This window comes from Pinus tabuliformis, chromosome 3_1 (assembly GCF_031772625.1).
Source record: "Pinus tabuliformis cultivar Carrire ecotype Pingquan chromosome 3_1, CPIR1, whole genome shotgun sequence".
In the NCBI taxonomy this organism is placed as follows: Eukaryota; Viridiplantae; Streptophyta; class Pinopsida; order Pinales; family Pinaceae; genus Pinus; species Pinus tabuliformis.
Window position 1 is genome coordinate 818,556,809 of NC_142301.1, and position 72,089 is coordinate 818,628,897.

At 36.2% G+C, this 72,089-nt stretch overlaps 1 protein-coding gene and 1 pseudogene across 2 annotated transcripts; both read right to left on the minus strand.

The window, feature by feature from the left end:
• Positions 1-18,216: 18,216 nt before the first annotated feature.
• On the minus strand, positions 18,217-20,566 carry LOC149190009 (glyceraldehyde-3-phosphate dehydrogenase, cytosolic-like; annotated as a pseudogene). The gene is made up of 8 exons (XR_016256448.1): positions 20,476-20,566; positions 19,971-20,086; positions 19,728-19,827; positions 19,030-19,176; positions 18,837-18,897; positions 18,650-18,743; positions 18,428-18,574; positions 18,217-18,304 (listed from the first exon to the last, which is right to left on the minus strand). The product of XR_016256448.1 is annotated as a glyceraldehyde-3-phosphate dehydrogenase, cytosolic-like (transcript).
• An 8-nt stretch (positions 20,567-20,574) lies between these two features.
• Positions 20,575-29,166, minus strand: LOC149190010 (uncharacterized). The gene is made up of 20 exons (XM_089410408.1): positions 29,075-29,166; positions 28,914-28,985; positions 28,537-28,602; positions 28,275-28,340; positions 27,912-28,125; positions 27,164-27,279; positions 25,325-25,424; positions 24,628-24,774; positions 24,435-24,495; positions 24,241-24,341; positions 24,027-24,169; positions 23,849-23,903; positions 22,318-22,397; positions 22,098-22,163; positions 21,858-21,929; positions 21,697-21,768; positions 21,502-21,573; positions 21,320-21,385; positions 21,058-21,123; positions 20,575-20,908 (listed from the first exon to the last, which is right to left on the minus strand). The coding sequence occupies exons 1-20, from the start codon at positions 29,164-29,166 to the stop codon at positions 20,575-20,577; spliced, it is 2,061 nt and encodes a 686-aa protein (XP_089266534.1).
• Between the last annotated feature and the right edge of the window lie 42,923 nt (positions 29,167-72,089).

A 72,089-nucleotide genomic window follows, 5' to 3' on the forward strand; every position in this document is an offset into this window, starting at 1 on the left:
TACTAGGCCAATTATGGATTGAATAACTATGTTGTTTTTAAGCCAATATAAGCCCAAAGATAACCCTAAAACCCATTATTAAACTCCATATATTGAATTATTGAATTTCTATTATTATATTTTTACGTAGGCTAGAAACTTTCATCATCTCATTTTATGATAATTATACCCTTTGTCTTCTACACACACAAAGGAGACCTAGCCTCCGATCATCAAATCTTGTCTTGTACATAATATCCAATGTAAAAGGAGGTATTCTCCTTGAAGATAATTGTAGTTATTGATTTATTATCATTTTAAGTGCAATAACATTTGGCATGAGAGCACACAAACCTAAGGTTTTGCTACTTCAACCAGGTCATCTTGGAATTCTTACAATAATTTTTTTTGGGGAATTTTAGATAATGAAACTTGGAAAATATTAAGGAGAAACCTTGATAACCTCTAGTTCAAATATCATATCTTCTATCACTACATTTTAGGATATATTCGCTAAGGAACTTAGGGTTCTTGAATGCTCTTGAAATCATATTCAAACACAAAAATTTCGAATTTTTGCTATAACTATTTTTCCTGAAGGTTTTAAATGGTGAAACATAGAGAATTTTGAGGGTAAAAATATAGGAAAATATGGTTCAAATTCATATCTTGGTGTACCCTAATTTCATATATTTTCTTTAACGAAGTTAAGCTTCCTACATGCTCCCAAAATCAGTGTCAAACAGGTTAGTTTGGAATTTTCACTATAGCCTTTTGTTGAGAAGTTTCAAATAGTGAAAATTCAACTGTATTGAGGTGAGATATTTGGGAACATCTAGTTCAAATTTTAGATTTTATTTTGCTATAGTTATGTGTATATTCTCAATGAAAGGGTTTGTCAAGGATTTTGAAATTAATTTCAAATAGGTCATCTTGGTATTTTTGTTGTACCTTTTTTTCTGAAACTTTTCATACTATGAAATATCCAGGGATATTAGGATACATATAGAAGTACCTTAAGTAAAAAAAGTTATAATTATATTTTAATAATTGGACACGTGACACACTATACAATTTTGCTCAAAAGAAGATTCCAAAACTCAACAAGTTTTGGAAAGTTACCATAACTTTCACTTGCCACGTCAAATTTTAGTCAAGCATGTAGAATTGCAAAGAATATATTAGATTAATACAAAATATTCATATTTATGAGGGCTCAAATCTCAAAGGTTTATCAAGAAAAACTCAGTGATTCAAATATTCTCCAAATTATGGTTTTAAAGGTACATAACTTACGAGGAACATTAATTTTGGTTAGAAGATCCATTTTTTTAGGGTAAATAGAAATTGTGATAAAGAGAAGTACACTTATTATTTTATCATGCAGATCCAAATATAGAATGAAAAGCTAATGCACTAATTAAACCTCTTGAAGGGTCATCCAAGACTTATGAATAAGATGAAGACTTAGAATTTAGGTTCTCCCAATTAGTGAAAAAGGTAATGAAATGCATGGTTGTGTGTTGAAAAAGTTGGATTTATTAGATTTTAAAGAAAATATGGATGACGTGGAAAAGATCATGAATGAAAATATACAAAAATTCATAAGGGAAGATCCAAGGAAATCATGAACATAAGGAGATGTATGGTGTTGAGTCTTAATTACATATGGAGAATATATGGAGATGTAGAGATCCAAGGAAATGGAGAACATGAGGAGAAGCATGGTGTTATTTCTCAATTGCAAATGGGGAGTATGTTATCACAATAGGAGAGCACAAATATTGAATCATGAACCATGAACATGAATTTTCAATCCAATTTCCACATCATCATGGCTTGAAGTAAGCAATAAGTAACTAATACATTCCAAAGATTGATATTAGGAAGTTTGATGGTTACTATTCTAAACATAGATATTCTAGATGGAGAAATACTTTGATCTACATCAACTAGCATCATTGAAAAAGGTAAATATTACATCCATGTTTTTAGAACAAGGCCAATATCTATGGTATCAATGACTTTTTGAAAGGAAATATGATCTTTTTATATCTTAGTCCATTTTTACATGGTAAATGATAGAACATTATGAGTTATTAAGAGAAATATATTCTTTAGTCTCTTGGTAAATCTTCAACAAAATGGTCCAGTTATAGATTGCACTCAATAATTCCAAAAGTTGAGTTTAAGGGTAAAAACTTTTAGAGGATAATTAGTTAGACCTCTTTATGGGAACGTTAAAGGAAAACATCCAACATGAGGTGCATCTCTTTCAACCTAAATCATTAGAGTATGCTTTTAGTCTAGAAAGGAAAGTTTAAGGTAAATGTATGGCCACTACAAAATTCATCACCAATAGCCATAGATAGAATCATGCTCCCTCTCCTAAACTAACAAAGTTGATTCCTTGACAAATAGATGAAAGAGGAGAAAAGGGATGATTTTTTTAACTATGATAACAAGTATAGTAAGGAGCATAAATGCAACGAGAAAAAAATGTTCTACATAGAACCTGAAGAGGAAGAACATTAAGAACTGGAACCATCACAAGATCTAGAGCCAAGACGCTACTCTAATAATATCATGTCATGCATTGACCAACATCCATAATTCACAAACCCTAAAGATAGAAATATATATCAAAAATAAAAAGGTAACAATGTTGATTGATTCTGGAAGTAACCATAAATTCATTGATTACAAATTAGCTAAACTTCTCAAAACGTTCATATATCCTGCACCATAGTTTTAAGTAATTATTGCAGATGGAGGTACCATAAATTGTTCATGGAAGTGTCATAGTATTAAGCTCTATATAGGGGATTATTTATTGGATAGTCCCATGATTGCAATACAAATGAGTGGTGTTGATGTTATATTAGGGGTTCAATGGTCACAATCAATAGGAACAATGACCTTTAATTTTCAATATCTCTCCATAAGGTGTACCTTAAAATGAAAACAAATTGAGCTTAGAAGTATCCAAGATAGGGAAAACCTCTAAAGTGATAAGCTCCAATGGCATAAAAAAAACTACTCAAAAAGGGGCAACATGGTGTAACTACATAATTATGTTTAGTAAATGTTCAATTTTCAATATCATCTATGTAAGGGTACCTCTATAACATTATCAACAATCATTCCAAGGTATTTAGATTAATGCTTAAGGATCTTTCACCTAATCAAGATCATGACCATGTTATTCATTTGTAGCTGGAAATTGTACCAAAAATAAATGAAGAAGGGAAAACCATACTAGAAGTAGAAACAATCATTGAAACAAGGATTAAGTAACCCAGTAACCTAGCAATTATGGAGTACATCATCAAACAAAAAAACCTACCAATAGAAGAGATGACATGGGAATATGACGTATTAATGTAGAATCACTAGCAATTAGTCAAGTGTTGAGGGGAATACTTGTTTGAAGTGGAGGGGAATGTTAAGCCTTATATAAGGCCCATGTTAACCCTAAAACCCCTTATTAAGCCCTAAATATTGAGTGATTACATTTCTATTATTATATTGTTATGTAGGATAGAACCTTTCATGGTCCCATTTTATTATAACGATGCCCTTTCTATCCTATTTATATAATAAGGAGACCTAATCTTATAACCATCAAATTTTGTCTTGTACATGTATTCGTCATAGAAGGAAGTATCCCCCTTGTGGAGGACTATAATTATTGGTTTCTTATCATTTTTAACATCCAAGGTTCATAACAAATGTATCCCTTCTTGGATTACTGATTAGTTGAAAGGCACCCTTGCTTTGGATAAAAAAGATAGAAGGATTCATGTGGGAGAAACCTATGGACAATTTCCTCTTTGACTTCTCAGAAGAAAAGCCTATTAAATGGCTATGAGATGAAGGATTTTGAATGCCTTCATGGTTGGTGAATTCCCTATAAATTTATAAATATCCTATATATGTTTCTTCATTATTAGAGTCACTTTCAGTCCCTAGGTGCAGGATGGAATACTCTATTGGAAGCCTACAATATCCTTAAGAAAAAATCAAGAATTGATATTGGAAATTTGGGGATTAGAGGTTTTAGCCTCAACGACTAGTCAAATGATCATGTGATTCTTAAACGATCATATATATTCTGCTAAACAATTTGTTACAACAAATCTAATAAAACTATGCTTAAAATTTTTGAAAAAACTATACTATGTAGATTATTTTTCCTTAGACTTATGGATTTATTAAGTTCCTGCACCCCAAAAGGTACAAACCAACATGTGGTCCCCTTTTTCCTTCTAGAGCTATACCAACATAATCCTTCTTTTCAATAATAGAAGGAATGGTTGTAGAGTTGCAAGGTTTTTGATGCATGGGAGCTAGGCTCCATGTGTCACCATCACTTAGCCATGAAGTCCACTACAAGAACATTCCATTCCCTGATCAAGTGTTCTAATCAATCATTTCGTTATTTTATTTGTTGCTATAATCTGGTAGAGCTATGTTTGTTGAGCATGTTTAAGCCAATGGGTTCATGTATTTAATCAATTTCCTTGTCAAGAGTGTGTGCATTGTGTTGAATAGTTCCTTATAAAATAAGTGTTAGATTTTTCCTTACCTAGTCTAGTCCTAGAGCACTAGAGGGCGGTAGAATACCTCAAGGGACTGTAATGCTAGAGAAGGGGGATTATTCACCTTGTTTTGGATAGATTGTAGGAAAAGAGTGATTGGTTATCGTACTTTTCGATATATTTCCTATGAAGTGTGGTTTTGGGATGTGGATAGAAGTTGAGAAAATCCATTAAAACCTTGTCCTTGATAAAGTCATAGTATTAGCTCAGGTGTGGAAACTAGGTTGAGAGTTTAGGACATGAGAGATTCACTAGGGGAGCAATACCATACCACGTGCATTCATATTTGGGGATATATATTGAGGAAAAAATGACATACTATATTGAGCATATAATAAGGGGAAAAGGGATTTTATATTGGCAAGTATAAACAACTGAGCTCAAAGTTAATGAAAAAATATAAAGGGGTATAAAAATTGTTAATGAAAAATTGATACCTATAATATCTAGTGAAAGTAAGGGTTTTTTAAATTGGGAAGGTGTATTGGGTTGATATTGGTAGGGGGTTAAATAATGTGATTTTTAGAGGTATTTTCCAATATGTAGTCAAATTAAGGGTATTTTTTAGTATGTCACGAGCACACATGATATGACATAGGTTCATTGAGTGAAGCCCCTGTGGATTAAGAGCATAGTTTCCTATGGATGGGAGGAGTATTCCTTGTCCTTAGTCATTCTCCTAAAGTTTCTTTGAAGGAGAAGAGTTTGCTCCTATATGTGCACTTATTATTTTGTTATGGCCAATAATACCTACCTCACTTACAAGAAGAATTAAGTCTCTACAAATATTTTCTTGAATGCAAGACATAATAAAATATTTGCACCTCGAGAAATTTGATACTTCTGATCATTTAATAGATACAAAGTTAAGATGGATTTATGGTAATTCATTTTAATATTATTTATATTACATATACATTTAACATCTTTTTATATAAAAATATTTGTATTTTTAATTTTACTGAAACCTCATAATATATAAGAATAATAATATAATTTTAAGGTTTCATCCAAGCTAGACACCAAATTGGTGTATGAGATCTCTTTATGGGTAGGAAAAGGGAATTGACTACTAATAATGAGACGCACATGCTCTACACCCCTAAAATATTTACAACTCAAGAAATTTGATACTTCTCATCATTTGCTAGATACAAAGTTGAGATGGATTTATGCTCGTTCATTATAATATTATTTATATTACATATAAATTTATGCAGTGAATTGGACTGGTGACTTCACATCAAGGAGTGCCTTAACAAACCCCGTGGACTATAAATTGAACATCTTTGTATTTTTAAGCTAGACACAAAATTGGTGTATGAGACCTATTTATTGGTGGGACAAGGGATTTGACTACTAAATTCTAATGAAGCATATATGCTATACCCCCTCTCAATTTGAACTCGTGACTTTTTTTAGGGAAACACATGCTTTTATCCATTAGGTCCAATCAACCATTTTTTGACATGTTATATATATATGCTAGTTGTTTATTTGGAATAGGCTTCTAGAATTTTAATTTAATTATCAATAATAATTAGGTGGATGATAGGAGTTTGTAGGTGGATAGGCGTGTCTATTTTGAAATAAGGCTTCTAGAATTTCAATCTAATTATCAATAATTATTAGGCAGATGGTAGGGATTTAACCTCCATGGAACATTCTAGAATATTCATAGTTGTATACAAATCAATGGTTGAGATTTATCTCCAAAGTAGTTATGTCTTTTTATTTTTATTTTTTTTTAATTAAATTGATTAATTAAAAAATATGTCATATGAAGTGGTTTCACTGTTTTTTTGGGCATGTAGTCTTGATAAGTCATTGTGACAAAGCCTATTCACAGATGTCCATGGTAAACTTAGGGCAAATATCCATGATTAAGAATCTTGTTCCATGCATTAAATGCTTATACATTCAACTTATATATTAAGTATTTTTATAATAAATAATAATTTAAAATAGTGTTATAATTTAGTTAGTTTTCATGATTTTTTAAATTTTAGCAACTTGATATATATCATTAAACAAATGCTTTGATGTTTATTATGAATTGATATCTATCTTCCTTTACCAACCATTTAATTTATATAATTAAGCTATTTCGCATTTTAAATATAATATATAGAACATAAATTATATATAAATATATACTAAATAATTACTATAAATATAATGTTTTATATAGTTATTAACGAAATTCAAATTCGAAATTTTGAAATATCATAATTATAATATAAATTATTATTATTATTATTTAAATTTAAATATACACATTATGATTTTTTTAATTATTTATAATTTTAATAATAGAAAATTTGTTTTTATTATTTCTAATATTTCTATTTTTTAATCAAATTTATTATTACATCTCCCTTATAATAATAAACGTTATTTTCCTTTTACTAAAAGCTCCACTATAACATTTCACCCTATTTATTGTAAAGCATCTCTGAACTTAATCGATTATATAATAATAAAAAGTATTATGCTATTTTAATTAGATTAAATTAAAGTAGAGATTAAATGAATAGCGATAATTGTTATTAAAAATCTTATTAAAAAGGAAAAATTTGAATTTTATAAACCATTTAAAATACTTATATAAAACTTTAAAGATGACTTATATTTATAAAATATAAACAAAATAAAATGACGGAAATTTTACATATTGAATCTTTAGCAAACAGAAATTATATAATCATTTAAATTATTTAATAATAATATTCTATATAATGCATATGTATATGAATTATATCTATCTAGGAAATCCATCAAAAGAATGTTGTTAATACACGATGAGGCTTATTAGTTACCCAACTTTTTAAAAATTATTTGTTTAATTTATTTTTTATTTCAATATTTTATTTTCGACAACAGAAAGAAAACTCATAACATATTAAAAAATATTGCATTTATATTCGCTACATTTTATATTTAAATAATTATATGCTTTTATTATATATATATATCCAACGTAATTATATATACAATATATATCTACCATTTATATAAAAATAACTTGAAATTAGTATTTATATTTATATTTATTTGTTTTTTAATTAGAATGGAAAATTCATGATGGGAGTCACGACCATATAACAAAGAAGATAATATTGAAATCTTGTATCCAAAGGGGAAGGTAAGAAGATTTGTGTTAAATTGTAGTAAGAAAAGCCTTTATTTGACTTGTGTCTTAGTTAAATGAGGAAATTCAAATTTCCACTTCCATAGGATGAGTTGGCAGATAATTAACATGACATGGCCAAATCACTCAACTAAGTCAGTCAATTCGAGTTTATGGGCTAGAAGTAGAGTTGTGTGCAAGTTGGTGGCTAAGATCTAGCTATCTAGAGGTGTTATCTTTAGTGAAAATTAGTTATATGAGCTCTAGTGTAGAATAGAGTCAATATGAGTTCAGTTGAGTAATTGCAATTGTTGTTAACTCATTGATCTCCTAGTTAACTAGTCAATTTACTAAAAATAGCCCTAGTCATGCATGCAATTTGAATTCCTAGTGAAGTGGAGGAAAAAGACAGTTGTAATCATTATTGTATACTAGTGAATGTACAGAGTTTTCATGTAGCATGTGAACCATTTATCTTGGGATTTCTACAAGGAAATATGATCTTCCCTATTCTTTAGGAGCATGAATTTGATAAAGAAAGAGGAAGAAGCAGGAGGCTTAGTTTAGCTAAGTATTGGCCAAAGAAAACTCAGAAGGAGATTAATATTGCAGCGCAGGTTGATCTTCAAGCATTAAAGTTGTCATTGTAATCGATCATTGTTCTCATATGATATAATACAAACATAGGAGGGGGTTTTCCCAGTTGGGTTCCCTAGTAAAAAATCTATGTTCATTGTGATTGAATGATTGCATTTGTTTCCATTGTATATTTTCCTTTTTGTAGATTGAGTAGAAGAAATTGTGTTTATTGTTTTTAGTATGAATTCATTAGCAACTGCAAATTTCAAGTCATTTCTACATGGTATCATAGCTATTGAAAACTACATATAAACTAGGTTCTTGATCATATCTCAAAGAAATTTTGAATAGCATATTTGTGGTGCAAGTATTTCTTTAGTGCAGGAACAATGTCTTTGAATGGATTGAGGCTTGAGGATGCATTGGAAGGAACTTTGAATTTCTGTGCTTGGAAAGACAGGATGAAAGTTGTGTTGGATGAAAATGGAGTATTAGAATACACAAAAACATATATTCTAAAACCAACAACATCAGATGCACAACAACTGGCTCAGTGGAAGAAAGATATTGCAAAAGGCAGGAGGATTATCCTTGAGGATGTCAAAGACCATGTGGTTTTGAAATTACATGGAAAGGAGACTACTTTTGCAATGTGGAAAACTCTCATAAACCTATCCTATAGCAGTAGTGATGTCAGGAATCTAGCATTGAGAGATAAACTCAGGAACATTCAAATGAATAAAAATGAAACTGTTGTTCAATACCGATCGAGATTCACTCAGGGAGAGATGAACATGGAGGATTTGGAGAGACTGTGCCACCATCTGAACTTGTGAGCTTAGCAATCCTTGGTCTTCCAAAGTCTTGGCACAAATATTAGGATTTAGATAATGGAAGAGAAAAGCTCCCATATTGGGAGAGACTTTGGTCTGACTTGGTGAAGGATGAGATTAGAAGAAACACTAGAGATGGTGTCATATCCATAACTGATGAGGAATAAAACTTTTCTTTAGCACAAAAAAGAAATAAGGACAAAGGAATGAAGGCTGAAGGCAAGGTAAAATCCATCCTAAACCTTGGCAAGAAGAAAGATCTCAGTGAAATTAAATGCTTTCAGTGCCATGAGTATGGACACTATGCAACCAAGTTTCCACACAAGAAATATTGTAAGAAGAGTGTTGTAGGAGCAGGAGGAGATGCTCTCACATCAAAATTTGAGTTGGATTTCACCCTCAATGATTGCATGGAAATTATTGTACGAGGTCATGTATGGTACTTAGACTCTGGTGCTTCATTTCACATGACAGTAAATAGGGAATTCGTCGGCAGCTTAGAGGAGAAGGACTTAAAATTAAAAATACAGCTTGGAGATCATGGAATGCATAGTACCAAATGGATTGGCATTGTCACCTTTAAGAGGGACTCAAGCTCCCATCTTCACCTAAAGAATGTAATGTATGTTCTTGGTATGAAGAAAAATATAATTTCTATAGTTGTGCTTGAAGACAAAGGATATGATGTGGTGTTCAATAGAGGGAAGGCATATCTGAAGCATGTTGCTACTGGAAAAGTAAAACAAATTAGTGTTCAAGTTAAAATCCTCTGCAAGCTAGAGGTGGATGCATGTGTTGCATTGAGTAGCAAGGCAGAACATGTTTAGGGCCAAGATGTTGGAGAGCTCTGGCATAGGCGCATCAGACACCTACACCATGGAGCCTTGAAAATAATGCAATAGATCACCACTGGACTTCCAAAATGCACCCTTTGATCAATATGATGTTTGCAAGGGATGCACTCTTGGAAACTATATTAAATCCTCCTTCCAAGGATAAGATAACAGAGTTGGAGCCATCTTGGAGCGAGTCCACTTAGATGTGTGTGAACCATTTTCCATAGTATCAACTGCAAAGCATAGGTATTATGTGATCTTCATAGATGATTTTTCCTGCAAATGTTGGATCTATTTCATGAAGAAGAAAGATGAGGTTTATTCAAAGTTTGTTGAATTTAAAGCCTTAGTTGAAAATGAGACTAGAAAGAAAATTAAATCCCTGAGAAGTGATAATGGAGGAGAGTATGTGTCTAATGCCTTCAAAGAATTATGTGCCAAGGATGGTATTAGAAGGGAGTTGATTGCACCCCACAACCCACAACAAAATGGGGTTGCAGAGAGGAAAAATAGAAGTATTGTAGGAGTTGTTAGAGAAATGTTGCATGACTAGGGATTGTCACTATCCTTGTGGGCAGAAGCTTGCAACATTGTTGTTTATTTGCAGAACAGGAGCCCTAAAAAAATTATTGGAATGATTACACTTGAAGAGGATTTCACTGGGAGGAAGCCAGATGTCTCCCACTTTTACATTTTTGGATCCATAATCTATTTTCATGTCTCCAAAGATAGTAGGAAAATTGGAGCCTACTGCAAAGAAGGGGATCTTTGTAGGATACATAGAGACACCTCATAATTACCAAGTGTATATGACCTCACTCAAGATGATTGTGATGAGGAGGGATGTGAGATTTGACAAGGAGAAATCCATGATGAGTTCTCTAGAGCGAGAGTTGAGCATACCACTAGAGAAGGAGCTTCTATCGCCAAAGGAGGAGCCTAAGTCAGATCTTTCTTAAAGGAAAGAGGACATTCTAGGAGAATGATGTGGAGAAGCCACATGTGGAGGAGCAGAGATCAGACTGAGTGTAGGAACCCACTCACACAGAGCCTTCTAAAGAAGGGAGGAAGAGGACATGGTTGGTTGACAGGTTGGTGTAGGAAGCTTAGGAGCAAGTTGGAGATCCTAGATCCTGCGAAGAAAAAGGAAATCGCAAGATAGATGTATCAGATATATGAAACACGTGTGAAAGTTGATTGATTCTGAGCCATCTTCTTTTGAAGAGGTTGTTTCCCAGTAGGTGTGACTAGATGCCATGATGGAGGAGTATGACTCCATCATAAAGAATGATTCTTGGGAGGTTGTGCCTAGACCTGAGGAAAATATGTGATTGGCTCCAAGTGGGTTTATAAGGTGAAACATGCAGCTAATGGAAGTGTTGAGAAGTACAAGGCCTAATTTGTGGCCAAAGGCTTCTCACATGTGGGTGGGATTGATTATGACGAGACATTTTTCCCTGTGGCAAGATACTCGTATATAAGGACCATACTTGCATTGACAACACAGTTTTGGTGGAGGATCCACTGAATGGTTGTTAAGCCTACCTTCCTCAATGGAGTGGTTGAGGAAGAGATCTAGATTAGGCAGCTTGAGGGGTTCGAGATTTTAGCAGGAAGACACATGTGTGTAGGTCCAAGAGAGCCCTATATGGTCTCAAGCAGACACCTCATGCTTGGTACACTCACATAAATTCTTATCTCAGTGGATTGGGCTTCACTAATTGTGAAGAAAATTCCAATATCTACTACATTATGGTAGATGGAAATCTACTCATCTTAGTCCTTTATGTGGATTATTTGAGATTGATAGAAGATGACAGGTTAATCCAATCTTGTAAGGATACCTTTCAAGAGAGTTTGAGATGAAGGATATGGGTTTGATGCACTATTTCCTTGGATTGGAGGTGTGGCAAGGGGATGGAGAGATATTTTTTGGACAAGGGAAGTACACCTCTGAAATCCCTCAGCTATTCCATATGCAGGATCACAAACCCATGAACACTCCTCTTGGTACTAACTAGAGGAAAGAGTATGCTTCTATAGATGAGGTTGTAGATGTCACTATCTACAGACAATTGGTGGGGTCCTTGATGTACTTGGTGAACACAAGGCCTAATATTTGTTTTACAGCGAACCAACTTAGTCAGATTATGGTGGAGCCTACTAAGCTTCATTATAAAGAAACAAAACATGTTTTCAGATACCTCAGAGGCACAATATACTTTGGTTTATGGTACAAGAAGACTAATGGAGTGAATCTCCAAGGCCTCACAAATGTAGATTGGGCAGGGAGTCCCTTAGATAGGAAGAGCACATCATGAGTGGTCTTCAGTGTTGGGTCAATAATAGTTTATTGGTACATCAGGAAACATAAATCTGTAGCACTTAGCTCAATAGAGGCCAAGTATATTGTTGCTAGCTAAGCAACATGTGGGGAAATTAGGATGAGGAAGATCCTTGTTGGTCTCTTCAATTAGGTCTTGGAGCCTACATTGATCCACTATGACAATTAAATTTGTATAAAAAATCTCTGAAAATCCATTGTTTCATGATAGGTACACGCATATAGACATCATGTACCATCACTTGAGAGATTATGTGTAGAGGATGATTGTTGTGTTACAATACATTCCTACAGAGGAGTAGGATGCAGACATTTTGACAAAGGCTTTGTTAAGAGGCAAGTTCAAGTTCCATAGGAGCAGGATTGGGGTTTTTCAAGAACCTTTTCTTGCTAAGAGGGAGTGTTAAAATGTATCAAGAAAAGACTTCATTTGACTTATGTCTTAGTCAAATGAGGAAATTTGAATTTCTGCTTGGGAAGGATGAGTTGGCAAGTAGATAGCAAGAGTGACATGGTCAAATCACTTAGTTAAGTTAGTTAATTCGAGTTTATGGGTTAGACGTAGATTTGTATGCAAGTTGGTGGCTAAGACCCAGATATCTAGAGGTGTTATCTTTAGTGAAAGTTAGTTATTTGAGATATATTCTAGCATATAGCCAGTATGAGTTTAGTTGAGTAGTTATAATTGTTGTTAATTCATTGATCTCTCAGTAACTAGTTAATTTACTAAAAATAACCCTAGTCATGCATGCAATTCACCTAGTGAAGTGGAGGAAAAAGGCATAATTGTAATCATTATTGTATACTAGTGAGTGTACAGAGTTTGCATGTAGAAGGTGAGCCATTTCTCTTAGGATTTTCTCAAGGAAATATGAGCTTATCTATTCTGTAGGAGCAAGAATTGCACAAGGAAATATGAGGAAGTAGGAGCCCTATTTTGGCTAATTATTGGCCAGAGGAAACTTCGGAGGAGACTTGTATTTCATTGCAGGTTGAGCTTCCAACATTGAAGCTGTCATTGTAATAGATCATTTTTCTCATCTAATATAATACAAACATATGAGGGGCTTTTCCCAATTTGGTTCCCTAGTAAAAAAATGTGTTGATTGTGATTGAATGATTGCATGTGTTTCTATTGTATGTTTTCCCTTTTGCAGATTGAGTAGAAGAAAATTGTGTCTATTGTTTCCACTCTAAATTCATTAGCAGATACAAATTTCAAGTTATTTATACAATATGTTACACCAATCCATAGCTCTTTATACATAATGCTTACTAAACTACTACTATCATAGGTATGTTGTCTCTAGAAAAGTCTTAGCAACAAAATACATTTATGCATAATAATAATAATATTAAATAAAAGAGGGTCTTGTAGCACTACCTTGATCTTCTTCCTCAACAATATTAGCATTAAGATCAAGGATACACCTCATTGAAGGAGAAGAAGAATGATTTAAGGAAGAGTGATTTAAAGGAGGGAATCCTAGGTAAAGTTGCAAGTGATCGAGGTGTTGATGGAGATCAGATACTTCATATTTAATTCTATGAAGTTTCTTTCCCTGATTCACAAGGAGGTCCATCACCACTGATAAAGAAGAAGTATATTAATTATAATGGATCTGAAGAAGGAGAAAGTTATGTTGAAGATGATCTAAAGCTGCCTCCCAACCATTATTATCCATTGGTCCATGAGTAAATTTCCACCTTATAAGAAAATTCCCCTCCACCCTTGAAAAACCACAACTAGCTTGAAAAACACTCATGATGCACAAATTTTTCCATGGATTTGTCGTTAAAGAACGAAGCTAGACCGAATGAATGTCCTAAAGTGTGAATTATGTTGTTGAATAGTACCAAAATACCTCATTACCTAGTTCCATAAATTCATTCGCTCTTCCTTGCTTCTCATAACATCTACATGCTCCAATCCATGTAGGTTATTAAGCCTCCTCTCAAATGCATCATTAAATATATGATTTAATATGGCTTCTACATCCTCCAGATGAGTCGACTTACACTAAGGGTGATTCATCATTTTGAAGAGTGGGGAGAGATTTGTAAGTTGATTTATCAAGTCCCAAACTACCTTTCGAAGCTAGGAGAACATCTAGATGATGGGAGTATATGTGCTCCACTTCCTCCCCTAATGAAAATGTGTCCTTGATTGACCTGAAAGTTAGTGATGTAGGTCAACTTTAGCCATTAAACCTAAGCATACTCACATACAACTCCATTGAAACCTTAACTCACTATCACTTTCCATGAGTACCTCTTCATATAGCCAAGAAATAGTGGAATGGTCTTGCATTTTGATGAAACATAGATGGACTTCCACTGCATATATGGAACAAACATGGAGCGAGAACATTCTAGTTGCTTGATAGAGGACTAATGATCCCCAAAAGAGTTTAATTTGATCATCCACAAACTACTGAATTAGAGAAGGTGGAATAAGAGTTTGATCCTTCCAATCCACGACGACTTCACTCAATGAACCCCTGACATACCACATGCACTCACGACATACTAAACAATATCTTTAATTTGACTACATATTGGAAAATACCTTAAAAATCACATTATTTAACCCCCTACCAATACAAACCCAATGCACCTTTCCAATTTTAGAAACCCCTACTTTCACTAGATATCATAGGTATCCATTTTTTCATTAACATTTTGTATACCTTTTATATTTTTCATTAACTTTGAGCTTCATTTTTTATACCTTCCAATATAAAAACGCTTTACCCCCTATTATATGCTCAATATATTATGTCATTTTTTCTCAATATATATCCCCCAATATGAACGCATGTGTTATGGTATTGCTCCCCTAGTGAAGCTCCGTCCTCCAAGCTAATTTAGAATATTGATAAATGCTCTTGGGATATAAGAAAAAAAAGGTTGATTGTTAACCACTAAAGTCCCTCTAAGAAATTTAGTGGCTTTATTTGCTATTTGGTCAACTTTAACATTTGTGTTTCCTTAGTACATAAAAACAATGACAATTTATAAAAAACAATTAAAAAAACTTTTAATCCTTATGAGGATAGCCTTGAGAACAAGCTATTTAGGTTAGGATCCACCTCTCAAATGACCCATAATTAATTTGGAATCTCTAAAATTATCATCTTATCAATGTCATTGGACAACACAGGAGTTAGTCCCTAATACAAACCATAAACTTCAACTTAATTATTAGTTTCTCTTCCTAGACTAGAAAAACTTATTTCTACTTTTCCTGAAAAATTAAGAATAAATACCAAAACGATTTTATAAAAAAACGTAAAAATAAATTTTAATCAACTTGTATATACGCAAATCATTTTGTGAAAAAAAAAAAAGAAACCTTTAATCTATCAATACTTTTAATTTTCAATATAATGAAATTTGATAGTTTTCAACCTCATGCTACTTTCAAAAGAATAAAATTAAAATAACTAAACCAAGTATTCATATTTTCTTACCTAATTTCGAAACTCATACGTTTTCCTAAAGTTAATTGTAAATAGAAAATCATTGTATATAGAAAATCAAATGGAAATCACAAGTTACATGTTTTCCTAAAGTTAATAATATTAAAATAACTAAACTAAGTATTAATATTTTCTTACCTAATTTCGAAACTCACATTTTTTCCTAAAGTTAATTGTATATAGACTAGCATTTGCACCAGATGTTGCAAAGGAAACGCCGTAAGGCATAAAGTGCGGAAATCCATTATCCATATAGTGTGTGCATCAGGTCAATGACCTAAATATCAACATGTCTATTCACTTTTTCTAAATGTTGTAAACGACCAGAATTATAGAAATATTCCTAAATGTGTACCAATATTTATAGGCACACTCCTTATACCTTAAGATTTTTGGTTGCAGCTTCAGATTTGGAAGTCTTGAGATTTACCAAAGCTTCAATTCTTGCTTCTTCTCGCTGATATCTGAATTTTACAGACAACTTGAATGCTCACAGATTTTGTTGTGAAAATTATAAATAACAAATGTTAGCAATCTATTAATTTAGAAAAAGCTTTGTCAGAGATAAAGGTCTTATCGTGTTTATCAATACATAGCATTGTAGGTTAGAGCTCATTTCAACTTTAAAAATTGGAAATTGAAAAAGAGAATAAAAAAAAAAGAAAAAAAAAAGGAAATTTCACAGAATTGTAATACGATCTTTTAAATGCATTAACACTAAGCGAATGATATGTTCTTTAAAAATGCGCCCATGAAAATCGTTCTCTATTAACGCAAGCAAGAAATATTTAATCACCACTGCAAATTGCTTTGACATTTGTTGTGGTCTTTAACACTACATCTAACTGGTAAAGTTTATGTTCAAAAACACTTTTTTACATTCCTGGTCTAAGTAGAAAATTGTTTTTTGTTAACCAAACTACAGAGAGCAATCTGCATGTAGAGGTTGTGTTCACAACAGGCAAACACTTGGTGAAGAAAACGGACAAAAATATCATAGCTTTGGGGGTGGAAAGCTTTGTCATGTTAAGCAAGGCATAATTTGACTCAATTCAAAATTTTAATCTCAAACATGTCACATCCAAGGAGAGTGCCTTTGATCAAGTCCGTATAGAAGGGAAGCCTCTGTGTCAAAAGACTGTAATTGCAGGAATTTCAATTGATAGAAAAGCCTAGTAACTGAAACATTTGGTTCAACATTTAGTCATTCTATGTTTCTTCAATAACATAAACACTGGAGCATGGCAGATTACTCACAATGCTCACACCTTTTTAGAACATTGATTGAAGGGGATTTGGCTTACTTATTTGTTTTATATTTCATTGTATATTTAGCAAATTAAAACATAAATTATGGACTAAACAGGAACATGCCCAGGGACAGAAAATTCTTAGAAAATGGTTGTCGGCATTCTAATCCAAAGAATTGGAAAGAATCCCCAAACTTGTCAACTTTAAATGTTGCAAGCATGCCAAATTCATTGTCTATCTTCAGTGCTTCAGAAATGTCTCAAATATCAGCTCTAGATCTTCTTCCAGTTACTTATGGTGATTCGATAGATTCCGATGAGAATAATGATGAAGGTAAAGCAACTAAAACAGATGCTCTTTCTGGACTTCCTATTAGTGTCTAGATCTTCTTCCAGTTACTTATAGTGATTCAGTAGATTCTGATGAGAATAATGATGAAGGTCAAGCAACTAAAACAAATGTTCTTTCTGGACTTCCTATTAGTGTGAGAACACATTAAAATTGTCAGGAACTTTATGGCATTCCAAATGCCACTAGAAGTGATGTTTGTGCCCAACACCTGCTAGAAGGTCAAAAAATTTTGTCCATGTTAACTGCAAAAATAAAGATAGAAGAAACTCACGATGACCCTATTCAACAAGAACTAAAGAAGAATATAGATATGGGGATTTGTTAAATATTTCAATGGGAAAGGACAAATATAACATGGAGGAAATGTCAAATAATAAACCAAACCAATCATCAGAAAGGAATATAACCTGCCACACATCTGTTGCTGAGTATCATAACAGCTCTAATGAACTCAATGTTGATGAAACTCAAATTTCCTTTATAGTAAAAAGAAATCAGCTACAGAAAGGTATTTTGGTTCCTCCATCTTCTGAATTAGTTCTAATACATTCAATAATCCTGACAAAAGCTTGAAAAAACTTCAATGAGCAATGCTCTTTATATGTTTCTCCAATACAAAATTATCATTCCCTGCTCAACAAAGGTAGTGAAACGATCCCTAAGCCTATGAATGCATTGGACCGCTGATAAGTGCAATTCTTAACTTTAGAGAAGTATGAGTGAAAATTGTGACATGAGTGAGAAAGGATTTTGCTCTTTTGGAATTGGAAACAATAAATCTTACCCAATATACTATATCTTATTCAAGTTCTTGAATTTTTTTGGGTTGTTAGTTGTCAAGTCTCTATATGGCACAAGGTTACCACAGCGTCCTCTGTGTAACCAAGAATTCCTTTCAATTTTCCCTCAGATTCCACCCTATAAAATGAAATGTACCATATATAGTTAAAATGAAATACACAACCTCGAAACTTATTCTTGACAGAGATTGTATATATCCTCATCCCTTCCTCTTCTTAGGGGGTAACTGAGACTACTTACTTAATGGCCGCCTTGATCTCGTCATAAGTGGCAGAATTCTCAAGTCTAATAGTCAAATCAACAACTGAAACATCTGGTGTGGGTACTCGGAAGGCCATTCCAGTCAACTTTCCATTGAGAGTTGGCAGAACCTTGCCAACAGCCTTCAAAAATAAAATCACAATTAGTAGCTGTGAGAACATAAAAGGCGATGATGGTGGGGATTCATATTAACAAAATTCTGCTGCTCTTGTACTGCTAGGAATAATGTTAAAACCAACTCCTCTGCCACCTCACCAGTCCTTGTTTGATGGTCCATCAACTATCTTCTGTGTTGCTGTTTACATACAGAAACATAAGTCAATGCAGCTTGCAAATGCCTTGTATCAATAAAATTCAAGGGCATAATACTAGTTCATAGTAAGTGTACCTGTGATGGAATGGACAATTGTCATGAGACCTTCAACAATGCCAAACTTGTCATTGATTACCTGCCAGAGAAAACAGAGTGTTTTTGTTCTCTTTTAACATATAGTTCCTCCCCAGCAATATGTAATTTTTCTCATATAAAGACACCTATACAATGAAAACTGTGATAACTTAGTAAAAATATCATTGCAAACCTTAGCCAAGGGAGCCAAGCAGTTAGTAGTACAACTTGCATTTGAAACAATGTTCAAATCAGATTTGTATTGGTGCTCATTAACCCCAACAACAAACATAGGTGCATCCTTGCTTGGAGCTGAGATAACAACTTTTTTAGCACCTGCCTATTAGAAATCAACAAAAAAAAAATTATTATATGGAGTTCAAATTGTAATTTCCATTGTTGCACTTTATACCGTTTGAAATTTACAAAATTAGATATGTTAATAGCCTTTCAAATATTTTTGCATGCACCACAAAAAAAATCATAGAATAGATTGTTCTCCAAAGAAACTGAAAACAAACATGTTATTTTTTAATCACCTCATCAATTTCGAATAGTCACAACTATGGAGCAATTTTAAGGTAACCTTTCATGAGGTGACTGCTCAATTTGAAAGAAGTTTCAACTTAGAATAGGGTTGGTTATGCCGATATCAGTCAACAGTGTCAATTTTATAAATTGAGAAAGAGCCAAAGCGGACATGCTATTGCCAAATCTCCTTGCTCATGTAGGGAGGGAGCGGTATTACATGTGACAACTCCTTAGTTACCTGAGCCTCAAATATCATTTATCAACTTTTAGGTACATTGTATTTTTAATTAGTAGCATGTCAGATAAACTTTGAGGGAAAAAATCAATTATAATTGAATTGTGGAATGGTAATATTCAAACCTTCAAGTGAGCAGTTGTTTTCTCTTTGTCGGTGAAGACACCTGTGGATTCAACCACATACTCTGTGCCGACCTCGCCCCATGGTATTTCGTCAGGATTTCTACAGTTTTCAAACCAAAATGTGAACAGTTGGACAAATGGGAACAAATAGACAATGTCAGCACTTACACTCTGTTCATGCCTAAGCTCAAGCAATAATTGACCTAAGAAACTCTCATTGATCTCCATAAACAAGTGTTTTACCTGAAACCGAATACAGCAACAGATTTTTCTCCAAAGAGTAAAGTTTTCGAGTCTTTGACCTTGACTTCATGATGCTTCCACTGTCCGTGGACACTATCATACTTGAACATATAATTCTGAAAAATAACAGAGGCACAGAAATTACTGCAGAGATCTTGAGTGGGCAAAATATGGTAGAAGAAAGCTATCAAACGAGTTAATAAAATCTTCCTGTTTCAGTTTGTCCGTAAAACATAAATGTTGTTGGGAATAAATCGAAGAACAAAAAATGTAAAACGAAGAACAATCTTCAGGTAGACGATCCAAAATTCATCAGGAGAATGATTTGCAAATATGCCTAAATTTCAATGAAGAATTCCTCTTAGATAGACAAATAAGGAAGAAGAGAAAAATTGCTCATTTAAAAGGACTTTACCAAAGAATAATGTATATATTATACAAGCGGACTTTGCTAAAGAATAATGTATTCATTATGCAAACGAACTCAAATATTCTTGAAAGATACCGTATATAATGATCGAGCAGGATTTGAAATTTCTACATTCAGGAAAGCCATGGATGAAATTTCCCCTAGAGATTTGATGGAGCCCGTTTCAAAGGTATGTCAGGGTGGCACGGGAGCCCATTCCACATCTTTATAAAATATCTTCTCCTCATTTTTATATTTATCCCTGCCTTTATATTTCTTTTCCACACCTGAATTCCTATCATGTTTCCTTGTTACAAAGAACATAATAATAAGCACAGCTACAATGACAGTTAACAGCCCTGCTACTGCAATACCAGAAATCCTCCGACGAATTAAATATTTGCTTTTTCTTTCATCGTGGGAACTCTTTCCTGATGATGAATTATGCCCAGGGCTTCTTGGGGATGATGGAGAAATAGAAGAAGGTGGTGGAGGGGCAGGAGATGTGTCAAACCGGTTGCCACCATACCTGGCAATATAGGGATGATGAAAGTTAAGAACCCTTGTGCCCATGTTATCCACAATCTAGAAATGACAAAGATGAAGATGCATAACAAGCAAGTTGATCAAACATTTTTGAAATTTGCACGAGTTATCCGAAATGTTGCATATCCTTACTTGAAGTTTGTAATTGTCAACAATTTTGGAGGCATCCATCCAGTAAAAAGGTTGTTCTCTATATTTCTGTTGAAATACAGTAACAACATTTTATGAATAAAATTGGCATTGCCACCAATCCAAAAGAAATGCTTCTTGAGTGCTATCTTTTATCAGTTTCTGTAAATTAATCTACACCTTCCAAAAATTTTACCACAGCTAAAAAAATTCGAGCATTGCATTTCTGGAAATGAACAGATATAGTAGTTGAAAAGAGAATTACAAGTCTGTCAAATGCAGATCTGCTAGATTATTAACAGTTCCACTTAACATATTATTCTGCAAATGCCTGCAAGCAAACCTAAAATATTTCAGAATGTTTCAAGAACAACCCCTACTCAAGTAAAAGAAAGCTTATTAGTCATTTAAGCTCTGTATCTGCCAAGAAAAATGTATGTAACTTACAGAGAAGAAAGACTTGTCAAATCGCTCATGGGGGCAGGGAGTGGACCACTAAAATTGTTAGAAGAGAAATCTCTGCAAAAGCAAAGATCGATTGAAAATATTCTAAAGCTCATAGTAATTATAACAAAATATGAACTGATACAGTTTTCAAATGGAAGTTAAGAAACACTCAAAAGATCAAATGAAAATACTTACAGATTAACTAAACCTGTAAGACCCAGAAAAATGTCTGGAATTGCACCCGTTAATTGATTATTATTGACAATCCTGCAAGGATTGTAAGTATTTGCATTAGTTGTATTGCATTTCTACAACTTTTGATGAAAAAAATCAAAATACAATTTGCCATTACTTACAAATCAGAGAGTAATGTTAAAGTTGATAAAGAATATGGAAGGCTTCCAGTCAATTGATTACCAGAAAGCAACCTGCCAATTGCAAAAATCATTGGCCTTATTGTGCACTAGCCACCTTTTATTGTATATTGCATCATCATATACTATAAAATCTAATAAAAGAACTCCCTATTGCCCAAATTCTACAAAGCATGTTCCCGAAGCATTTCCAAAACATCTAATAATTGCCTACAAGATTACAGGCGTTGTAAGTGAGGTGGAAGTTGAAAAGGAACAACATCTCCAATATGATTACTAGTAAGATCCCTGCATTATGTCACAATAGTAGCTGTCAACTTTGCAATCTAGTACAAACTCATCTGCTTCTTTTTTTAACAGGCATTCCTTCCCTGTTAGTTTCAAGGAAAGGATTGCACAGTAAATCATTGAACTAATTTGAAGGTTACATCTTGCTACTTACAGAGTTATTAAAGCTGTGAAGTTTACCAATGAATAACCCAGCTGTCCTCCAATATTTAAACCAGGAAGAAAACTGATTATCTAGTGTCAATCTCAGTACAAAGTCCATAAAAAGCAAGGCAGAAGTTGACTCAATTAAAAATTTTAATCTCAAGCATGTCACATCCAAGGAGAGTGCCTTTGATCAGGGCCGTATAGAAGGGAAGCCTCTGTGTCAAAAGACTGTAATTGCAGGAATTTCAACTGATAGAAAAGCCTAGTAACTGAAACATTTGGTTCAACATTTAGTCATTCTATGTTTCTTCAATAACATAAAACACTGGAGCATGACAGATGACTCACAATGCTCACACCTTTTTAGAAAATTGATTGAAGGGGATTTGGATCACTTATTTGTTTTATATTTCATTGTATATTTAGCAAATTAAACAGGAACATGCCCAGGGACAGAAAATTCTTAGAAAATGGTTGTCGGCATTCTAATCCAAAGAATTAGAAAGAATCCCCAAACGTTTCAAATTTAAATGTTGCAAGCATGCCAAATTCATTGTCTATCTTCAGTGCTTCAAAAATGTCTCAAATATCAGCTCTAGATCTTCTTCCAGTTACTTATGGTGATTCGATAGATTCTGATGAGAATAATGATGAAGGTCAAGCAACTAAAACAGATGCTCTTTCTGGACTTCCTATTAGTGTCTAGATCTTCTTCCAGTTACTTATAGTGATTCAGTAGATTCTGATGAGAATAATGATGAAGGTCAAGCAACTAAAACAAATGTTCTTTCCAAACTTCCTATTAGTGTGAGAACACGTGAAAATTGTCAGGAACTTTATGGCATTCTAGATGCCACTAGAAGTGATGTTTGTGTCCAACAACTGCCAGAAGGTCAAAAAAATGTGTCCATGTTAACTGCAAAAATAAATATAGAAGAAACTCACGATGACCCTATTCAACAAGAACTAAAGAAGAATATAGATATGGGGATTTGTTAAATATTTCAATGGGAAAGGACAAATATAACATGGAGGAAATGTCAAATAGTAAACCAAACCAATCATCAGAAAGGAATATAACCTGCCACACATCCGTTGCTGAGTATCATAACAGCTCTATTGAACTCAATGTTGATGAAACTCAAATTTCCTTTATAGTAAAAAGCAATCAGCTACAGAAAGGTATTTTGGTTCCTCCATCTTCTGAATTAGTTCTAATACATTCAATAATCCTGACAAAAGCTTGAAAAAACTTCAATGAGAAATGCTCTTTATATGTTTCTCCCAATACAAAATTATCATTCCCTGCTCAACAAAGGTAGTGAAACGATCCCTAAGCCTGTGAATGCATTAGATCGCTGATAAGTACAATTCTTAACTTTAGAGAAGTATGAGTGAAAATTGTGACATGAGTGAGAAAGGATTTTGCTCTTTTGGAATTGGAAACAATAAATCTTACCCAATATACTATATCTTCTTCAAGTTCTTGAAGTTTTTTGGGTTGTTAGTTGTCAAGTCTCTATATGGAACAAGGTTACCAGAGCGTCCTCTGTGTAACCAAGAATTCCTTTCAATTTTCCCTTAGATCCCTCCCTATAAAATGAAATGCACCATATATAGTTAAAATGAAATACACAACCTCGAAACTTATTCCTGACAGAGATTGTATATATCCTCATCCCTTCCTCTTCTTAGGGGGTAACTGAGACTACTTACTTAATGATCACCTTGATCTCGTCATAAGTGGCAGACTTCTCAAGTCTAATAGTCAAATCAACAACTGAAACATCTGGTGTGGGTACTCGGAAGGCCATTCCAGTCAACTTTCCATTGAGAGCTGGTAGAACCTTGCCAACAGCCTTCAAAAATACAATCACAATTAGTAGCTGTGAGAACATAAAAGGCGATGCTGGTGGGGATTCATATTAACAAATTCTGCTGCTCGTGTATTGCTAGGAATAATGTTAAAACCAGCTCCTCTGCCACCTCGCCAGTCCTTGTTTGATGGTCCATCAATTGTCTTCTGTGTTGCTGTTTACATACAGAAACATAAGTCAATGCAGCTTGCAAACGCCTTGTATCAATAAAATTCAAGGGCATAATACTAGTTCATAGTAAGTGTACCTGTGATGGAATGGACAGTTGTCATGAGACCTTCAACAATGCCAAACTTGTCATTGATTACCTGCCAGAGAAAACAGAGTGTTTTTGTTCTCTTTTAACATATAGTTCCTCCCCAGCAATATGTAATTTTTCTCATATAAAGACACCTATACAATGAAAACTGTGATAATTTGGTAAAAATATCATTGCAAACCTTAGCCAAGGGAGCCAAGCAGTTAGTAGTACAACTTGCATTTGAAACAATGTTCAAATCTGATTTGTATTGGTGCTCATTAACCCCAACGACAAACATAGGTGCATCCTTGCTTGGAGCTGAGATAACAACTTTTTTAGCACCTGCCTATTAGAAATCAAAAAAAAAAAATTATTATATGGAGTTCAAATTGTAATTTCCATTGTTGCACTTTATACCGTTTGAAATTTACAAAATTAGATATGTTAATAGCCTTTCAAATATTTTTGCATGCACCACAAAAAAAATCATAGAATAGATTGTTCTCCAAAGAAACTGAAAACAAACATGTTATTTTTTAATCACCTCGTCAATTTCGAATAGTCACAACTATGGAGCAATTTTAAGGTAACCTTTCATGAGGTGACTGCTCAATTTGAAAGAAGTTTCAAATTAGAATAGGGTCGGTTATGCCGATATCAGTCAACAATGTCAATTTTATAAATTGAGAAAGAGCCAAAGCGGACATGCTATTGCCAAATCTCCTTGCTCATGTAGGGAGGGAGCGGTATTACATGTGACAACTCCTTAGTTACCTGTGCCTCAAATATCATTTATCAACTTTTAGGTACATTGTATTTTTAATTAGTAGCATGTCAGATAAACTTTGAAGGAAAAAATCAATTATAATTGAATTGTGGAATGGTAATATTCAAACCTTCAAGTGAGCAGTTGTTTTCTCTTTGTCGGTGAAGACACCTGTGGATTCAACCACATACTCTGTGCCGACCTCGCCCCATGGTATTTTGTCAGGATTTCTGTTGGAAATAATACTGAGAGGGGGGGTGAATCAGTATTATCAAATTCTTTTCAATATATCTTCCTTATTTATACTTTGAATAATTCTTCAAATATTGATCATTACTTTGTATGTCAGTATCATAAAATAATGAGCAGGAACAAGAAAAGCAAATAGTCACACAAAAGAACACCAGATATAAGGTGGAAACCCAATGTGGGTGAAAACCACCTGCTGCAATATGTCTCTATCTTATTTTAATAAGAAACTCCTTTTCAATGATTTTGTACTGGTGCAGTCCTTTACCAGTACGCAGGCTACAACCTGCAGAGAGCTTCAACCCTCTTAGCTCTTGTACTAGCCAAGATACTAGTACGTAGGTGCTGGCCTACTGAAGGCTACAACCTTCTTTTTCTTCCAGGGACCACGTTTCATAAATTTTCAGACTGGATCCATGAACATCAATCAATCATCAAGTATATCTGCATCAAACAATCTCCTTTTCCCAATTAGTACTGAATCAAGTAAACACTTCTCTGACAGCTGTACCCAGAACACAGTAACAGTAACCACACACCAAATTCTAAACCCAAAATACTGCAGCAATAGACAGAGGCAGCTAGATCATAATTTAAAGATATACGCTACTTCAACAACCTGAAACCTGCATGCAGATCTATAAAGGATAATTTCTTCTTTCAAATTTTCAGACACTAATTAACCCAGATTGTCAGATTTATAGATCAAGCATGCGCCTCATATAACAGATCAAAATCATGCAAAGATACTATTATTCAAGCATAAAGATTATGACCCATCAATAGAACTTATCCTTCTTTATGCGCTAAGGTTCCTCCTTCATTCAGATCTAGATCTGCACCATAACCCAATCACAAATATTTCAGATCTAGCACTTATTAGATATTCAATTCATTCGATGTTACTTTGCCAAATGATCTCCTTCCTCTTTTATAGTCTTAGGCCTTCCACAATACCACGGTCCAAAACCATAGGATCAAAAAACTGTTGGACTAATACCATGAACCAACCATAAAAGTGCGTGAGATCAACATTTTTGGATGCGATACCACAGGCCAAAACCATAGGATCAAAAACTGTCGAACTAATACCATGAACCAACCATGAAAGTGCGTGAGATCAACACTTTTGGATGCAATACCACGGGCCAAAACCATAGGATTAAAAACCGTCGGACTAATACCATGAGCCAACCATGAAAGTGCGTGAAATTTTCTCTTCATGAAAGGAACTTTTCTCTGCATGAAAGTGCGTGAACTTTTTTCTCTCCATGAAATAAACTTTTCTCTTCATAAAAGTGCGTGAACTTTTCTCTCCATGAAATAAACTTTTCTCTTCATAAAAGTGCGTGAACTTTTCTCTACATGAAATAAACTTTTCTCTGCATAAAAGTGCGTGGAACTTTTCTCTACATGAAATAAACTTTTCTCTGCATAAAAGTGCGTGAACTTTTTCTCTACATGAAATAAACTTTTCTCTGCATAAAAGTGCGTGAACTTTTCTGCACTATAATTTATCATCTGAGATGAGTGGGTTGCCATCAAGTACAACATATGTATCATAATGCCAACAATTTCTACAGTTTTCAAACCAAAATGTGAATAGTTGGACAAATGGGAACAAATAGGCAATGTCAGCACTTACACTCTGTTCATGCCTAAGCTCAAGCAATAATTGACCTAAGAAACTCTCATTGATCTCCATAAACAAGTGTTTTACCTGAAACCGAATACAGCAACAGATTTTTCTCCAAAGAGTAAAGTTTTCGAGTCTTTGACCTTGAATTCATGACGCTTCCACTGTCCGTGGACACTATCATACTTGAACATATAATTCTGAAAAATAACAGAGGCACAGGAATTACTGCAGAGATATTGAGTGGGCAAAATATGGTAGAAGAAAGCTATCAAACAAGTTAAAAAAATCTTCCTGTTTCAGTTTGTCTGTAAAACATAAATGTTATTGGGAATAAATCGAAGAACAAAAAATGTAAAATGAAGAACAATCTTCAGGTAGACGATCCAAAATTCATCAGGAGAATGATGTGCAAATATGCCTAAATTTCAATGAAGAATTCCTCCTAGATAGATAAATAAGGAAGAAGAGAAAAATTGCTCATTTAAAAGGACTTTACCAAAGAATAATGTATATATTATACAAGCGGACTTTGCCAAAGAATAATGTATTCATTATGCAAACGAACTCAAATATTCTTGAAAGATACCGTATATAATGATCAAGCAGGATTTGAAATTTCTACATTCAGGAAAGCCATGGATGAAATTTCCCCCCAGAGATTTGATGGAGCCCGTTTCAGAGGTATGATGGAGCCCGTTTCAGAGGTATGTCAGGGCGGCACGGGAGCCCGTTCCACATCTTTATAAAATATCTTCTCCTCATTTTTATATTTATCCCTGCCTTTATATTTCTTTTCCACACCTGAATTCCTTTCATGTTTCCTTGTTACAAAGAACATAATAATAAGCACAACTGCAATGACAGTTAACAGCCCTGCTACTGCAATACCAACAATCCTCCCACTAGTTAAATATTTTCTTTTTCTTTCATCGTGGAAACTCTTTCCTGATGATGAATTATGCCCAGGGCTTCTTGGGGATGATGGAGAAATAGAAGAAGGTGGTGGAGGGGCAGGAGATGTGTCAAACCAGTTGCCACCATACCTGTCAATATAGGGATGATGAAAGTTAAGAACCCTTGTGCCCAGGTTATCCACAATCCAGAAATGACAAAGATCAAGATGCATAAGAAGCAAGGTGATCAAACATTTTTGAAATTTGTACGAGTTATCCGAAATGTTGCATATCCTTACTTGAAGTTTGCAATTGTCAACAATTTTGGAGGCATCCATCCAGTAAAAAGGTTGTTCTCTATATTTCTGTTCAAATACAGTAACAACATTTTATGAATAAAATTGGCATTGCCACCAATCCAAAAGAAATGCTTCTTGAGTGCTATCTTTTATCAGTTTCTGTAAATTAATCTACACCTTCCAAAAATTTTACCACAGCTAAAAAAATTCGAGCATTGCATTTCTGGAAATGAACAAATATAGTCGTTGAAAAGAGAATTACAAGTCTGTCAAATGCAGATCTACTCGATTATTAACAGTTCCACTTAACATATTATTCTGCAAATGCCTGCAAGCAAACCTAAAATATTTCAGAATGTTTCAAGAACAGCCCCTACTCAAGTAAAAGAAAGCTTATTAGTCATTCAAGCTTTGTATCTGCCAAGAAAAATGTATGTAACTTACAGAGAAGAAAGACTTGTCAAATCGCTCATGGAGGTAGGGAGTGGACCACTAAAATTGTTAGAAGAGAAATCTCTGCAAAAGCAAAGATCGATTGAAAATATTCTAAAGCTCATAGTAATTATAACAAAATATGAACTGATACAGTTTTCAAACGGAAGTTAAGAAACACTCAAAAGATCAAATGAAAATACTTACAGATTAACTAAACCTGTAAGACCCAGAAAAATGTCTGGAATTGCACCCGTTAATTGATTATTATTGACAATCCTGCAAGGATTGTAAGTATTTGCATTAGTTGTATTGCATTTCTACAATTTTTGATGAAAAAAATCAAAATACAATTTGCCATTACTTACAAATGAGAGAGTAATGTTAAAGTTGATAAAGTATATGGAAGGCTTCCAGTCAATTGATTACCAGAAAGCAACCTGCCAATTGCAAAAATCATTGGCCTTATTGTGCACTAGCCACCTTTTATGTATATTGCATCATCATATACTATAAAATCTAATAAAAGAACTCCCTATTGCCCAAATTCTACAAAGCATGTTCCCGAAGCATTGCCAAAACATCTAATAATTGCCTACAAGCTTACAGGCGTTGTAAGTGAGGTGGAAGTTGAAAAGGAACAACATCTCCAATATGATTATTGGTAAGATCCCTGCATTATGTCACAATAGCGGCTGTCAACTTTGCAATCTAGTACAAACTCATCTGCTGCTTTTTTTAATAGGCATTCCTTCCCTGTTAGTTTCAAGGAAAGGATTGCACAGTAAATCATTGAACTAATTTGAAGGTTTCATCTTGCTACTTACAGAGTTATTAAAGCTGTGAAGTTTACCAATGAAATAACCCAGCTGTCCTCCAATATTTAAACCAGGAAGAACACTGATTATCCAGTTTATAAAATCATGATTAACATTTATTTTTTTCTCATTATGAGTTTCCTTTACTACCCTTTCACCATTAGTAAGCATTTCTTGTAGAAACTTTGTCAAATCTGTCTTCAAATATTTCACGCCTTTCTTTAAATCATCCTTCTTCGCTTCCATGCCATCCATCTTAGCTTCCATGTCATCCATCTTAGCTTCCACGTCGTCCGTCTTAGCTTCCACGTCATTCATCTTAGCTTCTACGCCTTTCTTTAAACCATCCATCTTAGCTTCCATGCCATACATCTTATCTTCTACATCTTTCTTTAAACCATCCATCTTAGCTTCTGTTACTTTTTGTGCAAGTGAAATTTGTTGCACTTGGTCTCGTAATTTTGATATATCATGTTGCATTTCTTCCTCTTCTTCATGATTCATGTTAGAGCTTTCAGGTTTCTTACTAGGTTTTTCCATTTTCTTTCTTCGGAGCATCAATTACTGGTAATAATGCTTCAATATGCCCTTTGAATTCCTTCAAAATAATTTTTCAAACCAAGCTTATGCAAAAATTTAAAAAAACCTACACACCTTTTTTCACTTTGTAGGAGTTCGATATTGAATTTGATGTATCTCTGTAATTGTGGATCTCCAAGGTCTGAAATTGCTTCCTACAGTAACCCTCTGAGTAATATTTCTAACCCTGCAAGTCTGATCAAGATTGGATTCTCTAATAAAGAGATGCCAAATCTCCCACGATGACCTGTGTATAGACTAGTTTAGTAGAGCGAACTTGTACGGCGTGCCACAGGTCACTGTTTCAACCTTAGGTTCTGAAAATGATACCAAAAAATAACTACGGTCTGTCCTCTTTCTGTAACTTCTTACGAAAATTCAATCTGATGCTTAGAGAAAAGTTATGATGATTTTCCCAAGGTCACCTGTTTGGAATGTAATTTGGGGGTCTGCAAAAACCCTAACTTCCTCAGATTATATCTTTGAAAATATAGCGAGACAAGATCTGAAATTCAAGCCCAAGGTTCAATGAGATTTCGTCTCAAATGGTTTTTTTTTAGCTTCTGAAATGTCACAGAAAAAAATTATAGCGAAAATGTCACGATGACCTGTTTGGAGCAGTGAAACCCTAGAATCTAAAGCTCTGATACTAAATGTTATGAAACCAACTCACAAAAAGATAGAAAAGATATATCAGTGCCTTAGAAATAAGCCTCTTCGAGGGGACAACCTCCTTTACATTACACAAATGAACAATTCTTAGATGATTCAAATGACAAAACCTCCTTTCTATATATAGGAGTCTAAGGGGTCACAACATAACCAAAGCTGACCTAACAATAATAATATAAGGGCACAAAAATAATTGTTGAAATTTGGTACCGGAGGAGAGGTGGTTCCCTTAGGCTTTGATCTTTGGCCTAGGGAAAAGTGTCCAAAATAATTTAATTTTTCTCCTAAAGTGACTTTATAATTTTATAAAGTTAAATCTAATTTAAAAATGACTTTAAGTGATAAAGTTACTAAGTCTAATTTTAAAGTGACTTTTATAAAGTCAATGAAAAATTAGAAAGGAAAAATGACTTTGGAAATAAATGACTAAGTGGGTCTTTATTAAAGTGGGGTGAATTAAAAAATAAAAAGTGAGATTTAAATGATCATTTAATTTCAGCCATTGATCTAAATCTATTTCAGCCATTGGATTTAGAGATCACCCAAAAGTCACTTGGATCACCAAAAAGTCACTTGGAGTTATATTAAGGGAGGAAAAGGAGGAAAAGATCACACACATTCGATTCAATTCTTTCATGAGCAAATTGAGAGAAGGAGAGCAAGAGAGCAAGGGAGATTTCTGGGCGGTGTAACAGCAGCGGTGTATCAGCAGCTGTGTATCAGCAACAGCAGCGGTGTATCAGCAGCTGTGTATCAGCAACAGCAGCGGTGTATCAGCAATAGCAGCGGTGTATCAGCAACAGCAGCGGTGTATCCGCAATGGTGTATCAGCAGCGGTGTATCAGCAGCGGAGTATCAGCAAGGTGAGCTGAGATAAGTTGTAAAAGTTTGTTTACTGATTTTTTGCTGAACATTTCTCTTACTGTAAAAAGGCATTTTCCAGAAATAAAGAAGAGCTCTCAAACTGGTTTTCCCCAAGAGTTGTAGGGGGTTTTTCCAGGGTCACATTGACCAAAAATATCAGTGTTTAAATGTGTTTTAATGACTGTTTATTACTGCTGATTTTTATTTCTGCAATTTCCAGCATTCTGTAAAATTTCCAGAATTTGTGTTTTCAACAAATTTATTTTTTTCATCTTGTTAAATGTATGGTTATGGGAAAGGGCATTTAACTATATGGGAGAAATAAGGAGAAACTGAAAACCGGGGTGGGAAATGAGAAATTTCTACATGGTATCAGAGCTTGAGTGCTGAAGGGCAGTTTGGGATAGCAAAAGGAAAAATTACAGTTGCTGATTTTTTCACTCAGAAAATTCCAGCAAGCTGATTTTTCATAAACAACAGTTTTATCTTTACTACAACAGTGCTATTTTTCAGTTTTAGGACAGCAGGATGTCATTGGGATTGAGGGTGGAGGATAGGCTGGATGGGCATATAAATTACAGCGTTTGGAAGGAGAGAATGAAGAGTATCTTTGAGGAGGTAGAAGTCTGGGATATCATGGTGCATACCACACAGAACCCTGTTGTTGTGCCTACTGATGCTACTCAGTTGACAGCTTATAATAAAAAGAACAACAAGGGTAAGAGGCTGATTCTAGACGGAATCAAAGACCATTGCATTCCTCATGTGAGAGGAAAGAGCAATGCCCATGAGATGTGGACAGCATTGTCCAATCTCTACCAGAGTACCAATGAGAACCGAAAGATGGTCCTGAAGGAGAAGCTGAAGAACATTAAGATGGGTAATGATAGTGCAGCTGGATATCTCACAAAGATTACTAATGTGAGAGATGAGTTGGCAGCGATTCGAGAGGCCATTCCACCCACTAAGTTGGTGCGGATTGCAGTGAATGGCCTCCCCCATTCATGGTTGAACTTTGCTAATGGGGTTTGTGCATGTGAGACCCTTCCCACATGGGAGAGGTTTTGGGATGATTGCATTCAGACAGAGATCAGGAAAGGTCAGCCTGGGGCAGCCAAGCCAATTGAGCAGGATGAGGATGTAGCACTGGTGGCAGGAGGCAAGAAAGGCAAAGGGAAGAGGCAGGCTTCCACAAGCAGTGGTGGGGGCAAAGGCAAAGGTAAAGGTAAACAGGGGAACACACAGAAGGACTATTCTAAGGTGAAGTGTTGGAAATGTCAAAGATGGGACACTATGCAGTTGTGTGTCCGGAGAAGAAGAAGAAGGGGAAGAACCAGGACGTGGCAGCTTCAGCAGAGATTGAGGACTTTGCTGGTCGTTTTGACCGAAAGTTTGCGTTCACTACGTGTGAGTCCTCTAGTGCAGGATCACCTGCCACACAGGTTCAGAGGGAGCATGCTTTTCCCTCGATTAGCGGAGCATCTTCAGGTATCTAGTATGTGGACAGTGGGGCTTCACGTCATATGACAGGAGTCCGTGAGTACTTCTCAGAGCTTTCAGGGAGTGGCACTGATATTGAGGTAGTACTCGATGATGACAAAGTTGTTAGAGCAGTCGGGGTGGGGACAGTGACATTTCAGAGGGAGTCCAAACCTCCCTTGAAGGTGTCAGAGGTTCTTTATGTGCCAGGGATGAGGAAGAACCTCATATCCGTCTCAGATTTGGAGGACAGAGGATATGAGGTACTGTTCAGGGGAGGACAGGTGTTGATGTATCCCAGGGGCACTCCAACTGATTCAGCTAGAGTGATAGGTGTACGCCATGCAAAGGTGTACAAGTTTGCATTCCAGCCCCTTTTGGCATTGAGCAGTAGTACCGACAACAGAGCTAGCAGTTCTGAGCTGTGTGAGATTTGGCACCGCAGGATGGGACATATGTATCATGGAGCCTTGAGGACATTGCGGGAGATCACTACAGGTGTGCCAGATTTCAGTACTGATCACTTTGATACTTGCAGAGGTTGTGCGATGGGCAAGTTTGCCAAATCCCCTTTTCCCAGCAGTGACAGCAGAGCGACGGGGATACTTGATTTGATTCATTCCGATGTGAGCGGTCGAATGTCTCATGTTTCCTTGAGTGGATATGAGTACTATGTCTTATTCATCGATGATCACTCCAGGAGGACCTGGATTTATTTTTTGAAGACCAAGAGTGAGGTCTTCAAGCGGTTTCAGGAGTTCAGAGCTCTTGTGGAGACTTAGACAGGTCGAAAGATCAAGTCACTGAGGTCGGACAATGGAGGAGAGTACACCCTTGGAGAGTTTGTTGACTATTGTGTGGAGGCAGGCATTAGGAGGGAGTTCACTGTTCCTTACAACCCCCAGTAGAATGGGGTTGCGGAGAGGAAGAACAGATCCATCATAGGGGCTGCCAAAGCCATGTTACATGATCAGGGGTTGCCATTGTTCTTGTGGGCAGAGGCCTGCAACACAGCTGTTTACTTGCAGAACAGGAGTCCGCATCGTGCCTTGGGGCACATGACTTCGGAGGAGGCTTTCTCTGGGAAGAAGCCTGATATTGGTCATCTTCATATCTTTGGATGCATTACATACTCCTATATACCCAAGGAGAAGAGGACCAAACTAGAGCCCACCGCAGAGAAGGGTATCTTTGTGGGCTACAGTGAGACCTCAAAGGCCTTTCGGATTTACATTCCTGCACAGAGGAGAGTTGTTGTTAGACGGGATGTGAAGTTCGAGGAGGACAGGGCCTTTAGGAGGTCACGGGAGTTAGAGTATCTGGATCAGCCAAACCCTCAGCAGCAGTTGAGTCAGTCGCAGGGATCCAGTGGGCAGGGATCAGGAGGATCCGGAGATATATCTATGAGGATGTCAGGTCCGTCAGTGAGTAGTGGTCGCCGAGCCAGAGGGGTGCTGCTCCAGGCAGCATGCAGAGCAGTTCACTAGGGAGTCCATTGATGGACAGTTCACATGGTGCCTCAGCTTCTACAGGTTCAGGTGTAGGCAGGAGGACAGCAGACAGACAGTCAGGAGTTCAGGCTACTGATGGCGATGAGGAGGAGGAGTTTTCATTCTCCTATGGGAGAAGCATGCTTAGGGAAGAGAAAGCCTAAGTGGCTTCAGGACACCTTGAGAGATGCCACATCTGTTGCTGAGCCGAAGAGGCCGGTCAGAGAGAGTAGACCACCTGAGAGGTTTTGTAGCTATATGGCGATGGTTACCAGCATCCTTGACTCTAAGCCTTCTAGCTATGAGGAGGAAGCTAGCCAGCAGGTCTGGAGAGAGGCCATGCAGGAGGAGTATTCTTCTATCATGAAGAATGATGTTTGGGAGGTGGTGCCGAGGCCTGAGGGCAAATCCGTGGTTACTTCCAGATGGCTTTACAAGGTAAAGCATGCTGCAGATGGCAGCATTGAGAAATTCAAAGCGAGGTTTGTGGCTAGAGGGTTCTCCCAAGTAGAGGGAGTTGTGAAGCTTGAGTATATTTCCACTGATGAGCAGGTTGCAGATATCCTTACCAAAGCCTTACCATGGGGCAAGCATGTCTACTTCAGAGACAAGATGGGTGTGGTGAGGAACACCTTCCTCGGTAAGAGGGAGTGTTGAAATTTGGTACCGGAGGACAGGTGGTTCCCTTAGGCTTTGATCTTTGGCCTAGGGAAAAGTGTCCAAAAGAATTTAATTTTTCTCTTAAAGTGACTTTATAATTTTATAAAGTTAAATCTAATTTAAAAGTGACTTTAAGTGATAAAGTTACTAAGTCTAATTTTAAAGTGACTTTTATAAAGTCAATGAAAAATTAGAAAGGAAAAGTGACTTTGGAAATAAATGACTAAGTGGGTCTTTATTAAAGTGGGGTGAATTAAAAAATAAAAAGTGAGATTTAAATGAGCATTTGATCTCAGCCATTGATTTAAATCTATTTCAGCCATTGGATTTAGAGATCACCCAAAAGTCACTTGGATCACCCAAAAGTCACTTGGAGTTATATTAAGGGAGAAAAAGGAGGAAAAGATCACACACATTCGATTCAATTCTTTCATGAGCAGATTGAGAGAAGGAGAGCAAGAGAGCAAGGGAGATTTGTGGGCAGTGTAACAACAGCGGTGTATCAGCAGCTATGTATCAGCAACAGCAGCGGTGTATCAGCAGCTGTGTATCAGCAACAGCAGCGGTGTATCAGCAGCTGTGTATCAGCAACAGCAGCGGTGTATCAGCAACAACAGCGGTGTATCAGCAGCTGTGTATCAGCAACAGCAGCGGTGTATCAGCAGCGGAGTATCAGCAAGGCTGAGTTTCAGCAAGGTTGAGATAAGTTGTAAAAGTCTGTTTGCTGATTTTTTGCTGAACATTTCTCTTACTGTAAAAAGACATTTTCCAGAAATAAAGAAGAGCTCTCAAACTGGTTTTCCCCAAGAGTTGTAGGGGGATTTTCCAGGGTCACATTGACCAAAAATCTCAGTGTTTAAATGTGTTTTAATGGCTGTTTATTACTGCTGATTTTTATTTCTGCAATTTCCAGCATTCTGTAAAATTTCCAAAATTTGTGTTTTCAGCAATTTTTTTTTTTTTTTTTTTTTTTTTTTTTTTTTCAGCTTGTTAAATGTATGGTTATGGGAAAGGGCATTTAACTATATGGGATAAATAAGGAGAAACTTAAAACCGGGGTGGGAAATGAGAAATTTCTACAATAATAATAGTGGGATTCTATGGGGCACAATAACAACAATATGGGGACAATAGGGGCACAACAATAACAATAAGGGATACAACGACAATAGTAATGGGGGAATCACTAGTATTATAGAGACCTAACATATAGAGATTCATAACATGAATCTGCTTGAGATTTAAATCCATTATTTTATTTTATTACAAATGAAGATACTAAGATTGGTATACTCAACACCATTAGGCAGTTTAGAATGTTTGGAATAATTGAATATGATATATAGAGTCAAGTGTGAACTAGGTATCTATCCTCTAGTATTTTAATTATTTTGTATGTTTTGGATTTAGGTAGAATTAAAATTATTTTCAAATGAATGAAATGCAGAAAAGTATTATTGTGATAAGTTGATGAAATATCCTTTCTATTGGCTCAAGACAAATTAGGTATAGGAAATCCATAATAGTCTCTTTAATTATTTTGTCAATTGAATATTGGTTGAATTCTATTTAACCAAATTAATTAGAGAATTTATGAGGATTGAACTCATGAACTGCTCTAAACTATTGCTAGTTAGGTGATCGAGTCAAAATTCATATTGTTTATGAACTTGATCAACTACTTTCTTGGAATTTGATCAACTTGTAAATTGTTAAGAGAATACCATGTTTAGAAGATAAAAATTTTATGTGGTGAGAACTTTGTTTTATTTGAACTTAAAGAAAAAGGTATGTGATTAATGAAAAGCTTAGTTGAGTTCTTTTTTTACAAGAAGTGATATTTTTTTGAGGGAGAAATTGAAGGAAAGTGAGATCACATTTTGATGAATTGGAATTCTTGCATGATTTAGAAGCCTAAGATGATTGTATTATACGTGGAATGAAAGAGATTGAAGGATTCAGGACTTTTGTTCTTGGATGTATAGTTGTATGAGTAGTTAGTAATCTTGCAAAAGGTTATAATCTTTTGACAGTTAGTAAAAAAAAAAACTTATCCTTAGGCTAGAAATGTCTTTATGATAGTCTAAATATTATTTAAAATCAACAATATTCTTCAAAAATTGAGAAATGTATCGCTTTCATAACTTGTTTTTTTTTTTTTTTTGTGTGTATTACTAATAGTAAGGAATAAGACGTGAAACCAAATGGATTGAATAATTATTGAATAGAAAACACGAGTGATTTTATAGTGGAAAAACAAGTTGACTTATAGTTATCAAGATAGATTCAATAATATAGATATTGTATTTGTATAATTACAAAAGTTGTTCTTGATTTCAAGCCACTTTCGAAAAGATATATTTAATTATTTTTGGAATGAATATCTTCTAACTGAATCATTCATAATTGATTCTCAAGTAAGACAAGTGAACAATAATGAATATTATGGGAATTAAAGGAAGGGTCTATAATACAAAAGTGGGTCAATGAGGGCTCTATGGAACCTTAGTTGGTTAGTTTAAAAAAATAATGGTGTCTTAAACCTAAAATTGTGTTTTTTCCTAAAGATTAAACATTTAGTAAAAACTATAGGTAGATCCTAAATATTTTGATTGAAAGATTGCCTTATGGAATGAAAAGGGGAAACTTGGATTGAAAATACATAAATTAAGTGAGATGTAAGAGTGGGTTTTATATATGACATCATGTTTTATTGCATAGTTTCACTGGCAATTGTATGTGGATGATTTTATGCTTCTTGTATGCAAATTTGATTATGAGATGGTATGGATCATTATTATTATTTTTTTACAACCAATGTGTGAGCTATTTATAGCTTGGCAAGCTCAACGTACTATAGAACTAAGAATATGACACATGTAGGATTCATGTAGACTATTAAAAAGAATAACATGTAGACTATCAAATTATTATAGATATCTTAATTAGATGTCATATCAATTACATAAAATAGTATTTTTGTATGGTACTCTAATTTGTATGGCTGGTTTTGATATAGAAATATTTGGCATTTTATATAGAAACGTGCCTAATATGGCATGGATATATTTTCTACTTTATTAAGAATGGTATGCTTCAGTTTTCATGGAGTTGTTTCCAATTTAGAAAACATTAAACTATGGTTTGGCATGAAGAAAAAGATATCAAATACATATACATAAGGTTAACACCTTAGTGATAGGAGAATAAAAAATAACTAAGTATCTTATGACTATAGGAAAAACTTCGAGCCAAGTTTAGCCCAAGAGGGGGAGTATGTAGTGTCCCTTCTTGGTGAGATAGCTTTGATGACACTTAGAAAGGGTGATTTTGATATAATGATATAATATTATCCGTGAGAAACTTATGTACATGCTTACATGCTATAGACCTGCATTGAATCACCTAGTCGTTCTGTGCTTAGGATAATATCTATGGTTGTGTGTATAAGAATTGATTTTGGTTAAGAACATACTATCGATGTTTTCTCTTTTGGTATCTTAGTTTCGCAATAAGTGTATGAAATGGATGTTGATTCAGGATTGAGACACATAGATCCATGGATGATCATGGTTATGTGGAATAAGGTTAATTATGATTTATAGAGATACATGATTTATATGATTATATATGTTTAATCTTGTAATGAGCAAGATGTGGCAGGGGACATAGTTATTTGCAAACAAGGAAGCTCAAATTATAAATGATTGTGGAAGTCATGCACAATCTTTGGTAAAATGTGAATAAGTTAATTATGAAATTCATTGAATCCTTTGATCTATGAGATTGTGATGTGTGCAAGTCTTGGAATAAGGCCTTACCAACGAACCATCAGATGGGTATGAGCTCGCAATCAATACCTTAAGGTGAAGCATGGAGTTTCAAAGCAGAGTAGATGAGAAGCCATGGAAATTATGGCGTGAAGTCCTAAATCCATGAAAGATAAAGGCGTGGAGTCTTGTATCTATAAAAAAATGTTTAGGGCACAGAGTCCTGAATATTTAAAAAGATCAAGGGGTGGAATCTTGGATCTTTAGAGTAGATCAGGGTGCAGAGTCCTCAATCTACTAAGGCACAAAGATGCATGCAATAGGGGTGCGGAATCCCTATTCTCCGGAAGAAAAATACCACTCATGGAGACATCAGGGATGAATTTCCTTAATAAAAGCTCTTTTCTCAAATTCCTATAGTGACTTTCTAAACATAGTAAGTCATGTCTTGCATCTCAAGCATGACTTGACAAAAATAGTAAATCACCTTGCATAAATTGGCAATCAAGTATAGTTGAAGGAAAATCACTTAACTTATCATTAATCAATCCTAATAGTTCAATCTTGAGTTAATCCTAAATATTATTAATATTATTATTATCTTTTATGAGAGTATGAAGTTATTATTAAAAGGGAATTACAAGTCACCTTCATCTCCTCAATCACTTCACACCTCTCTCCTTGATGACTCTCATGGCTCTATGTAAATCTCTCTCTTTTAATAATACATTACACTCTATTTTATGCACTCATCAAAAAATGGCATATTCCTCTTACACTCATTAAAGACATGTCATAAAAGATTCCTCTTACACTCTCTTTAATGCATAAGTTACACTCTCCTTAACTAAGGTATGCATACCTCTCCTTAATGACATGAGTTACGCTCCTATACATGGAATACAAGGAATGCATGTTACTCCTCCTTTATGACAAGAATTTGTTGCTCCTCCTATATATGTGTCTCATGTATTCTCACTTAGAGGGAGAGGGAGGTGCATTGTGATACCAAGAGTTGGAGAGATTTGGAAAATATTAAGAGAGTGAGAGACTTGGAGAGTAGCCAATTTCTTTCGAAATTATTTTGAGATTCCTAAACTAAATTACCATGTAGCTCTACTTGGTGGAGCTGACCATGAGTGGTGTTGGAGGAAGTGAAACTTATCTTTCTCATCTTGCCTTGGATATCTTTCTACTGCTACATTTTGGTATTGGTTGCGAGCTCTTACAGCTCAGGGGTTCCAGGGGGAGAAGTTCTCCTTGGATATGGTTGGGTGGAAAACTGGATGGTTCAAATGAGTTGGTTAAGGGATCAAAGATGGATCATATTCTCAATGATTGGAGTTTAATATCTCTTCAGGTATAATTTTTATTTTCCTAAAATTATAGTATAGCTTTAGCATAAAATAAAAAATAGAAATTTAAATTATTGTAAGAATCTAAATTTTGTTTAAGCTTATGTTATTTGGAATCTTATTGGATAGTTGAAAATGAAGACTAAGAGCGGTCTATATGAATGGATGTTTAGATTTCAAAATGTTATGGAATTATTATTTGTGTAGTATATTGTACTAACATTGGTATTGTAGCATTTGAGAAAGGAAAGAAAAATATTGCTGAAGGTAATGGCAATAAATAAATTCCAAAGGAATTGGGTAAGAGTTCATGAGTTATGCTTTTGTTTGATGTAATTAGAGACATGTTTTAGAAAGAGTTTCAGGATATTTTGCAAAGTGTTTGAAAAATCCATGAATGAGAAATGCTATTATTATTTTTATCATTATGAATGCGTAAGTGTTAACTTGCAACCTCCCAGAGTAGGAAATGGATGCATACCTAAAATATACCAGGAGGATTCACTAGATCAGTCGTTGAAATAAAAATGTTAAAGAAAAACAAGATGGAAGACAAGAGTTTTAAAGAGAATCATTGAGGTAATTTTCAATCGTTACGTATTGCAGTAGTTCAAGATGCTTGCCATGGGTTTGTAGGAATGATTGAATGAAAATAATGTTTGAGGAATCTCAAAGCCCTTCAATTTACTTATAGTGGATGAAATGATTTTCAAAGGAATTTCGACAATACATAATTAATTATAATTTAATTATATGTTGTTATTTGTTTTTCATAGCTGTAGATTCAAGCTTGCATGCCATCTGTTTGACAAAATTGTAAATGAAATTCTTGGAACCAACATAGTTGCTAGTTTTTAAAAATTCATCTATGCATGGTTTCATACTGATTCAGGACAACATCTGGGGGTATCCGTGCCAAAAGAACCTGTAACCATCGATTTTATTCCAAAAAAAACACTTTTCAAAACCCAGATTGTAAATCTGGGTGATTTTGCAAATTGTTGCTGCCAACTTTGTATGCGTGTTGTCAAGTTTTGGGTGAAAGAATAAGATGATTTAGTCATTGTTTTAATATTTTTTCATTTGAAGAATTAATATATAAATTTTATGAGCTAAATAGGTTGAGGGAGAATCTTATATTCATGTCAAATTTCCTTAAGAGATTGTGGCTTCCAAGTGTTTGACAAAATGCCTCAATGGCTGTAGATTGCATGTTTGCAAAGTGTTTGTTAAAAGGCCTCAATGGTTGTAGATTGCATGTTTGCAAAGTGTTTGTCAAAATGCCTCAATGGTGGTAGTTTGTAGATTGAATGCTTGCAAAGTGTTTGTCAAAACTTCAATGGATGTAGTTTTTGTACATACAAATTGTTAGAGTAAATGTCCTACTTACTGTAGTTTTTATGCACTAGAAAAATTATGAATAGATTATTTAACGGATGTAACTTCCTATGTCTACAAGTTTTTGTATGAATGTGAAACTAAATTTAAAAAGTTGTTGAAGTGTTAATATAGAATGAGGCAGGTGTTACTTTTATTATCTAAATCTTTCATTTAAAAAAATGGTTGTTGTTGGAAATTTACAGTGACTAATTCTGCAGAAATTTGTGCAAATGAGCATAATAAGTTTCGTATGAGCTGCATGTATTCATGGATGCATTTTTGTGCTTCAATCACTGTAGAAAACAAATACTTGTGCCCAATTTATGCAGGTCCATAGTTTTACTTGACACATTTTGAAGAATAATATACTTCTGAATTGGTAACATTAATTTCTCTTGTTGCAACATTCATTATACAATTCTCATGATTGAAGCATTAGCTTAATAATTGAGATTCATAATTTTAATTGATGAATTTGGAAATGTTGTTGGGTCAATATATTTTGTGATATTAAGGGAAAGTTATCCCCGAATTCTTATGTTATATTCTTACATTGAAATAGTTGAAGGAACATGATTACATGATGGCTAAGTTAGTCATATTATGAGTAAAACAAAAATAAAAATTGAGTAATAGTATTCAATGTGACCTTTACTTCTCTATACTATTGATGGTTAGTAAGGTGGGACCTTACATACCATCAGCTCGAGAAATCCTCACAAATGCTTTATTGATGTGGGATTTTTCCATTCCTTAATGGCTTTAATTTTGCTAGGGTCAACCTTAACACATTCATGAGATACAATATGACACATATATTCCACCTCCTATACTTCAATTTTTTTTTGAGTTTTTCCATATAATTGTTTCTCCTCCAATAGTTTGAGCACCCTGTCAACATATTGGACATGATCCTTCCAAGACTTGTTGTAGATTAGTATATCATCAAAAGATTCTAACACAAATTTTCTAACTAAGGGTTTGAAAATGGAATTCATCAAACCTTGAAATGTAGAAGGTGCATTAGTAAGGCCAAAAGGCATGACCAAGAATTCATAAAGACCCTCGTGAGTTCTAAATGTTGTTTTTGGAATGTCTTCAGTCTTCATTTTTATTTGATGATATCCTGAACGAAGATCCAACTTGGTGAAGTAAATTGCTCCATGCAATTCATCCAATAATTCATCAATGACTGGAATAGGATATTTATCTTTAATAGTGAGCTTATTGAGCTCCCTATAATCTGGACACATGCGTCACAATCCATCCTTCTTGTGCACCAATACTACTGGAGTAGAGAAAGAACTTTGACTAGGTCGAATTATACCAGCCTCTAGCATTTTTGCAACCATACATTCAATTTCTCTCTTTTGGGCATAGGGATATCTGTAAGGCTTGAGATTGGAGGAACACTTCTTGGAATCAAATGAATAGCATGGTCATGATCATGAATAGGCGGGAGGCCTTTGGGACTCTCAAGTACCTCAGAATGATTGTCCAAGACTTTTGGAGATATAGAGAAATAGATGTTTTCGATGTGGGAACCTCTAGTGAACATAATTGTGGAATTATGCCCCGTTTTTCTTTCTTTAGAAGCTTTGTCATGCCATTAGAGCTGATTATGTTTCCTTGTTTACCTTCGATGCCCCTTAGTTCAACTTCATTTCCTTCCCAAAAAAATTCAAGAAAAGTTCTTGAAAATTAAAATCTATTGTACCCAAATATTGTAGCCATTGGACTCATAGTACAACATCAGTACCACCCTTTGGAATGGAAAGAATTGGACAATTCAATACATATTATCCCATACATAACTTGATATTATGGCACTTTCCAAATAAATTTATGGTTCCTCCATTTGAAACCATCACTTGACACTCTAGTGCTGGATATAGGAAGAAATTCAATTCCTTGGCTATCTTACAATGAATAAAATTACGGGTACTACCCAAATCAATCAACGCTATTACCTTTTTCTTCTTGATATGTCCTTCTATCTTGAGAGTTTGAGGAGTGGTAATTCTTGCCAATGCATTATAATATATGGTCAGATTCATTTCTTCTTTCTCTAGGGTTGGATCCTGGTGTATATCCTCTTCTTTTTACATTTCTTGTTCCTTTTCTTCCTCCTCTTCACAATCTATGTAAAATAATTTCTTCTCATCACACTTATGACCTTTAGTGTATTTTCTATCACAACTATAAAAAATCCCTTTTTCTCTTTTTCTTCCAATTGTTGTGGTGTCAACCTTGTAAGTTGTGGAAGGCTAGGGGCAAAAACACTTCCATCTTTATAGTTCTAAATGGAAGGCGTCCTTGTTTCCATAATTTTTCTTTTCATTTGTCTTTCCAACCTGAATTCCTTTTCTAATGAATCAGTTTCCTAAAGGCAAACCTCATGTTGGATGTTATCCTTTAAAGTCCCTTTGAACACATCAATCCTATGCTCATCTGGAATATCATTTACCCTTATATTCAATTTTTGGAAGTCCTCAATGTGCTCCACCATTGAACCCTTTTGTTTGAGATTTATCAATTGAATAAAGAAGGTGTTTCTCTTTGTATCCTCATACTGTGTTATCATTTCCTTCGTAAAAATTGACCAAGTGACAATTTTTTTACAAGAGAAAAACCATCGATACCATACAAACTGATTGGGTTCCAAATTTAAAGTTGAAATGCGTACCTTTTGTGTGTTTTTCACATTATGGAGATCAAAATATTGCTTCAACTGTAATATCCATGTTACAAAATCCTTGCCATCAAACTTCCTCATATCAATATTTGGAACATGGTGGGTCTTCGATCAAATTTTAAAGTCTATGAAATCATGATTAACATTTCTTTTGTTCTCATCATTATTTTCATCTAATACATTTTCGCCATTAGGAAGCATTTCTTGTAGCAACCTTGTCAAACCTTCCTTGAAACCTTCCATGTCTGCTTTTTAACCATTCTTAAAATCTTCCACTTTATCTTTCATGTCATCCATATTAGCTTTCATGCCATTCTTCAAAGTTATTCTTCAAAACATCCATCATAGCTTCCATTTCATTTTTGGTTACTCTTTGTGAGAGCGAAAATTGTTGCACTTGGTCTCGTAATTTTGATATATCATGTTGCATTTCTTCTTCTTATTCATGTGTCATAGTAGAAATTTTGGGTTGCTTACTAAGTTTTTCCATTTTATGTCTTCGGGGCAGCAATTAATGATTATTATACTTCACTATGTCCTTTGAATCACTTAAAATTAGTTTTTCAAACAAAACTTATGCAAATTTCAAAAAAATACACTCATTGTTTTTCTCTTTGTAGGAGATCGATATTGAATCTGTTGTGTCATTGTAATTGTGGATCTTCAAGGTTTGAAATTTCGTCTTGTGGTAGCCCTCTGAGTCCTCTTTTCAACCCCACAAGTCTGATCGATATTGGATTCTCCAAGAAAGAGTTATGCCCAATATCCCACAATGACTTGATTATAGAATGGTTCAGTAGAGTGAACTTGTACAAAGTGCCATGTGTCACTGTTTCGACCTTCGAACCTGAAAACGATACCCAATAAACTAAATTCCATCCTCTTTCTGTTAATTGTTATGCAATTTGAATCCGATGCTTAGAGAGAAAGTTATGACGATTTTCCCAAGGTCACCTATTTGAAATGGAATTCGAGAGCTTGGAAAAATCCTAACTTCCTTGGATCATATCTCCGAAAATATAGCTAGAAAAGATCTGAAATTCGGACACGTTGTTTATCAAGATTTCGTCTCAAATAGGTTTTTTTTTAGCTTCTGAACCTTCATAGAAAAATAATAAGGAAAATTCTACGAGGACCTATTTGAAGCAGCGAAACCCTAGAATCCAAAGCTCTGATACCAAATGTTATGCAACCAACTCATAAAATAGAAGAAGAGATAGATCAATGACTTCAAAATTAACCTCTTCGAGGGGGAAGCCTCCTTTACATTACATAAATTAAAAATTGTTAGATGATACAAATGACAAGGTCTCTTTTCTATATATAGGAGTCTAAGGGGTCATAATATAATCAGAGTCGACATAATAATAATGTAAGGGCACAATAATAATAATAGTGGGCTTCTATGGGGCACAATAATAACGATATGGGGACTAAATGGGCACAACAATAACAATAAGGGGCTACACTAGTAGTATAGGGACCTACTACTCATGAAGGTGTTAAGGTAGAGCCTAACAAAATTAAAGCCATTAAGGAATGGAAAATCCCCACAACCATAAATCATCTTCAAGGATTTCTTGGGTTGACAGGGTATTATCACAAGTTTGTTAAGAATTATGGGTGAATAGAATCACCTCTAACAATATTACTAAAGAAAGATGCAGTTTCTTAGACTCCAAAGCAACTAAGGCCTTTGAACATATTAAATAGGCAATGTGTCAAGCATCGATCTTAGCTACTCTAGACTTCACAAAAACCTTTATTGTGAAATGTGATGCCTTAGGAAATGGAATAGGTGTTGTTTTAATGCAAGAAGAAAGCCCCGTTTCTTTTTAAAGTCGTCCAATTAAAGGAAAGTATTTACACATACCTATTTATGAGAAGGAAATGTTGGCAATACTACATGCACTAAAACAATGGTGACCTTACCTAATGGGAAGACACTTCAAGGTAAAAACGAATCATGATAGTCTTAAATACTTTTTGGAACAAATATTATCTTCAGAAGAACAAAAAAAATGGGTCACAAAGATTTTGGGTTATGACTTTGAAATCATCTACAAAAGAGGGAAGCAAAATGTTGTTGTAGATGCACTCTCAAGAAATGATAAGTATGTGGAAGCATTTCTTTGTGGCATTTCTATTATCCAACCTGATTGGATAACCGAAGCAAGGGACGAATGGAAGAATGACGAAGAGGTGTGGACACTCATTCAAAAGTTGCAGTAAGATCCTAGTACATCTGATACATTTAGCTGGAAAAATTATTCAATATGGTACAAAGATTGCTTATATATTTGTAATAATTCCCAACTCAAATAAAAGATTATTTTGGAATTGCACACCTACCCCTTAGGAGGGAACTCAATATTTTTAAAAACTTACCATATGGTCAAGAAGGAATTTTTTTGGGATGTCATTAAATCTGATATTCAAAATTTTGTGGCAAAATCTTTGGTTTGCCAACAAAATAAAGTTGAGACAATTAAGACCCTAGGTTTGTTACAACCTTTAGCCATTCGAAGTAAGCATTGGGAAGAGGTCTCAATGGATTTTATCACAGGTTTACCCAAGTATGAAGGAAAGAGTGTCATCATGGTGGTAGTTTATAGACCTACCAAGTATGGACACTTTTGTGAATTAGCTCATCCTTTTAAAACTAGTACAATTGCTACTTCATTGATGGAAACAATTCAAAAGCTACATGGAAACCCAAATATTATTGTAAGTGACAGAGGTCCCATTTTCACTAGAATTTTTTAGACAGAATTATTTTCTTGTATAGGTACTCAATTAGCTCATAGCTTACCTTATCATCGTCAATCTGATGGGAAAACTCAAATAGTGAACAAATGTTTGGAAGATTATCTTCATTGCTTTGTATATGATAAAAAACTCAATGGGTCAAGTGGTTACCTATAGTTGAATGGTGGTATAACACTTCGTTCCATACTACAGTAAAAATGACCCCATTTATAACACTTTATGGATATCATCCACCATCAATCACATCATCTTTAAGAGAAAATTCTAAGGTTCAAGCAGTGGAAGATCACATTGAGCATCAACAAAAAATTCTCCAACTCTTAAAGGATAACCTCATACTAGCACATAATCAAATGAAACAAAAGGAAGATCAACATCGAAGTGAAATAAATTTTGATGTAGGAGACTGGATATTTTTACGACTACAACCATACAAACAAATGTCCCTCAAGCAATTTAAGAAGGATAATAAATTATCACCCAATTACTATGGTCCTTACAAGGTGTTTCGAAATATTGGTACTATGGCATACAAATTGTTGTCAGAATCTTCCTTAGTACACCATTTTTCCATGTGTCATGCTTAAAGAAGGTTATCAGTGATAATCTCCCAATTCAAACAGTGCTGCCTAAGGAAGTTATGGAAACAAAACTGGACAACTACATAATCGATTAATTTCAAAGTAACTTACCCGCTGATGTTTCCACATGGGAGGATGATAAATTTATACAAAAGCATCCGAAAGTACTCACTGAGAACAACACCTTTTTCAAGGAGAGAGGCATGTTAGGTCATTATAATATTAGTGTATCCCCCTTATTGTTATTGTTATTGTCACTGTAGCCTCCTATTGTTATTGTTGTGCCCATGTATTCTCCATATTGTTATTGTTTTGCCCCATAAAATCTCATTATTGTTATTGTTGTTCCATTACATTATACTGTTATATAGGCTCTCATTATATATTCTATAGTATAAACTTACACACTATTCTTAATTTTCACTGCAACACGATACCTTACCAACATCGAAATTCTTTGTTCACAACCAACTAATTACACCTACTTCACACGCCAATTACCGGCAGCCTACAGATACTAGAAACATCTTGTTCACACCCAACGAAATTACACTCATGTTCGGAAGCTCGGACCCCACATCGATAGCGTGAACATGAACATCACGGTAACAGGACAGTGAAGAAATAAATCTTGGGATATGCCATGGACTATCAATTAATTGGCTTGGTGAAGCTCTTTAACTCCCACTACCCAATTATCTTCTGGCTTGGCTGCAATTTGAAAGTTATTGGAATTTAGACTCCTTGTGAATTCGCACGGGGAGCATTGAGCAAGGGCATAGCCAACAGGCAGACAAAAGCCGGACAATCCCTTATCTTTGTTTCTTTTGGTGCTTTTTAGTCTAACTCTTTCTGAAATAGTGAACAAACACACCCAATTTTGGAGATAAAGTTGACTGCAAATCAAATTCCTATCTTTTGCTTCGAATCCAGATATCCAAATTAGGCACATCGAAATCTAAGACACTTCCAAAGTTCCCTGTTTTGTATAAACATAGGGGATTGGTGTTGAAGTGGAATGGATCGGTAGAAGAATCTCCTTTATATTTAAACATTTTCAACACAAAATTAAAAACAAGGTCTAGATAGTGTGAACAAAATAATGTAACACTGACTCTGCATTTCATAGGAGTATCCTAGTCACAAAGATGACTTATTAGCCAACCAGATTATTCAAAAAGCTTTCACATCATTTTGTTAAAACAAAAAATTGTAAATTTCATTTTCTTTTGATGTTTTTTTGAAAAACCCTGCGAAAATACTTGAAACATGAAGTAACTATACCCCCCATAACTTTAATCATGTGAAAATTATGACTATCATTCAGATTTTTTTCAAAATCATAACATAATTTAAACTAGTGTAGAAATGAGCGTCGCTAGAGATTCGCATATTTACAATCCTCTTAGGTTTACGTTGTTTCAAACCCTCGTCAGAGTCAAAGATAAGTAGTTTTCCATGTGGAAAATCTCGAAAAATTTCATTGGAAGCTGGCGTTCCTCCAATTTGACCTACAGGAATACACAAAATGAATTGTTTTCGCTGGAAGTTAAAACCTGTCTGTCGTCCAATTTATCATTTGACAGGAAACAACAAAATTTATCATTAAGGCGATAGGGTAGAGTAATAAAAAGTTTTTCCATTCTGAACATGCAATTCGGTAGACTGAGCATTCTTGTCGTGAGATAGATAACTAGCAAGAATGGGTAGCTCATTTGTTTTTGTCAGATCAGAGTTATTTTAAAAAAAAAAAAAATTTATTTCCGTATTTGAGTTGGTGATTATTTAAAGTTTTTAATATATTATATTTTCTAAATGTTAAATCGCTATTTCTTTTATTTTATTTTATTTGGATTACTAATATTAAAGTACATTATTTAAATTTTTATAATAGCATTTTAATTCATAATAAAATCTTAGCTATATAAACAAAAATATAAACAATCTCGTTAAACACAGATTTTAATAGATGTGCAGGACGAACAATAAATGTCATTCTCTTCACAGATTTTATGTTTGCCATTTATGTAGATTGTAGCATTAAACTTTAAACCAGCATCAAAATTTTCGATGACTAATAGCATTTTCTTGCTTTCATGACTTCATAGTATGAAATTCACCAAGCCACACATAAAAGAGTTGAAAGATATTTCATCCGACATGTCTTTAACATTTCTCTCCGTCCAAAAAACTGTAAATGAAAATGAATGGTCTGTAAAACGGCCTGTATTCATATAGGGCATATAAATCTTACAGGCAACGTGCCTGCAAGAACATTTCACTGGATCATAAATGTTGGTAGTGTGAGTTTAACACTATTCGCATGGAAGCAGAAAGCTGGACGCAAGAAGACTGATTAACCAGTCAAAATTGCGCACTTCTCTGATATGGGAAGCTTTACCAGGCACTACTGCATAAGCGTACCATATCCAGACATTCATGTATGCTGCCAGCCATAATACGAACGAGCGATTCATATATCCGCCATCTTTCCACAGAAACATACCTTCGACGGCACAAAGTTAACGTAACAAACGACAGGCCAAAGGGCAAGCAACCCTAGTCAAAAACCTCCGTCTCTTCAAATAATCCCAGCTGCTGCACCTATCGAACATGTGAGGGACGCGTGTAGTGGTAGGCGATGCCGACGGGAAGGAGCTAAATCAAAACGCTCGCACCTCTGCAAACGACATAGATTAAAATTTATTTTTCAAACATGGTAATGCCCAAGATGAGGAGCAATGAAATGACATCCCTACGAAGAAGAATATCATCCATCTATTTAAAAAAAATTCTCAAACCAATAAATTATTAACATAAAAAAAAATAAAAAATAAAGAGTTGTTCTTAGTTTGATTTTTAATCCGGTGGAAAAATTTGAGGTGAAATCTTGATTTGTGTTATTTAAACTAGTTTTGTGACTGTATATATGGATTCAGCACGTTGGAAAACTGTTAGGGCACTTCTATTGCACAGAATTACCTATCAAACTTGTGATTTCAATAAATTCCTGTCAGATTTTAGAGAAATTTGACCGGAAAAACCCACCATAAAAACAAGTTCAAAAAAGTCTCACTAAAGACAACTCCTAAAAATAATCTTAAGATAAAAATAAAAATATAATATTATAAATTAAATAAGAATTTAAATTAAATTTATATAATATAATAATTATTTTTAATAATAATTAAAAAAAATAAAAATACCCAATGATATAACATTATTATATTGTAACAATAATGCATATTAACTATATATAATATTAGTGTAGATTTATTTTAATTTTGGATTCTATCGAATGTCAAAAGAGATTAAGAAATTGGATCTATTAAATGTCAAGAGAGATTAAATCTATTTGTACTTTGAAAGATTTGATCCCTATTAATGTTTGATCTGGAATTAAAATAGATCTAGACTTATATATATATATATATAGATATATATATATATATATAGATATATATATATATATATATAGATATATATATATATATAGATATATATATATATATATAGTCATCATTTATAGCTTAAAGACAATTACAAAGGAGTCTTGGTGCTTTTAAATAGACTTGATTATATAATACCATTGACAAAATTATGGGTTGGCAAAACTTGGCACCCAAAAAGTGTTAACCATAAAGTGATTCTATGACCTAAATTTTAAGTGAATTATTATAACAATATTTATAAGCATTAATTTATTATATTTTTTAATTTTGATTTTATTTATTTTAAATAATTTGATATATCTAATTTTATTTTTATTTTTACTTTTATTTTTTAAATTTAATTTGTTTCTGAGTTTAGACTTCTGTGATCTCTAATGTTTAGAGAGAATTTTTTGGACCCAACGTTTCGAACCTTCTAGTGTGGTTCATTACTAGGGCAAAGGTGGAGTATATCATATGACATTAACAATAAATAAATTGATCCGTTAGAAAGTCATATATATATATATATATATATATATATATATATATATATATATATATATATATATATATATAAAGTCAAAGTAAAATGAAAATGAAAATGAAAATAATAATTACAAACTTTCAAAAACATCCCATAAATAAAAATAAAATTGAAAAAAATTAATAATAGAATAAACAATTAATAATAAATAAATAAAATAAAATACAATAAATAAATAAAAATAAAAAATAAGCATAAAAAATAAGAATTAAGAATTATATATATATATATATATATATATATATATATATATATAAAATAATAAATATATAATAAAAAAATAGAATTAAGAATTATATAATTTAGAAAAAATGGGATCTAAAAAACTGATAGAAAATCAAAGGAGACTAATTAAAAAAAATAAAAAAAATCGAGGGAATCCTAATAAAAACAAAAAAACAAAAAATCAAAATACAAATAAAAAGAGAAGATCATAGTATAAATAGAAACTAGGAGTGGAGAGTAGGGATCCGGTTGCTGCTAATTTTCGAACCTTCATCCCCATTCAAATTGATACCATGCTTCTCAATTTCTAAAGCCTCCCTGAACTTCCTATGATGGAAGTGATCAATTTTGGCTAAAACTCGGGAATCTTCAATACATATGTGGTGTTTAGTATTAGATGCATGCTCAGCTAAGGCAGATGAGTGGGACCTATTATGCCTAATATCTATCACATGCTCTTGGATCCTTTGCTTGATGGAACGACTTGTTTCTCCAATATAGGGTGTTCCGCATGAGCAAGGGACTAAGTAAACACCTTTCATATCTTTGGGGTCAACATGATCCTTAACTCACTTAAGGGAGCTTCAGATAGTGTTGAGGGGCTTAAAGGAAGTATGCACCTTATTCTTACTCAGAATGTGGGCAATCTTGTTAGTGGTTCTGAGAATGAACGGAAGATGCATGCAATTAGCAAAACCAAGGGGATCCTTTTTTGGCTTAGGTCCAAGGCTAGCTTTTCGAAAAGCTTTGAGACCTAGGTGTCTATTATAGCTATTATCATAAAAAACTTCAAGCAGATGGGAATTTTCACTTTGAAAGTGACTTTCATCAGAAATCCTAAGAGCTATAGTGGCTAGAGTGTCGATGTAGTATACCCCTAGGGGGGGTAATATGGGGTACCCAATGGAATAATAATGGGATGGACAATAGTAATAAATAAGGTGGTTAACCCGTATCATGTAAGGGACCACAGGTAGTTAATAATAATGTAATAAACCCATGGTATTAGATAGATGGTATTGAGGGAACATGGTAATGACCCATGGTATTGTATGTATGAGGCCTATATAAATGCTAGAGACACCACATTGAGAGATGTGGAGGATTATTGTATGAACGGGCATATGGCTTGTGGAGTGTTCTCCTTCCTTAAGGAGTGAATGTATGGTGTTGCCCTACCTTAAGGGTTTGATTAATAAAGAGAAGCATTCTATCTATATTCAAATCTTGTTATTTTTGGTGATTATTCTTGGGTTTATTTCTATTATCATATATTTATGGGTTAGATCTATAACAAGTGGTATCAGAGTTATAACAAGTGGTATCAGAGCTATAACACTCTAGCAGACATAGAAGAAAGCCACTCAACCGACAAAGAGGGTATGGGTCTAGCCTTGACACTACCTTCTGTTACTCTAGTAATTTCTTTTAATATAACTGAACCTGTGCCTGGTCCCTCCAGGAAACAGAACATTGTCACTCCTATTCTAAGTTCAGATAATATGCAAGTTGAGAGTATAATCACCTCCATACCCAATCTAGATCTGAATCGTGAATATGCCATAAGCAATGATGCCCTTCAGAGAGATGAAACCCTCACTGCATCCAACCCTTATAACCTCAGGCCTTGAGAGAGAAAACCTCCCCCATGGGGAGTGTTGGGGGTAGTAGGGGGAATCGACATGCAATCCTCCTAGCTAGGAGACCGTAAGGTAAGAGGGAGAAAAACAAACCTGTCAAAGGCTCATATAAGAGCCAAGCTAGATATTACAGATGGCAAGAAAATGTCCATTTCTAGGGCACTTAGAGTAGTAAAACCCCATCCGAAGGTCAATCAATGATCATTCTCTCCTGGAACTGCAGAGGGTTAGCCAACAACCCTAAAAAGTTGGCCTTAATGTTGGAAATAATACTGAGAGGGGGGGGTGAATCAGTATTATCTAGTTCTTTTTAATAAATCTTCCTTATTTATACTTTGAATTATTCTTGTATGTCAGTATCATAAAACAATGAGCATGAACAAGAAAAATAGATAGTCACACCAAAGAACACCAAATGTAAGGTGGAAACCCAATGTGGGGAAAACCACCTGCTGCAATATGTCTCTATATTCTTTCAATTAGAAACTCCTTTTACAATGATTTTGTACTGGTGCAGTCCTTTACCAGTACGCAGGCTGCAACCTGCAGAGAGTTACAACTCTCTCTCGTTTTCCAGTCTCTCCTGGAAGGGAGCTACAACCCTCTACTTCTTTTCTTTCAAGGACCACTTTTCATAAATTTTCAAACTGGATCCATGAACATCAAATGATTATCAAGTACAAGTAAATCACCCAGCCAACTGCAGTAACCAGATTAATAGTAACAGTAAACTAAACCCAGAACACCTTATCAACAGAGAAAAGTCAGTCAAATAAATGCCTTAAGACAGGTACGCAATTTTTCTTTATCTGGCATGCGTTGCTACGCACTTCGCCTTCTGCACCTCTGCGTATCCCCGCAGAGAGCCTTGAGCTGCACTGCGTATCCACGCACTGTTCCTTTAAACGCGCCGCGTACCTTCACTGTGCCCACGCACCCACTGCTTCTATCGCGCCGCGTACCTACGCACCTGCGGCTTCTGTAGCGCCGCGTACTTTCACTGTGCCTACGCACCTGAACCTCTGTCACCCTGCGTACCCATGCACTGCACCTTCTTCTACTCTGCGTACCCACACACTTGCATTGTTAATCACCTGCGTACCTCTGATTAGGGCCGAATTGGCAGTCCCCCAGTGTGCCACCGATAGTCAGATGCCCAGATCTGATCATGTGCTCGAGAGATCACACTTCATAGATTCACTTTCAACTTCAATTTTATATAGATCAAGCTTTTAAACCGATAACCCAATATTTCGGATCTTAAGATATTCAATTTGCAAAAGATGCCTTAGCCAAGAGATCTCCTTCCCTATTTATAGTCAAGCCCTTATTCACACCATGGGACAAAACCATCAATAACCAATACAAGGGATCCAAACTGGGGCAAAATTAGATCCTATACCACGGGCCAAAACCATAGAATCACGAATGGCGGGCTAAATACCATGGGCCAAACATAAGAAACCCCACGTGAGCTCGCTTCTCTGCCTTGAAGTGAGTGAACTGGGGGTACGCATCTCATGAACGGGTTACCGGTGAGTGAGGCCGCAGCTCCTGCACGGCGTACCTGTGGGTACGCACGCTTTTCACTGAGCACATGCGTACCTCTTAATTTTTATCATTTTGAGAGCCTGATCAGAGTTTTGCCACTTGAGGGTGTTGCCATCAAGTACAACATCTGTAACATAGAGCCATACCAGAATCATAATGCCAACAATCTCCCCCTTTGGACTTGATGGCAACCTCAAGATCCTCAACGTCATTCTCCCCCTTTGACATCAAGGGCAAAGGGTTATGCTCCCCCTAAGAACATGCTCCCCCTGACTATAAACCAGATCTGCAAAGAAGAACCATAATCCACCAAACACCATAAATGACCATGAAAGAGATAGAGGCATATTGCAGCAATATTCAGACCAGCATCCATGATCTCCTTCTCCATAATGCCAACAATGCATTATATGCTCCCCCTGAACCTGTGCCATTCGATCTTCGATCAATCCGCAACCCAGCACATGTACGCATATACAACCAACAATCAGAAGAGATTCAACAACATGATGATGCATCAACAACCCCCAGCTTTTGCCTGAGGTATTCAAAAGTCTCCCTGGGCAATGGTTTGGTAAGTATATCAGCAACTTGTTCCTTAGAAGGAACATACTCCAACTTGACCTTTTGTTCAAGTACTTGTTCCCAGAGAAAACGATACTTGATCGGTATGTGCTTGGTCTTTGAATGCATGACTGGGTTCTTTGAAATGCTGATTGCACTTGTATTATCACATAAGATGGAGATGGGTGGTATACAAGTGATTTGAAAATCTTGCAAGGTCTGCATCATCCAAAGGAGTTGAGTGCAGTAAGATGCAGCAGCAACATATTCCGCTTCAGCTGTAGACAAGGCAATCGAACTCTGTTTCTTGCTGAACCAAGATACTAATCTGGAACCCATAAAGAATGCACCTCCACTTGTGCTCTTCCTGTCATCCACGCTTCCGGCCCAATCTGCATCTGTATAAGCATGAAGTGTGAGATCTGTATTTCTAGGATACCATAAGCCATAGTTTTGAGTTCCTTGAAGATATTTGAAGATTCTCTTTACTGCCTGAAGATGAGTTTCCTTTGGATTTGCCTGAAATCTTCCAACTATTCCTACTGAATGCATTATGTCTGGTCGGGTACCTGTCAAATAAAGTAGACTTCCAATCATAGATCTGTAGGTTGGTTGATGCACTGCTGCTGATTCATCATTTGCACTGAGGCTACATCCAGTGACCATGGGTGTACATACTGGTTTTGCATCTTCCATGCCATATTTCTTCAAAATCTTCTTGAGATACTTGGTTTGAGACAAAAAGATCCCTCCTTCTTTTTGTTGGATTTGCAAACCAAGAAAATATGTCAGTTCTCCCAGCAAGGACATTTCGAATTCTTTTTGCATTACCAAGGCAAAGCTTTGACTCATAGCTTCTTCATTGCTGCCAAAGATAATGTCATTTACATACACAACAAGTATTAGCAATTTGTCGTTTTCAACTTTTATATAAAGATTTCTATCTGCTGATCCTTTTGAAAAACCTTGTTGATGAAGATATTTGTCCAAACGATAGTACCAAGCCCTTGGAGCTTGTTTGAGACCATAGAGAGGCTTTTTCAATCTGCATACAAGATTTGGATCATTTCCAAGAATGAAACCATCTGGCTGCTCAATGTATACTTCTTCTTCCAAGTCTCCATTCAGAAAGGCTGATTTCACGTCCATTTGAAATACTTTGAAGTTTTGAAAGCTTGAGAGAGCAAGGAACATTCAGATGGCCTCAAGTCTTGCAACAGGAGAAAAAGTTTCTTCAAAATCTATTCCTTCTTGCTGCGCATAGCCTTTACAAACAAGTCTGGCCTTGTTTCTAATTACTTCTCCATTTTCATTCAATTTATTTTTGAAGACCCATTTTGTCCCTATAACATTCTTATCCTTTGGTCTAGGAACCAACTCCCAAGTGTTGTTCTTTTTGATCTGCTCAAGTTCTTCATCCATTGCTTTGACCCAACATTCATCTTTGCATGCCTCTTTCACATTTTGTGGTTCAGTGGAAGAGAGTAATGCCAAATAGCTTGAAGCTTCTGTAATTGTTCTTCTTGTTTGTACACTTGCTTCTTTCTGCCCCAAAATCTGAGATTCTGGATGATTCTTCTGACATATCTGGATGGAGTCTTCTCTTCTATCCTTATATGCTCCTCTGGTTCTTCTTGAGGTTCTTCTTCTTCATCATTCTGTCTTTGAGGGTAGTCTTCATCTTCTTCGATATCTTCATGATTTACTTGCCTAGGAATGTATCCCTTCTCATCAACCACTACATCAATGCTGTCAACAATTCTTCCAAGTCTTTTATTGTAGCACTTGTATGCTTTGCTATGTGGAGAATAACCAAGAAGAATGCCTTCATCTGCTCTAAGTTCAAGTTTGCCAAGTTGCTCATCAGTATTCTTAATATAGCATTTGCTCCCAAAGATTTTGAAGTGCTTTACCGAAGGAGTCTCACCATACCAGAGCTCATGAGGAGTTTGAGTGTTGTTCACTCGGACATTTGTTTTGTTGAGAATAACAACCGCAACATATGCAGCTTCACCCCAGAAATTTGCGGGAGTTCCAAACTCATCAAGCATAGCACGAGCCATTTGTTGGACTGTTCTGTTCATTCTTTCCACTACTCCATTTTGCTGAGGAGTTCTAGCTGTAGAGAATTCTCTTCTTATCCCATGTTCTTCACAGAAATCAAAAAATTCATTTGAGGTAAACTCCCCACCTCTGTCGGATCTGAGGCACTTAATTTTGTATCCTGATTCATTTTCAACCAAGGCTTTAAAGGATTTGAATTTTTCGAATGCTTCATCTTTGTGCTTCATAAGTCCTAACCAGACAAACCTGGAGAAATCGTCAATGAATAATATCAAGTATTCTTCTCCTCGAGGTGTCCTTTTCCTGAATGGTCCACATACATCTGTATGTACAAGCTCAAGAGGCATGCTAGCCGATCCTTCCTTCTCTGAAAAGTTAGTTCTGGTTTGCTTTCCAAACTGACATGATTTGCATATGGTGTTGTCTGGAATTTTGATATCTGGAAGACCGCGAACTACCTGATATTTGCATGCTTTCCTTATTTGTGAGAAGCTTAGATGCCCCAACCTCCGGTTCCATAACCAGTGTTCACCATCCTTGCTTAGATAGCATTGTTGTTGTCCTTCTTCAAATATGTATAGATTATTTGGAGTTCTTTTACCTTTGATCACCATTTTACCTGTATCAAGATCACGAACAAGACATCCATTTGATCTAAATATCACCTCGGTTCCTTGATCACACATTTGGCCGACACTCAGAAGATTATGCTTCAATCCATCAACATACAAAACATTTCCAGCTTTGACCTTTTCTTTTAACTGAGCAGTGCCTTTTCCTTTTATAGCTGCAGGAGTATCATTTCCAAAAGAAACTTTCTTTCCCTTTTCTAAAGCAGAATATGATTCAAGTTTTTCTTTATCACCTGTCATATGCTTCAAACATCCACTGTCAATGTACCATAGATTTTCCTGTCCCTCTGCATAAAATTCTATCCCACATCTTTCTGGTTGTGGTTCCTTTATTCTCCATGTTTTGGTGCTTGAGGCTTGTTCCTTTGTCTACTGAAACCTGCTCCTGCATTCAGAATCTCCATGACCAAAGTTTTGCAAATAGAACATTCAAATTCATTTTCAAGAGCCGAAAAGTTGTTATAGGTCCTTTTTGTAATCCCGGTCATACTTCTTTGTTTTTGAGCTTCTCTAGTCATGATTGTTTTATATGAAACACATTGAGCTGCTTTGTGACCAAAATTATGGCAAGAGAAGCATTGTCCATTGAAGAAACTTCTGCGGTTATTAAATCTTCCAGCCAAATGATTGTAATTTCTATTGTCATCCATTCTTGAAGAAAATTGAGAGGATTTTACCTGTGGCTGGTTGTAGCTTTTGTTCATCCTTAGGACGGATTGCCCCTGGTTTACCTGATAGTCTTTGTTTGATGTAATTCGTCCCTGCTTTACCTGGTGATCTTCATTGTGCTTTTGCTCATTCCTTCTTGCTACATCAAGATAACTCTTTGAGGTGGATGGTTGAAAAGTTTCTCCATTATAGCCGAGACCTGTCTTGTTTAGAGGAGAACGTTGTACATTGATGATCTCATCCAGAGTTTCAGATCCTTTAACAAACTTAATATTAATAGCCTTTGTTTTCTCAATCTCTTTTCTAAGACCAACAATTTCACCTTCTAACTTTTCAATATATTTTTCTTTTTCATGAATTTGAGATTGTAGGGTATCAATGATCATATTCTTTTCTTCTATACATGTCTTGAGTCTAGAAATTTCTTCATAAAAGTTATCCACATCTATAGCAATCATGTAATCATCATCTTCAAATTCCATTAAAAGTTTATAGTCATTACCTCGTTCATCTTCATCACTATTTGATAGACCATCACTATCTTCATGAGTGTAGTAGCTTTTCTTATTTGCATTCTGTTTCTTGTTCCATCTAGCAGGTTCCTTTCCTTTCTCAAACTTATCCTTATGCGGACATTTCCTAGCATAATGACCTACTCTTCCACAAGCAAAACATTTAAAAGGTAACTTACCTCTGAACCTTCCAGTACCCCGTTGAAGATTTCTGACAAAATTTGATTCTTCTTCTTCTTCTGGCACGTGACTTGCTTCATAGTAGTCTCCTTTGCCTGAAGCCTTGAAAGCAGCTTCTCTCCTGTCTGATGGACCTCCCTTTCTCATTTCATAAGCAGTTAGAATTCCGTGTAGTTGAGACATAGTAAGAATTCGTAGATTTTCCTTTTCTTCTATTACAGACACTTTAGATTCAAACTTGGGGGACAATGATCTTAAAACTTTTTCAACCACAATAGCCTCTTTTATTTCTTCACCCAAGTTTTTCATGCAATTAACAATCTCGTCTACCCGAAGAAAATAGTTAGCCACACTTTCATCATTATACATTCTGAGATTCTCATACTGAATCCTGAGGGTTTAAAGTTTAGCACGCTTTACCTGTTCATCTCCTTCGTAGCTCAAGACAATCTTGTCCCATATTTCCTTTGCGGATTTATATTGCATAACCTTTACGAATTCTGTTTGAGATAAGCATCCTAGGAGAGTATTGACTGCTTTAGCATTTGTTTCATATTTCTTCTTCTCGACCGAATCTGTAGGAGTAGCTGAAGGAAAAGTGTAGCCTGTATATATGATATTCCAAACTTCTGTACCAAGAGATTGAAGATAGGCAATAACTCTTACCTTCAAATAATTGAAGTTTGTCCCATCAAAAATTGGTGGCCTGATTGATGCTTCCCTCTCATAATTGCTCATGATGAATGATCTTCCTTCAAGCGATCAAGCTTCTCTGAAGGACCGGCTCTGATACCAATTGTTGGAAATAATACTGAGAGGGGGGGGTGAATCAGTATTATCTAGTTCTTTTTAATAAATCTTCCTTATTTATACTTTGAATTATTCTTGTATGTCAGTATCATAAAACAATGAGCATGAACAAGAAAAATAGATAGTCACACCAAAGAACACCAGATGTAAGGTGGAAACCCAATGTGGGTGAAAACCACCTGCTGCAATATGTCTCTATCTTATTTCAATTAGAAACTCCTTTTACAATGATTTTGTACTGGTGCAGTCCTTTACCAGTACGCAGGCTGCAACTTGCAAAGATCTACAACTCTCTCTCGTTTTCCAGTCTCTCCTGGAAGGGAGCTACAACCCCCTACTTCTTTTCTTTCAAGGACCACCTTTCATAAATTTTCAAACTGGATCCATGAACATCAAATGATCATCAAGTACAAGTAAATCACCCAGCCAACTGCAGTAACCAGATTAATAGTAACAGTAAACTAAACCCAGAACACCTTATCAACAGAGAAAAGTCAGTCAAATAAATGCCTTAAGATAGGTACGCAATTTTTCTTTATCTGGCATGCGTTGCTACGCACTTCGCCTTCTGCACCTCTGCGTATCCCCGCAGAGAGCCTTGAGCTGCACTGCGTATCCACGCACTGTTCCTTTAAACGTGCCGCGTACCTTCACTGTGCCCATGCACCCACTGCTTCTATCGCGCCGCGTACCTACGCACCTGCGGCTTCTATAGCGCCGCGTACTTTCACTGTGCCTACGCACCTGAACCTCTGTCACGCTGCATACCCACGCACTGCGCCTTCTTCTGCTCTGCGTACCCATGCACTGCGCCTTCTTCTGCTCTGCGTACCCATGCACCGTGCCTTCTTCTGCTCTGCGTACCCACGCACTTGCACTATTAATCACCTGCGTACCTCTGATTAGGGCCGAATTGGCAGTCCCCCAGTGTGCCACCGATAGTCAGATGCCCAGATCTGATCATGCGCTCGAGAGATCACACTTCATAGATTCACTTTCAACTTCACTTTTATATAGATCAAGCTTTTAAATCGATAACCCAATATTTCAGATCTTAAGATATTCAATTTGCAAAAGATGCCTTAGCCAAGAGATTTCCTTCACTATTTATAGTTAAGCCCTTATTCACACCATGGGACAAAACCATCAATAACCAATACAAGGGATCCAAACCGGGGCAAAATTAGATCCTATACCACGGGCCAAAACCATAGAATCACGAATGGCGGGCTAAATACCACGGGCCAAACATAAGAAACCCCACGTGAGCGCGCTTCTCTGCCTTGAAGTGAGTGAACTGGGGGTACGCACCTCATGAATGGGTTACCTGCGGGTGAGTCCGCAGCTCCTGCACGGCGTACCTGCGGGTACGCACAATTTTCACTAAGCACATGCGTACCTCTTAATTTTTATCATTTTGAGAGCCTGATCAGAGTATTGCCACTTGAGGGTGTTGCCATCAAGTACACCATCTGTAACATAGAGCCATACTAGAATCATAATGCCAACACTTAAAAGAAGTAATCTATACCTACAATCCGGACATAGTCTTCCTTCAAGAAACTCTAGGAGGAGGTGAAGAAGTCTCAAAATCACTGTCAAAAATTCTACTAGGTTGGAGCATCCAAACCTTGGATGCCAAAGGGCACTCTAGGGGTCTAGCCATGGCATTTAAGGAAGGGAAATTCAAAGCCCTAAATTCCTGGGGGATGGACTAGGTAATGGGGATAAAATTCTACTCCCGAGAACTTTTCACTTCTTTGTTGATTGTAAACATTTATGGGCCATGCTAGGGAAGATCCCTCTTCTGGAAGAACCTCCACTCCAAAACCTTACTGAACAGCTCGAATCTGGTCATCGCGGGAGATTTAAACTTCTCCATTGGCTCCTCCTTTTTTGCTATAAGAGGATTCATTCAACTCTCTCTTTAAGACCACTTGGAGACCTGCAAGGGCTAGAGACTCCAACGACAAAGATTTCCTCTTCATGGAGAATATGAAGTGCCTTAAAAAAGCTACGGTGAGCTGGGCCAAGGAGAAGAAACTGAAAGAAGATGAAGAACTCATCCAAATAGGAAGGAACCTCCAATGGCTTGAAAGCCCTGAAGCTGACGGTTATGAAACTCAAGAAAAAAGGGAAAGAATCATGCAGCAGGAATCCCAAAGGAATAAAATCCTCTTAGCAAGAGAAGAATAATGGTGAATGAAGAGCAGATCCATTTGGCTAAGGGCAGGGAATGAGAACACCAAATTCTTTCAAAACTATGCCAGAGGAAGGAAGAACATGAACACCATTTGGCATTTGAAGGAAGAGGGAGGAAGAGAGGCTCGATCCTTCGAGGACCTATCCCAGATGGGCATAAGACACTTTCAAAACCTATTCACTACCCCGACAGAAATCTCTTTGGCAGAAGTAATCCAAACAGCCCAGGTTTTTCCTCGTTATGTGGATGAAGAGGACTCACTGGAACTAATGGGAGAAGTCACCAGGGGGGAGGTGGAAGGAATTATAAAAGTAATGCCAAAGGATAAAAGCCCAGGTCCAGATGGATGGACAATGGAGCTATTCCAACACTTCTTTGAGCAATTAGGGAAAGATCTCACTGAAGTTGTTGAAGAATCTAGAAGGAAAGGGGTAATTTACCCTGCTTTCAACTCAACCTTCATAGCCCTCATCCCGAAAAAATAAGACCCTTCCTCTTTTGAGGACTTTTGATGAATCTCCCTCTGTAATTGTATCTATAAAATCATAGCAAAGGTGATAGCCCTCCGTGTTAAACGAATTCTATCCAGGCAGATGTCAAAATAACAGTTTGGCTTTTTGAACGGGAGGCAGATCCATGAAGCAATTGGAGTGGCCCAGAAAACCATTCACAGTATCAAACAAAAGAAAATTAAAGGAGAAGTAGTGAAAATAGACCTCTCCAAAGCCTTTGACAGGGTCAGTTGGATGTACATTCAGATGCTTCTCACACACCTCGGATTTCAAGTTGACTTCATAAACTGGGTAATGGGATGTCTAACTAGTGTAAGCTTTGTGGTACTCATCAATGGAGTAGCCTCCTCTTTTTTCAAGGCCAAAGAGGTTTGAGACAAGGATGCCCCCTCTCACCCTTCCTCTTTCATCTGGCGACAAAAGGCCTCAGCCAACTGCTCCTAGAAGCCCGAAGGAAAGGGGATATCAAAGGGCTGGAAGTGGCAGTCAACTTAAAAATAACTCACCTCTTGTTAGTGGATGACATTCTGCTATTCACTAATGGAAGAAGAACTGAAACACAAGAATTAAAAAGGATACTAAATCTCTTCTTAAAGGCAACAGTCCTACAAGTTAACAAAGACAAATCACAACTACTGCTGGAAGGTTTCAATAGGCAGGAAGTAAACCAAATCAAAGAAGATTTTCCTTTCGAAGATCAGAAGCTAGAAGATTGCTTCAAATACCTAGGGTTCTTCCTAAAGCCCTGCTCATATAGGAAGCAGGATTGGCACTGGCTGATTGCAAAAATTGAATCAAGGATCACCCACTGGAGCTTTAAATGGCTATCTAGAATTGGTAGATTGACCCTTATTAAATCAGTCCTACTTGCTATTCATGTCTACTGGGCCGCTTTAACCAGGGTGCCAAAAGGGATTCTGGAAAAAATCAAAAGAGTTTGCAGCAAATTTTTATGGGTGGGCTCAAAGGAAGACTCGGTACTCCCATGGGTGGCCTGGGAAAAGGTGGCATGCTCAAAGGACTGGGGTGGATGGGTAATAAAATATTTAACTGCCTTCAGGCCATCACTAGCAGCAAAGCTGGGATGGAGGCTAATCAAAATGGAGAATCTCTGGACTATGGTGGTCAAACGGAAATACATTGATCCAATGTCATTGGAAGACTGGATTAGAAGCCCAAATAAAAAGAAAGGCAGTGCCTCTGTGGTATGGAAAGCAACATTAGATGGCTTTAAGCTTATTGAACAAGGACTACCTTGGCAGGTAGGAAATGGAGAACAAGTCCTTATAGGGAAGGATCCTTGGGTTGGATGCAACAAAAATTTCACTCTATCCCCGGGCCTCATCAATCATCTCAATTCAAGAGGCATTCATAATCTTAGTCAGATTGAGAACCATGGTCACTACTCCATCTGGGGTCAAGCTTGGCTTTCAAGGTCGGACCTAAACCTCAACCATCAATGGAGAGGGGAATGGATCACCTTCATCACAGAGTTGTCTCGATCAAATGTCCGACTTAGAAATAGACTAGACCATCTAGTCTGGGCTCATGCAGACTCAGGAAACTACTCCCCAAAACAAGGATACAAGTACCTAATGATGAAGAAAGGCTAGGGAAATCAGGATTGGTGGGCTACCTCAATTTGGAAACTACAATGCCCCGGCAAAAGCCCGATTGTTCTTTTGGTGCATCCTCAAGGAGAAGGTGCCAACCTGGGACATCCTCCAGAAAAGATATAAGTCAGGTCCAGGGAGGTGCGCCCTATGCAAAATTTCCTCTAAATCAATTCATCACCTTTTTGTAGATTACTCCTTCTCCAAAGAAGTTTGGCAGGCTGTCAGGGAATTGATCCACAAAAGAGTTTCATGGAATGGGCGAACGACCGCAGAAGCTTGGAAATCTTGGTGGAAGCAACACCCTGAAGAGAATCTAAGGAACCTTCCCCTAATCATCTCCTAGGGGTTATGGCTCGCAAGGAATAAAAGTATCTTTCAAGATCAAACCCCCTCGGTGGGGAGCACAACTGTCGAAAGTGCGTCTATCTTCACTAGCATCCCTGAGCCAGCCCATGAGGAATTATCCCGCCTTGTTAGAGAAGAGTGCATTAAGGAAGGAGTTCCTTGGGCATAATTTGATGGGGCCTCTAGCCAAACTAACAAATGTGGTGCTAGGTTGGTTATTCATCTACACCCTCATAGATGCCTCAAAGCCTCAATGGGATTAGGGACCGTAACCAACAACTTCGCAGAGCTGACAACCTTAAAACTTCTTCTCTGCTGGCTTACCCATCTGGGCATATCCACGATTCAGATCTTCAGGGACTCACAGAATATTGTCAAATGGTTCAATGGAACAAGCAGATGTCAGAATCACATATTATCACCATTGTTAGAAGAGACCATGCATTTAAAGTCTTTTTTTAATAACATTTCTTTATGTCACATTTATAGGGAACACAATGATTCTACAGACCAGCTTTCTAAAGCGGGTCTGCAACAAGATTTGGGCAGTTGGAGGATAGAAGATTCAGATATGGACAAGATCTATGTGTTGGATCTTCCACCATATGCTCAAATACAATCTCTCTAAGTCTACAGCCTAGGATCAGGCATTTTCCTTTGTTCAGTTTCTATTTTTTCAGTTTAAAAACAACAATCACTTACACTATTTCAACTCCATAAAAAACTATAAATTCCATTCAACTTTCAGGTGACCCATTCCTGTTTGGGTTGTTTTCCTTTCTGAGGAGACCTGGGAATGATTAAGCCCCATCAGTTTATGTTCTAAGCTGATAACATAGATATATGATGTCATTTTTTGCTCAGAAAACTAATCAATCGGGGTTGTATTCCTCTATGAGGAGGCCTTGGTTTAAAAATTGATCAGTGATTCAGTAACAGATAATCGAGATGGTAAAAGGAGAAACCTCCAAGTAACATCTCAAAAACTCTATGATTGAAATTCATACAGTCATCTGAATGCCTAACATCATATACAATGTAACTTTTTGTCATTGCAATGAAAAGTTCAATTTTTTTCTCGAAAAAAAAAAGAAAAAAAAAGAAACAACAACAAAAACAACAAAAACAAAAACAAAAACAAAAACAAAACAAAAAACAAAAAACAAAAAACTCTTGTCTTCCATCTTGTTTTTTTCTAACATTTTTATTTCAATGGCTGATCTAGTGAATCCTCCTGGTATATTTTAGGTATGCATCCATTTCCTGCGCTGGTAGGCTGCAAGTTAACACTTATTCATGCATAATGATAAAATAATAATAGCATTTCTCATTCACAGATTTTTTTCAAACACTTTGCAAAATACCCTGAAACCCTTTCTAAAACATGTCTCTAATTACATGAAACAAAAGCATAACTCATGAACTCTTACTCAAGTCCTTTGGAATTTCATTATTGCCATTACCTTCAGTAATATTTGTCTTTCCTTTCTCAAATGCTACAATACCAATGTTAATACAATAGACTACACCAATAATAATTCAATAACATTGTGAGATCTATACATCCATTCATATAGACCACTCTTAGTCTTCATTTTCAACTATCCAATAAGATTCCAAATAACATAAGCTTAAACAAAATTTAGACTCTTACAATAATTTAAATTTCTACTTTTTATTTTATGCTAAATCTATACTATAATTTTAGGACAATAAAAATTATACCTGAAGAGATATTCAACTCCAATCGTTGAGAATATGATCCATATTTGATCCCTTAACCAACTCATTTGAACCATCAGGTTTTCCACCGAACCATATCCAAGGATAACTTCTCCTCCTCGAACCCCCGAGCTGTAAGAGCTCAAAACCAGTACCAAAACGTAGCAGTAGAAAGATGTCCAAGGCAAGATGAGGAAGATAACTTCCTCCCAAAACCACTCATGGTTAGCTCCACCAAGTAGAGCTACATGGTAATTTAGTTTAGGAATTTCAAAATCATTTCGAAAGAAATTGGCTACTCTCCGAGTCTCTCACTCTCATAATATTTTTTAAATCTCTCCAATTCTTGGTATCAAAATGCACCTCCCTCTCCCTTTTTAAGTGAGAATACATGAGACACATATATAGGAGTGTTGGCTTGTTGGGGCCTGACCCAGGTTCAGTGTTAATTAGCCAAACAAATCCCTACACTATTGGCCCTTTCGGCATCAGCCCGCAGAGCGTGGACCGAAGTCTCACCCGAAGTAGTATGGGGGGATGCTGGAACCAAGTTTCTGCACCCTAAGATGGTCGTGATGTCATTTTATTCCTTCTATTCTTTCTTTCACACAGGTCACTCAATTCTAGGGCTTGCAAGACTAGCCCTATACTCCGGCCTATAGTACCTCTGTGAAGAGGTACAATCACCTTTTTGTAGCCGTAACCTACGGTTCAGGTACTTTCATGCTACTAGTGCAGCGTACAATGCAGATTCCCAAACTAGTCTAAGTGTCTTACTTATCTTATTAGATAATCACAGTTAGCACTATGTAAACAGATATTCTTATTTGTGTTCAGTTATCCAATATAATTATACATATTCACACATTACATAAGAATTATAAAGGGAATTCATACATAATATGACAAGATGCATTAATCAGAACAAAGACACAAAATTTGTAGAATAATTCTATTGTTTATTGATATCTTTAAGTGATTATAGATTGTATCTACCATGTGCACATAGCTACAGGGGTGCGCACACTCAGCTATAGACTTCCACCCTTGGCCTTTGCACACTCAACTGCAGAGCCTCTACCTACATTATGACCTGAAACTTAGACTTCTTACTTCAGAGCTATGACTATCTTCTTCATCACATGACTCTAAAACTACTTAAAGCTTAGCTCTTTTTATACAATCCCATGGTCTGCGGACCATAGGTAGATATTTTACAGCCGACTTTACTTTACAAAACTAAGGGTGGACAACCCTTTATGACACATGACACTTTTGCGCTTCACGTCCACAAAATGCAGAGTCTTTACAAGTTTATTACAAAATTTGACAAAAACAGGGACTTTTAGCCCCAAAAATGTCCTTGGGGGATCTCGTTCCAAACAGGCCTCCAACACAAACATCATGACTCGCCCTCGAGTTACTCAGAAGGCGTGAAGATATTTTTATGAAGACCTTCCAGTTCGACTCAGATGACTGCAACCTCAGTTGTGCATTGTGCGGCTGCCTACTTTGCATCTTCTACCATCTGCTCGGTCACTGCTCCTGAACTGTCGGCCTGAAGCTTTTGTTGTGTTGCTTGCAGATTCGCAAGCTTTCCTTCAATAGAACCTGTCACTATGTAAGCCTCATCTAGCTAGGGCTTCAATCGTGCCTTCAGCACTGCTTCCTTGTGCAGTGTTGCATCCACATGTTCCTTCAACTGCTTGGCCTCTTGCAGCTTTGCTAGTCTTTATGTCAGGATGACGGTTCGCGTTCTGCCCTTAACTTCATTATAACATTGTTGTAGCTTGCGTGCTTCTGTCTCTAGCTATTGTACATTGGGGGTCCTCCTGCAAGCTGGTCAGGACCTCAAATGACTACTCAAACAATTGTGTGCAGTCTACTGTTGTAGCTTGCGTGCTTCTATGACAGTGGTTGCCCACTGCTCCTTCACTTCTGGTGGAGTTGAAGGCTAGGCCTTCAACTGTAACTTCGTGATTTGCAGGTTCAACTCCAACTGAACCGTCGCCATCTTAGTATGAGTGTCGCACACCCCTATGGCCAGCTTTCATATGTATACCTCGACTAGCTCCTCCTCCAGAATGGCCAACTCTGGGACCATTTGGCATGCCTCCTCAATGACCTACATAATGTGCTTGCTCTAATTGGCCACCTCGGTCTCAGCGGCAATGGTAAAATCTTGTTGCAGTGCCATCTGCTCGTTGTTGATCTATTATTCACTAATCACCTAGTGGGCGTGGTGCTCTTGGGCCATCAGCTCTGTAATCACTCCATCCTATAATAGGTGGAGCACTTCACGTGGGAGCACTACCAGGTTCAACCCTAATCCTTTTAGGGTGCTGACAGTGGGCCTGTCAACCTCATTCTCTTTGGTTAGTGCCCCATCAGGCAGCACGATCACACTGGAGGCCTTTGCGCGAAGCATCTCGACAGTGTCTGAAGTGCCAATAGCCAGGCTGCTAGACATTGTACCAGCCTACGACACACAGGTCTGCAACTCCTGAAAACATGTCTAGATAACCCCCAAGATAATCTATTCCTGTTGCTCAAATTGTTGCACGGCCTCCGCAGTGAAATCCCTCACTGTGTCACCGATATCATGTAGATCACCCTCTGTTAGTGTGATGGGGTCCAGTGATGTCTTGGTAGCCTTTGATTTCTTCTTGGACCTCCTTTCTCCAGCTCCCTTAGGTGCTTGATGCAGGCAGACATCTCCTATGGGTCTGCATCATGCTGCTTGTCTATCTCCTCCTCTGTCTCAGGTGAAGGTGACCTCGCGCCATTATCAGAGCCTCACTCTATTCCACCTATCTTCTTTGTTGTATGCATGACCTCGCTCTTCGCCTGGGCCTTTTAAGTGGCCTCATTTTTCCTCTTTTGGGCCATCTATGTCATCTTAAGCTTGGCCTCCTCCTTCTTCCTTTGTGCATCGGACTTGCTCCCTCCCACTGCCAAGTCTATTGTAGCACGCCACTCTGCCGGCCATTGATCGAGTATCGTGTCAATGGCATCATCCATTACCAGATAAGGAAAGTCATACCATTTTTGTGCATGGTCCTTCTGTGCCCTGATGGATACATGGAAATTGGCTTTAAATTCTGTGTAGCCTTACAGGTTCGCGTACACTATAGGTGACAATCACGGTTTTCAGTTCATGGCCATATGGATGTTCATCTCCATCAAGATCGCTGGATAGCCACCTGTAATTTATAGGGCATTTTGAATTCAAATCCGACTGTTCCCCCCAAATTCAGTCCATTAATGTCAGATCAGTGGCAGATTTTCAAGGATCTAAGCCATAAATTTCGTCATAAATGTCGGTCGCCTGCTCCATTTGGTTACATTTCTATCATAAAATCATGAACAGTGACTTTAATGGTCACTTTCCAGCTGACCTGCATGATTTCGCTCTGGGTAGCGCAACTCCCTTCACGTTGCTGCGAACCCTGTGACACTTCCTTGCTTCACAAAACTCTCTAATCATGCAAATCCCTAACCTGGGCAGTGTAGTTTATAGTCCCACTCTTCCTTTCAATTACCTGGACCACTAAGACTATGCTACCTTCATCTAGTCACATGGCTGGACCACTGGTGTATGGTTTCAATCGACTGCCATTCACCGTTCTTAGGAAGGGATCTCCATTCAATTTGACCAGCTATATCGCTCCTTCGTCGGTAATCCCCTAATGACATAGGGTCCTAACCAGTGCATCCTGAACTTCCTTGGAAATTTGTCAAATTTACTATCATATAACAAAACCAGGGCATTTACCTTAAAGGTGCGCAGCTTAATGTGCCAATCATGTCATTCTTTTTCAGCCTGCTTTTTGACCTGTTGGTGAAATCTTGCTAGAAATCTCTCTTCCTCAAGCTCATCCAGTTGCGTGAGCCTTTCCTCCAGGGCTCTGCGATCCATCATAGCTTTGAGTGCCACATAATATATTTCATAGGCATTACCACTTCAACGCCATAGACCAACCTAAAGGGAGTTTGTCCAGTCAACTTCTTTCATGTCGTCCGATAAGCCCATAGTATTGCAGGTATGCGTAGGTCCCAATCACTTCATTGAGCATTGCAAACCTTGGTCAGCGCATTCTCTAGCACTTTATTGAATGCTTTCGCCGTCCTATTAGCCTGCGAGTGATAAGGTGTGCTCTTCTGGTGATATACCTAAAATTTCTCTGTTAGCGCTCTAATTGTCTCATTTAGAAAGTGCGTACCACGATCACTCATCAAAATATTTGGACAACCAAATCGTGTCAGTACATTCTCAAAGAGGAACTTCACAGCAGTCACGCCTGTGCAATCCTTCACAGGTTGTGCCTTAGCCCAATGAGTCAAATACTCTGTAGTGGTGTGTTATGACATACAACACCCCCCCCCCCCCCCCCCCCCCATTTCAAATTTTTCGTAATCTTATTCTTAGATACTAAATAGGAAATAGGGTCCCTTTAGTTTGTAAAAAAGCAATAAAACCTTTACATAGAAATAAATTGCTTTATTTCTTGCTTTTTAAATAAAAGTGCTTCAAAAAACTCTTTAAAAAATCAAACATCGCACTTCACATGCACTTAAGACCAAAAAAACGTTCAATCTAAATATTAATGTAGCGATGCGAAGTTACCGCAAAAATCCTAATCATTGGGCTTCTTAAAACAATTCATTGACAAACATGCGATGCGATAAAGCGATCGTATATCGCCTATCGCATCGCAGATTCCAAGTGATAGGTTTAACGGAACATTGAAACTTTGCGATGCAATATGATTCTCGCATCTCGCATATCGCTGAAAACCAAAAGAAGCCACACCCGAAAACTTGCGATGTGATAAGATTCTCGCATCTCGCATATCACAATCCCAGCGGAAATAAGTGATAATCATCTCAGGGACGTGTGAATTCGATGTTAAAATATAATAAAGTGGTTTAATGATAATACAGAGAAAACATGATGTGGGCGGTTAAATAAAGGTTTTCCCAATTCTATGTGCCAGGTCATCACTGATCGCAATCGCAAAAATCTGAAAGACTCTTAGAACATGGCG

Coding starts and splice junctions, on each gene's coding strand:
- LOC149190010 (XM_089410408.1), bottom strand. CDS start 29,166: ATGATTTTTGCAATTGGCAGGTTGCTTTCTGGTAATCAATTGACTGGA. Junction 24,170..24,240: donor ATACACGAGCAGCAGAATTT/GTTAATATGAAT, acceptor GTATTTTTGAAG/GCTGTTGGCAAGGTTCTACC. Junction 22,398..23,848: donor GTTACACAGAGGACGCTCTG/GTAACCTTGTTC, acceptor GATTGACACTAG/ATAATCAGTTTTCTTCCTGG.